The 72,089-nt window shown below is 36.8% G+C and overlaps 2 protein-coding genes across 7 annotated transcripts in view; both read left to right on the forward strand.

Annotated features, from left to right (window-relative positions):
- LOC105490891 (cysteine rich secretory protein 3) overlaps nt 1-11,213 on the forward strand; it is a 17,381-nt gene extending 6,168 nt beyond the window's left edge. Inside the window, exons 2-8 of the mRNA XM_024795768.2 lie at nt 1,191-1,264; nt 2,085-2,201; nt 3,003-3,090; nt 4,755-4,900; nt 5,307-5,404; nt 7,349-7,437; nt 9,728-11,213. Coding sequence (XP_024651536.2) covers nt 1,193-1,264; nt 2,085-2,201; nt 3,003-3,090; nt 4,755-4,900; nt 5,307-5,404; nt 7,349-7,437; nt 9,728-9,855 — 738 coding nt within the window. The 5' untranslated portion in view covers nt 1,191-1,192 and the 3' untranslated portion in view covers nt 9,856-11,213. The remainder of the gene's footprint in view (nt 1-1,190; nt 1,265-2,084; nt 2,202-3,002; nt 3,091-4,754; nt 4,901-5,306; nt 5,405-7,348; nt 7,438-9,727) is intronic.
- Nucleotides 11,214-30,225: 19,012 nt separating this feature from the next.
- LOC105490892 (cysteine rich secretory protein 2) lies at nt 30,226-56,810 on the forward strand. 6 transcript variants are annotated; one of them, XM_011756864.2, is made up of 10 exons: nt 30,228-30,339; nt 31,237-31,340; nt 32,519-32,555; nt 34,607-34,681; nt 42,817-42,933; nt 43,669-43,756; nt 45,049-45,194; nt 45,605-45,702; nt 47,644-47,732; nt 56,270-56,810. In XM_011756864.2, the coding sequence occupies exons 4-10, from the start codon at nt 34,616-34,618 to the stop codon at nt 56,395-56,397; spliced, it is 732 nt and encodes a 243-aa protein (XP_011755166.1). In that variant the 5' UTR covers nt 30,228-30,339; nt 31,237-31,340; nt 32,519-32,555; nt 34,607-34,615; the 3' UTR covers nt 56,398-56,810. The 6 variants fall into 6 exon arrangements, with proteins under 6 accessions (XP_011755170.1, XP_011755166.1, XP_011755164.1 ...); XM_011756862.2 differs by having other exon boundaries at nt 30,239-30,359; XM_011756863.3 differs by having other exon boundaries at nt 30,320-30,444.
- The last annotated feature ends 15,279 nt before the right edge of the window (nt 56,811-72,089 follow it).

Consider the following 72,089-nt stretch of genomic DNA (forward strand, 5'->3'; position numbering starts at 1 on the left):
TCCCAGCCCTCAAGAGCTGAGGTTCAGGAGGAATCAGTGAATAACTAAGAAGGAAGAGCTTTTGTAGGATGAGTCACTACTTCTATTAACACTCGGTCCAAAACAGAAGGCTAAGGATCTACCATGTATTATTTGTTCTGCTTTCTTGTTTTTAAACTTAACATTGAAGCATAAGCTTTTTCTCTGAGGTTACAAAACCACTATAAATATAGAGTGGTTTTTATGTCTAATATACTGCCATAAGAGGATGTACTCTCATTTACCTAGACATTATAGCTCCCTATTACTAAGCATGTAATTAATTTACAATGTTTTACCTCTTATAAATGATAACATGATAAAAATTTTATGCTTAAAACTTTTCCAATATAGTTTATAATTTCAGTAGGATTCCAAGAAGTTGAATTAGTGAGACAAAGAATGTGAACATATTAAGGATATTAATACAGATAGGGTTAGTAATCCCTTAAAAGTGATAATCAAATTATTACCTTTTTGGTTTAAGTTCCAGAGGAAAAAATGTTGCCTTTTTAAATTTGAGGCATGGTACTAAAGATAAAGTTTTGAGAGGAAAGGAGTTAGGATGCTAGCTGCACAGGTAAAGTTGAAGAGAGTAGTTTAAAAGTATGCATGAAAAGCATACACTTAGAGGACTTTCTAGGGTTCGAAGAACGGCAAGTATATGAGCCAGATCCCTGATGGAAAAGAACTGGCACAGGCTAACTTGTAATTTGAAGAGATGTTAATAAGAGTATATTTATAAAAGTATAGACAGCACTTAAGGAAATCAGCAAGGGCTAATGCAGTAGTATCCCTGTAATAATCACAGTTGGAAGCTACTGAATTGTCACTGTGAAGAATCCACTCCTAGAACCTAAAGAGAGCAGTTACACAGAGAAGACTGCAGAGCTGCAGAAGAAGGAGGTAGAAAGTCCTTAGCATTTACAGGCATGCTTCAAGGGCTTCAGTAGGGAATTTGGGTTTGTTCTTTATAGTCCCAGTTGGAGGCATACTTCGAAAGCTGAATCCACTGTCATTCTGCTCACTCCATGTGACAAGTCTTCTGTTACATTAGTAACGAATTTGGGATAATGGAAGTCATTACATTTCTCCCACCCTCATGTTACTCAGCAGTTCATGTACTAATCATTTTAATGCAGATCCCTGTTCCACCGGTTTTGTTTTCCCAGCAATGACATTATTCCCAGTGCTGTTGTTCCTGGTTGCTGGGCTGCTTCCATCCTTCCCAGCAAATGAAGACAAGGTATGGTTAAAGTCAAAAATCTTCAGAAAAATTCAGGCAACCATGAGGGATAGCAAGCTACTAGATCAATCTTCAAAAGTGAAAAGGACTAGAGTGTCTGGTACATCATAAAGTACTCATTAGTAGCTCAAGATAGTTAACATAATTATGTTTAAAGCTGTGGTGATCGATATGGTAGCCCCTAGCCACATGAGGGTATTGAAGTTCATTAATTAAATGACTTTGCTCCACCCCACAAATTGCCTTGGAGACTTTTTTTAATGTGGTAAAACTATCTTTTGAGTGATCCCATAAAATTTGCTACCTAATACATAAAACTCTTTTATTAGAGTATTGCATGTTACACATGCACTTAGACTGAGCCTAAGCATTTTTTCTAAATACCAGACACCATTTCAGGCAGAAATTCCCCCTAAAGTCTTAGGGTAAATCATATAGCCCAATCCTTACCACTTCTTTGCTGCAGCCTGAGTGTGAATGTCTTAATAATTCCTATCATGTACCCTTGTCACTATAAGATGTTGTCACTCATATATCTAGAAAAATCACATTAAGACCTCTCTTAACCCAGAAATTGGTGTTTGTGGCCTCAGAGGAGATTTTAGTTTGTCATGCCATGAATTATATCCCCAATCTGAAAACTTTCATATAATACTTTTCCATTAAAAAGTCATAGCTTTGGCTGTCATTGACAGTGTTTACCTAGTATTGGCTCAAACACTTTTTTAAAATGGTCCTTGTTCCCTCAAGCTAACATAGTTACTACTCTGCGCAATTTCCAACAATGTTAAAAAATAATTGTAATTTTATCTTCCCTTAGGATCCCGCTTTTACTGCTTTGTTAACCACCCAAACACAAGTGCAAAGGGAGATTGTAAATAAACACAATGAACTGAGGAGAGCAGTCTCTCCACCTGCCAGCAACATGCTAAAGATGGTAAGAGGTGGTATATTGCAAAGGAGAGGGGTGTGAACAAGCTGTGGAAGGAGCAGGCGGCTGGCAACGAAAATCTCTTAATAACTTCAAGGTTTACAAAGTTCTGTCTCTATTTTGTTATTTCATTTGAGCTGTGTAATGGGCAGAGCTGAATTTCTTAACTTCTCTTTATAATGGTTGCATAATGTCAAATTCATAGGGCTATTTAAATTATGGAAGCAGAATCAAAACCAAATCTTTGGACATACAGTGAAAAGCCATTATGCTTTTCTGCTCCTTATCTTATCTGTCCTAATCTAAGATCAGAAAGACCTTTTTCGTTTAAGATAAATGCCGTTTAGGGTAAATAACAATCTACTTTTCTGGGCCTTGTACCAAAGGCCACATGTCTCCCAAACATATTCAGTGAAGGGGTGGGGGGGAAAAAGAACTGGAAGTGAAGTAAGCCAGCTAATTACTTCATTGTCAGCAAAAGCAATCTCAACACCTCCACATGTTTATCAATATTTAGAGTAGGATCATTACTAAAAATCTTTATGTTTCTGTTGTCCTGTCATAAATAATTAGGCTATAAACCTAGATTTTTTTTTGATTACTTAGGGTAGGCATATTACCTATATTTCTTTGTGGAGCAGAAAAAGGCACATCAAAAAAATATATATTTGATTACTATACAAATCAGAAGATGCTTGCACAGAAATTTTGTGATGATGTAAATCAACCTATAACCTGATTATAAGGCTTATGCTCCTGTGAGGTTTGAGATATTAAGTGGATATCTTTTTTCTGTCCTTGTTTCAGGAATGGAACAAAGAGGCTGCAGCAAATGCCCAAAAGTGGGCAAACCAGTGCAATTACAGACACAGTAACCCGAGGGATCGAAAGACTAGTATGTAAATTAGGAAATATTTGTTGAATAAATCAACAAGTAAAATAATAAGAAACCATGTTATAATGTTGCATTAAGAAAAGTTTGTAAATAAATATTGCTTCTAATGCTACCTTTTTCAAGATAGAATATCTCTATATGTAGAGATAATTCTGAGAAGCACCATCTGAGCTTATGGTTTTACGTAAATTTTACAAAAACTGTCTCAGGCAGTATCACATTTGTACCTCTCAATCAGCTCATGAGTAAAGCAGGTTACAGATCATCTCTTTCCCAATTACAGAGATTAGAAAACCAAGTCTGGAAGAAAATGATGATTGGTAATTAATGTCATATATAGGAAATCTGGAATTAGAATTTCTGGCTTCTAAATCAGTATCCTTTTTAGTGATAATATAGAGCCTATTTGTGTTTTGAAACCTACTTAATTTTGTTTTTATAAAATATTTTAAATTTTGTCAAACTGTTCCTGAATTTTACAAAAAAAGATATTTAACACCAGTATTAGCTTTTACTATTTTCTTTTGAATTTTTGATGATGGTAAGCCATGTCTTTCGTATTTGCTGGATGTTTACAATGCATACTATATTAGACAAAATAAAAATGACCTGCAAGACATAACCTATGCATCAATAAATATAAAAACAACTAGATAAAATATCATATGGATGAGCTATCAGATAAAATATTTATTGAATTATCAAAAACAACATAGGTAAAGGCAAGCCAAATTTACAAGTGGTAAATAACTGGCTTGTTTTGAAAATAGGACTGCCATTGTTATCTATATCTTTGATATTAAAACTATAATAAATTTATGAAAAGAGATAACTATGGTCACCAGAAGATTGAAAGAAATGGTCTTGAAAATCCCAATCTATTGTTAAAATCTTAGCTTCTTTCTTTCCCTCTTAAAGGAACTATACAAAGGTAGTTTATACTCTCTTTAAGTAGCATGTAGACATCCCATGTTAAGCCATCCAAATATAAGTATTAATTTCAGGGCTTGAAAAAGCACTGAAGTATTTCTGGCCTGCAAGGCACTTTTTTCCTTATTTTTTGAGCAAAATGTGGCCTGTGATGTTCTGATTTGCTAAGAGGAGGCCTGTAACCTGTGAAAATATTGTCTTTTATGGTGTCATTTTCTTCATGTTTGGGCTCTTAAAGACTGAGCATAAGACTTTTTAAAAAAAATTCACACAAAATAATAATTCTAACCACTTATTCAGATTCCTATATATGAAAATCTCTGGTGAATACGGACTAGAGCAGGAGAGGAATTACTAAATTGATGCCTGCCTTCAGCAAGCTCACATTACAAAGCTGAAAGCTCATAAGGCACACCCATGTGAAGAATTCAATGTGTAAATAAATGAATCCAGGGAGAGCAGATATTAAAGAAAAAAGGGTTCTCCATCTACTCAAAGTTTTGCATGTTGAGACCAACCTCAAGTATTGGGCAAATCTGGCTTCTGTTCAGCTTATAGCTGATAAGGATCTGAGGCACCCTCCTTATGTATTAGTTGATATTCATTAATGATGGGCATTGGGGACAGTATTTAAAAAACAGGGATTCTGCTGTGTGGAGGGGGCGGGTGGGGGGTGTGTATTTTGCCATTGCATGCTTTATTGCTTTCCTCATGAGTGGTCTGTTCCTTCTTAGGTCTAAAATGTGGTGAGAATCTCTACATGTCAAGTGCCCCCAGTTCATGGTCACAAGCAATCCAAAGCTGGTTTGATGAATACAAGGATTTTGACTTTGGTGTAGGGCCAAAGACTCCCAATGCAGTGGTTGGACATTATACACAGGTAAAGAGAAGAAATGAAAAACCACCTCCTTTACAAGTGCCCTAAAAAAAGGATTCTTCAAATTTTGACTGATTCCAAGTTGAATTTGGGGGAAATTTTCAAGTGAATATAGAATAGTCTGGCATTTGGTGAGTATTTCAGCTGTGAGCTGTCATTTTTCAATAGTCTGCAGGATCATGGTAGGGAAACATAATCTTTGTCTAACAGTCTCAAAAAGGAATGTACATGGAAATGTAATATTTTAAAAGTCTTTTAGTTTGATTCAATAATTTAACTAAATATAGCCATAAGGTATAGGCAAAATATGTCGGTAACATTCTTCTCCATTTTGTATTTCCTACTACTTGTTTTTCGGTATTTCCTTCTTCTCTAATGTGCTCTCGTATGTTCACTTATGGGTTTATAGGTTGTTTGGTACTCTTCCTACCTCGTTGGATGTGGAATTGCCTACTGTCCCAATCAAGCAGTTCTCAAATACTACTATGTTTGCCAATATTGTCCTACGTAAGTATATATTTTAGAGTTTATTGTCAATAATGCTAAATACGATTTAAAATTTAATATAAAAACAAACCTAAAAGCATATTTCAGTAAAGGTGAAGGAGATTAATCTTTAGAAATATTTTCTAAAGTTGAGACACATTCAATCTACTTCGCAGAAAGATCAAGTTTTCAGTTCCAGTTCCAAGTGTTATTGAACAGGGAGCTGTCTTTCCTCATGCCTAAAATAATTTATCTCCTCGCTCAATTGCCTTTTCCTATGCTCATGGTTACTTCATGAGTACAGGTAGTGTGTAGTTGTCTAAATATAATTTTATCAGTTCATGCTAAGTTTACATACGAGAAACTGAAAGCTTGACAATTAGTCCAGGGATAAAGTAAGGTGACAAACAAATGAGTAAAGACCCATTTTAGTAATATCAGTCCTTTCTGCTCAAATGCTCTTACTCATGCTTATCAGAAAATTTCACATTATACATTAAGAAATGATTAAATCTTGGACCTCAAAGACTTTTCAAGAGATCCCCAATATGTTTCAAATAGCCAAGAAAAGATAATATCTTAAATTTTTGCTTCTTGGAATTTACCACAAAAACATTTCATGGAACCGTTAAGATCATAATTTCTTAATTATCTTGGGTTTCCTGAAGAAAGTCCACTTTTTTTCTCAAGCAATATATTTCACTTACTCACACAGAAAAAATCTGTGGATATATTGAAGATATATTCACAACATATCTATTAGCTTTAATTTCCTTTTAATATTTGAAATTGTTCACCACTAGTGGGAGGGGCTTTCCCCAAACTCAGCTTTCTGCATGACTTATTTTGAGGCTGTAGATATCCCAGGTGATGTAGGATTCCAGTTTGAGAAATATGACCTGTAAGGTCATTTTTCAGCAAAGAATTATCATTGTTAATGCAGAAAATTGAAAGACCCTGGGAGACTGCCCCCAAATGCCTGGTCATGAGAGGAGAGCATCTTGAGTCTGCATCTGAGTGCGAGTTGGAAGTAGTAATGAGAGAAAGCAGGAAAAAGAGAACTTCCAGAACACTTTGATGTCTATTTCACATTTTTTTAAGTGCTCACACACCTACAGTTATATTCTGTGAAGGAAGGCTGAGATTCAGCTACATTGACTTGGACTGTTAACCTACTTAGTGCAATTAAGACTTTGGCTTTCTTGTATTTTCAGATGATAATTACCGATAGGAAAATAATCATCATTGAGGTACAGGCTAGTCACTGTAAGATGAACACACAGAGGAGATTAATATTAATTAAATCTTTTTTTCCCCTAACATTCCCATTCTTGGCAAACATAAACATCTCATACACACCACCTGTAGACATTCCCAAACCTTCCTGAGCACAGTACCCTTTCACAAACATACAGCAAAAACCATGTGAAAATCACCACCCCACCTAAAAGCCAAAATTTATGCTGAAACTGTACTTACCCTTCTTCATATTATAGAAATTATGGTATTTTTTATTTTTAATTATAAGCTACATTTAACATTAAATGTTATTTTTCATATTGCAACCTTCTGTGCTTCAGGAACTTTTATTATCTCCCTAGGGGATATGTTTTAACCCTTGCCAGAACCTTGTGGTACATCATCTTAGCAATTTGACCAAGTCTATTGGGAGATGAAGTGTGTTGCCATATCGAAATACGCTCTAAAACCTTTAGACTTTAATTATCCTGTTTCAGTTTCTCAGGTTGAGAGACTATGGTCAGGAAAGTGAATGAATGTGTGAATTATTCTCTTAATTTGCATTATTGTCTGAATATCCTCTGAGAATATTATATTTTTAATTATTTGACATAATTAAAAACATTTAATAAATACCCATGTATATTTGGTGACTGATACTAACTTTGGAACATAAACTAAACAGAAAAATGAAAAATATTTGACATTTTTTATTTCAAATTTCAGTGGTAATTGGGTTAACAGACTATATGTCCCTTATGAACAAGGAGCACCTTGCGCCAGTTGCCCAAATAACTGTGACGATGGACTATGCAGTAAGTTTAAAGTGATTAACTTGATAATAAAATAAAATGATCTGACATTTCTTCTAAGAATTGGGAACTCTGAAGACAACCAACTTAAGCAATGCTTTCATGCAAAGGACAAAAAAAAAAAAAATCTGTCTGGCTCTGTCACCCAGGCTGGAGTGCAGTTGCGCCATCTCAACTCACTGCATCCTCCGCTTGCAGGGATCAAGTGATTCTAATGCCTCAGCCTCCTGAGTAGGTGGGACTACAGGCACGTGCCAGCACACCTGGCTAATTTTGTACTTTTTGTAGAGACAAGATTTTGCCATGTTGGCCACACTGGTCTCGAACTTCTGGCCATCAAGCGATCTGCCCACCTCAGCCACCCAAAGTACTGGGATTACAGGTGTGAGCCATCACACCCAGCCTTACGGAGTGTTTTTAAGTGAACATTTTACACTGTTCAGTATCTATGTATTATTTGCAATGTAAAATTTGACCTGTTATCATATGTAACCTGATGAAACATTTACCATCCATTTTATATATTGGCATATATGAAAATGTGTCTGTGAAAATGACACATTATAATTAAATATGAAGTTTCTCCTCATAAAACTTTATATCATTATACAAAATACGGCATATTTTAAAAAAGAAAAACAAATAGACATCTAAGAGTATGAGACCATAGAATATGGCTCAATCTAGACAGGGCCTCCAAATACTGCCATTTCTCATATGCTAATGAATTTATCATACTAACTTCCTCATATTTGCCATAATGTAGTTAGAGTCATCAAGTTTAATATAATAATCACTTGCACTTCCGCTTGCTAATAATTTTTATATGCATTTTTAAAGTCAAAATCAAATCTGTATGTAGTATTAACTCACAGAAGCCTCAAAAATATTTTAGCAAAAAGAAGTAAAATAAATATATATCTCATACAATTTCATTTTATGCTTTTATAAATAAAAATACAAAGAGTTGATATGTTTGTTTAACTAGGATGTATTACTAAAATTATTACTGACAATGCAGTCGACCCATTCGTTGAGATTTTTACCTTTCAAATGCATTCACCTGACTGAATTGTAACATTTTTTTCTGACTGAATTGTATAGCAATAATTCAGAATATTGATAATACCAAAGCTATAAATCAACTAAAGAAGAAAAATCCAAATATTTCCAGCACTGCCAAATGCTGTTTTCTAAGAAGCTTGAAATTTATCTTATTAGTAATGATCAGCCAACTGAAAAATTTTAAACAGAAGAATGATAAGATCTGAACTGTGTTTTCTAAGGAGCTCCTGACAGTAGTAGAAAGAAGCAATTGGATGAAAATCAGCTAGGAGACTGTTGGAAAAACACACACTCAAAAACAAATGAGTATCTTTACTGCATTAGTGCAAAATGAATGAAAAAAATAGACAGGTATGAAAAATAGGAAGAAAGGAGAATAGTCAGTTGTTGTTACCTCGTATTGTTGAATATTGATTACAAAAAAAAAATAGAAACAAGTTTCAGTTGATTCCTGGCTCCTGGCTTGAATTGTTTAATAGTTGGGAGTGCCATTTCTCTGAAACTGGGTGAACCAAATGAAGAATTGTTGGGAAATAACAAAGAAATGTCAAGCTTGTAGACAGGATGATGAATTTAGTTTGAGATTTGTTGAGTTTGTGGCCACTGAAGGACATTCAAGTAGAAATGTCCAATAATCATAATGACAGTCTCTCCACCTTTTACATTATACATTGACATCTTCCTATAATAATTACTTAGACCTGAGAGAAAGACTGGTGGCACTAGAGTCTAGAACTGTGTTCAATGACTTTCTACAATGATGAAGATGTTCAATATTCTCACTTTCCTATAAAGTCGCCCTTAGACACATGGCTACTGAGCACGTGATATAACTGGTGTTGTTGAGGAAAGACCTGAAATTTTAATTTTATCTAATTTTTATTAATTTAAGTTTAAACAACCACATGACAAGTATCTACCATTTTGGATATCGCAGTTCTAGAGAAATCCATTTAAATTAATTTTACTCTGCTCACTCGTTGAGTGAGGAAAATATGTCAGTTCATCTTAGAAACATTTCCAAAAGCTCGAATTTAAAAATGAATCTGTGTGTTTACCTAAGAGACCTTGTGTGTGTCCCTCAAGATATAGAATGGCCATCTTAGGGTAACAATGCCAGTTTGTTTGCTCACTTCCCTACTCTCCGTTCATATAGAATGTATTGTATGTGTTGTTGTTATGGAAGAAAATGATAATGAAGTGACCGGTTTCTTTGTTTTTATTCCAGCCAATGGTTGCAAGTATGAAGATCTCTATAGTAACTGTGAAAATTTGAAGCGCACATATTCCTGTCAATATCCGTTTGTCAGGGACAGTTGCAAGGCCTCCTGCAATTGTTCAAACAGCATTTATTAAATTCGCAGTACACACCGAGTAGCGTTATGTAGAGAGGAGTCAGATTATCTACTTAGATTCGGCATCTACTTAGATTTAGCATATACTAGCTGAGAAATTGTAGGCATGTTTGATACACATTTGATTCCAAATCTTTTTCTTCTGGATCTGCTTTTTATTTTACAAAAATCTTTTTCATACAAATGGTTTAAAAGTAACAAAATCTATAACAACAACTTTGGATTTTTATATATAAACTTTGCGATTTAAATTTACTGAATTTAATTAGGGTGAAAATTTTGAAAGTGGTATTCTCACATGACTAAGTTCAGTAAAACCCTGGATTGAAAGTGAGAATTATGTTCCTAGAACAAAATGTACAAAAAGAATAATATAATTTTCACATGAGTCCTTGGCTGTAGTTGCCTTTCCTAGCTCCACTCTAAGACTAAGCATCTTCAAAGACGTTCTCCCATATGCTGTCTTAATTCCTTTCACTCATTCACCCTTCTTTAGAATCATCTGACTGGCATCCTCACAACTGAGTTGAAGCTGTTCCTCCTAAAACAACCCTGACTTTTATTTTGCCAAAATCAGTATAATCCTTTGTTTATCTGCATAAATTTTACAGTAGAATATGATCACACCTTCATTTTTAAACCTCTCTTCTCTTTGACAAACCTTCCTTAAAAAAAGGATCCAAGATAATACAGGTAAATACCCTCCACTCAAGGAGGTAGCACTCAGTCCCCCACCTTGTGAGTCTTCACTAAAATTAGTGACTCATTTCCAAAGAGTGGAATATGGAAAGGGAAACATAGTAACTTTACAGGGGAGAAAAATGACAAATGCCTTCTTCACCAAGTGATCAACATTAACGTCACCAGTGATAAGTCATGTGGATTTGTTCTATGTAATCTTTCTAAAAATTCGTAATCCCAATCTAATTATGAGCTAAAACATACAGCAAATTCAAGCTGAAGGACATTCTACAAAATATCCCTGGGGTATTTTAGAGTATTCCTCAAAACTGTAAAAATCATGGAAAATAAGAAAATCCTGAGAAACAATCACAGACCACATGAGACTAAGGAGACATGGGAGCCAAATGCAATGTGCTTTCTTGGATCAGATCCTGGAAAAGAAAAAGATCAGTAATGAAAAGCTGATGAAGTCTGAATAGAATCTGGAGTATTTTTAACAGTAGTGTTGATTTCTTAATCTTGATAAATATAGCAGGGTAATGTAAGATGATAACATTAGAGAAACTGAAACTGGGTGAGGGCTATCTGGGAATTCTCTGTATTATCTTACCAAATTTTCAGTAAATCTAAGAAAACAATGAAAAATAAAAAGTATTTTGAAAATAAATACAAGAATTTTTTTCTTGACTCTATGACACATCATAGCTTTTCTTCAGATTATCTAGTTATTCTTTCCTAGACTTTTACTCTTAACCTTCAGTTCCTTTATCCCAGTGCTATATGTTTGATTTTGTCCTTTCCGGTAATATCAATGATTAGGTTGTCATATCAGATGGACTTGTTTACTCAGTATCAAACTTCAGTAAAAATTTCAAGGATCTAAGTAGTCATGAGGCAAAGGAAAACAGGAAGGTGCAGGACCACCAAGGCAGCTCCTAGATGATATTTTTGGCTGCATCTCTTAATCTCTTAAGCAATAAATTTCCTAATTAATCTCCATTCAAAATCTTTCAATAGGCTTCAGAAGTAATTAGTATAATATTCATGATCTTAAACTGATCTGCAAGAAGCTGAATAATCTTTTTTATATTTGCCTCTCCAATCTCACTTCATTCCACCCTCCCTCATTTCCTCTGCTCCAGTAGGATGAGCCCATTAAATTACCTCAAATTCCTCAAGATCATTTTTACCTTATGGTGTTTGTGTTTGCTATTGCTCTGTTCGGAAGAATGATCACTGTATTATTTGCTAGAATTGCTACTTCACATTAAACATCATTTCATCAACAGATTATTTTGAGCATATAATCTAGAGAAACTCCCACCATTTTCTCTCAGAGCTCCCTATATTTCTTCTCCTTTTTTTTTTCCAAAGCCAAAAGCTATATTTGTGATATTCTTTTCTCCTTGTTGTTCTTTTTTTATTATACTTTAAGTTCTAGGGTGCATGTGCACAATGTGCAGGCTTGTTACATATGTATACGTGTGCCATGTTGGTGTGCTACACCCATTAACTCATCATTTACATTAAGTATATCTCCTAATGCTATCCCCCCCCTACCCCCTCCCCACAACAGGTCCCAATGTATGATGTTCCTTTTCCTGTGTCCAAGGGTTCTCATTGTTCAATTCCCACCTGTGAGTGAGAACGTGCGGTGTTTGTTTTTTTGTTCTTGCGATAGTTTGCTGAGAATGATGGTTTCCACCTTCATCCATGTCCCTACAAAGGACATGAACTCATCCTTTTTTATGGCTGCACAGTATTCCATGGTGTATATGTGCCACATTGTCTTAATCCAGTCTATCATTGATGGACATTTGGGTTGGTTCCAAGTCTTTGCTACTGTGAATAGTGCTGCAATAAACATATGTGTGCATGTGTCCTTATAGCAGCATTATTTATAATCTTTTGGGTATATGCCCAGTAATGGGATGGCTGGGTCAAATGGTATTTCTAGTTCTAGATCCTTGAGGAATCCCCACACAGTCTTCCACAATGGTTGAACTAGTTTACAGTCCCACCAAGAGTGTAAAAGTGTTTCTATTTCTCCACATCCTCTCCAGCACCTGTTGTTTCCTGACTTTTTAATGATCGCCATTCTAACTGGCATAAGAGGGTATCTCATTGTGGTTTTGATTTACATTTCTCTGATGGCCAGTGATGATGAGCACTTTTTCATGTGTCTGTTGGCTGCATAAATGTCTTCCTTTGAGGAGTGTCTATTCATATCCTTCGCCCACTTTTTGATGGGTTTGTTTGATTTTTTCTTGTAAATTTGTTTGAGTTTTTTGTAGATTCTGGATATTAGCCCTTTGTCAGAAGAGTAGATTGCAAAAATTTTCTCCCATTCTGTATGTTGCCTGTTCATTCTGATAGTAGTTTCTTTTGCTGTGCAGAAACTCTTTAGTTTAATTAGATCCCATTTGTCAATTTTGGCTTTTGTTGCCATTGCTTTTGGTGTTTTAGACATGAAGTCACTGTCAATGACTATGTCCTGAATGGTATTCCCTAGGTATTCTTCTAGGGTTTTTATGATTTTAGGTCTACCATTTAAGTCTCTGAGATGATGGGATTTTCTAAATATACAATCATGTCATCTGCAAACAGGGACAATTTGACTTCCTCTTCTCCAAATTGAATAATCTTTATTTCTTTCTCCTGCCTGATTGCCCTGGCCAGAACTTCCAACACTATGTTGAATAGGAGTGGTGAGAGAGGGCATCCCTGTCTTTTGCCAGTTCTCAAAGGGAATGTTTCCAGTTTTTGCCCATTCAGTATGATATTGGTTTCGTGTTTGTCATAAATAGCTCTTATTATTTTGAGATATGTTCCATTGGTACCTAATTTATTGAGAGTTTTTAGCATGAAGGGCTGTTGAATTTTGTCAAAGGCCTTTTCTGCATCTATTGAGATAATCATGTGGTTTTTGTCTTTGCTTCTGTTTATATGCTGGATTACGTTTATTGACTTGGGTATGTTGAACCAGCCTTGCATCCCAGGGAAGAAGTCCACTTGATCATGGTGGATAAGCTTGTTGGTGTGCTGCTGGATTTGGTTTGCCAGTGTTTTATTGAGGATTTTTGCATTGATATTCATCAGGGATATCGGTCTACAATTCTCTTTTTTTGTTGTGTCTCTGCCAGACTTTGCTATCAGGATGATGCTGGCCTCATAAAATGAGTTAGAGATGATTCTCTCTTTTTCTGTTGATTGGAATAGTTTCAGAAGGAATGGTACCAGCTCCTCTTTGTACCTCTGGTAGAATTCAGCTATGAATCCATCTGGTCCTGGATTTTTTTTGGTTGATAGGCTATTAATTATTGCCTCAATTTCAGAGTCTGTTATTGATCTATTCAGGAATTCAACTTCTTCCTGGTTTAGTCTTGGGAGGGTGTATGTGTCCAGAGATTTATCCATTTCTTCTAGATTTTCTAGTTTATTTGCATAGAGGTGTTTATAGTATTTTCTGATGGTAGTTTGTGTTTCTGTGGGATCAGTGGTGATATCTCCTTTATCATTTTTTATTGCATCTATTTGATTCTTCTCTCTTTTCTTCTTTATTAATCTTGCTAGTGGTCTATCAATTTTGTTGATCTTTTCAAACAACCAACTCTTGGATCCATCGATTTTTTGTAAGGTTTTTTGTGTCTCTATCTCCTTCAGTTCTGCTCTGATCTTAGTTATTTCTTGCCTTCTGCTAGCTTTTGAATGTGTTTGCTCTTGCTTCTCTAGTTCTTTTAATTGTGGTGTTAGGGTGTCAATTTTAGATCTTTCCTGTTTTCTCTTGTGGGCATTTATGCTGTAAATATCCCTTTACGCACTGCTTTAAATGTATCCCAGAGATTCTGGTATGTTATATCTTTGTTCTCATTGGTTTCAAAGAACATCTTTATTTCTGCCTTCATTTTGTTATGTACCCAGTAGTCATTCAGGAGCAGATTGTTCAGTTTCCATGTAGTTGAGCAGTTTTGGCTTAGTTTCTTAGTCCTGAGTTCTAGTTTGATTGCACTGTGGTCTGAGAGAGTTTGTTACAATTTCTGTTCTTGTATATTTGCTAAGGAGTGCTTTACTTCCAACTATGTGGTCAGTTTTGGAATAAGTGTGATGTGGTGCTGAGAAGAATGTATATTCTGTTGATGTGGGGTGGAGACTTTGTAGATGTCTATTAGGTCCGCTTGGTGCAGAGTTGAGTTCAATTCCTAGATATCCTTTTTAACTTTCTGTCTCGTTGATCTGTCTAATGTTAACAGCAGGGTGTTAAAGTCTCCCATTATTATTGTATGGGAGTCTAAGTCTCTTTGTAGGTCTCTAAGGACTTGCTTTATGAATCTGGGTGCTCCTGTATTGGCTGCATATATATTTAGGATAGTTAGCTCTTCTTGTTGAATTGATCCCTTTACCATTATGTAATGGCCTTCTTTATCTCTTTTTACCTTTGTTGTTTTAAATTCTGTTTTATCAGAGACTAGGATTGCAACCCCTGCTTTTTTTTTGTTTTCCCTTTGCTTGGTAGATCTTCCTCCATCCCTTTATTTTGAGCCTATGTGTGTCTCTGCATGTAAGATGGGTCTCCTGAATACAGCACACTGATGGGTCTTGACTCTTTATCCAATTTTCCAGTCTGTGTCTTTTAATTGGACCATTTAGCCCATTTACATTTAAGGTTAATATTGTTATGTGTGAATTTGATCCTGTCATTATGAAGTTAGCTGGTTATTTTGCTCGTTAGTTGATGCAGTTTCTTCCTAGCATCGATGGTCTTTACAATTTGGCATGTTTTTGCAGTGGCTGGTACCGGTTGTTCCTTTCCATGTTTAGTGCTTCCTTCAGGAGCTCTTCTAGGGCAGGCCTGGTGGTGACAAAATCTCTCAGTATTTGCTTGTTTGTAAAGGATTATATTTCTCCTTCACTTATGAAGCATAGTTTGGCTGGATATGAAATTCTGGGTTGAAAATTCTTTTCTTTAAGAATGTCGAATATTGGACCCCACTCTCTTCTGGCTTCTAGAGTTTCTGCTGAGAGGTCCACTGTTAATCTGATGGGCTTCCCTTTGTGGGTAACCCGACCTTTCTCTCTGGCTGCCCTTAACTTTTTTTCCTTCATTTCAACTTTAGTGAATCTGACAACTATGTGTCTTGGAGTTGCTCTTCTCAAGGAGTATCTTTGCTCTTCTCAAGGAGTATCTTTGTGGCATTCTCTGTATTTCCTGAATTTGAATGTTGGCCTGCGTTGCTAAGTTGGGGAAGTTCTCCTGGATAATATCTTGCAGAGTGTTTTCCAATTTGGTTCTATTCTCCCCATCACTTTCAGGTACTCTAATCAGACATAGATTTGGTCTTTTCACGTAGCCCCATATTTCTTGGAGGCTTTGTTTGTTTCTTTTTACTCTTTTTTTCCCTAAACTTCTCTTCTTGCTTCATTTCATTCATTTGATCTTCAATCACTGATACCCTTCCTTCCAGTTGATTGAATCAGCTACTGAAGCTTTTGCATTTGTCACGTTGTTCTCGTGCCATGGTTTTCAGCTCCATCACATCATTTAAGGGCTTCTCTACTCTGGGTATTCTAGTTATCCATTCATCTAATCTTTTTTCAAGGTTTGTAGCTTCTTTGTGATGGGTTCGAAATTCCTCCTTTAGCTCAGAAAAGTTTGATCATCTGAAGCCTTCTTCTCTCAACTCGTCAAAGTCATTCTCCTTCCACCTTTGTTCCGTTGCCGGTGAGGAGCTGTGTTCCTTTGGAGGGGGAGAGGTGCTCTGATTTTTAGAATTTTCAGCTTTTCTGCTCTGTTTTTCCCCATCTTTGTGGTTTTACCTACCTTTGGTCTTTGATGATGGTGACATACAGATGGGGTTTTGGTGTGGATGTCTTTTCTGTTTGTTAGTTTTCCTTCTAACAGTCAGAACCCTCAGCTGCAGGTCTGTTGGAGTTTGTTGGAGGTCCACTCCAGATGCTGTTTGCCTGGGTATCAGCAGTGGAGGCTGCAGAACAGCGAATATTGCTGAACAGCAAATGTTGCTGCCTGATCGTTCCTCTGGAGGTTTGTCTCAGAGGGGTACCCAGCCATGTGAGGTGTCAGTCTGGCCCTACTGGAGGGTGCTTCCCAGTTAAGCTACTTGGGGATCAGGGACTCACTTGAGGAGGCAGTCTGTCCATTCTTAGATCTCAAACTCCACGCTGGGAGAACCACTGCTCTCTTCAAAGCTGTCAGATGGGGACATTTAAGTCTGCAGAGGTTTCTGCTGCCTTTTGTTTGGCTATGCCCTGCCCCCAGAGGTGGAGTCTACAGAGGCAGGCAGGCCTCCTTGAGCTGTGGTGGGTTCCACCCAATTCGAGCTTCCCTGCCACTTTGTTTACCTACTCAAGCCTCAGCAATGGTGGGTTCCCCTCCCCCAGCCTCGCTGCTGCCTTGGAGTTCAATCTCAGACTGCTGTGCTAGCAATGAGTGAGGCTCCGTGGGTGTGGGACACTCTGAGCCAGGCATGGGATATAATCTCCTGGTGTGCCATTTGCTAAGACCATTTGAAAAGTGCAGCATTAGGGTGGGAGTGACCCGATTTTCCAGGGGCCATCTGTCACAGCTTCCCTTGGCTAGGAAAGGGAATTCCCTGACCCCTTGCATTTCCTGGGTGATGCAATGCCTTGCCCTGCTTCAGCTCATGCTCAGTGGGCTGCACCCACTGTCCTGCGTCCACTATCCAACAAGCCCCAGTGAGATGAACCCAGTACCTCGGTTGGAAATGCAGAAATCACCCGTCTTCTGTGTCGCTCATGCTGGGAGCTGTAGACTGGAGCTGTTCCTATTCAGCCGTTGGAACCTCCTATGTTTCTTCTCATGGTAATCATCACAGTGTGTAATAATTCATTCCTGTGCTCAACAAACATTTATTGAAGACACTTATGTCTCATGTATTCATTTAGGCACTTTGAAATAAAACAATTAGCAAGATATACCGAATTCCAAATTTCATGAAGTTCACACTCTAGCAGAGGAAAGAGAAAGAAAACTGTCTTGCAAATAAATACTTAATACAATGTCAGGAAATGACAAATGCTATGAACTAAACTTGGGAAGAGGATAGAGCATAATGAGGGTAAACAGAAAGGGAGAAATGTTAATTTAAATAAGATTATCAGGTAAATCATCTCTAAAGTGCTAAATGCTATATGGAGCTTTGAATTTATCCTGTTAGTAATGAACAACCAATTGTAAGATTTTAAACAGAAGAGTGACAAAATCTGAATTGTGTTTCATGAAACAAAAACACAATACAAGTGAGAGAACCACCAATAGATAATTTGATGGAGAAGACTTTCAGGCAAGAATAGTGAGTACAATGTTATTGAGGTAGGAATAAATTTGGCATATTTGATTAAAGGCAAGAAGTCTATAACAGCTGGAGTAGAGGGAGCACGGTAAAGAAAATATTAAAAAGAGGTAAGAAAGTTAGGCAGGAATCTGGTTATATGGTGCCCTCTAGGGTAGGTAAAGAATTGGGATATTATTATAATTAAGATGGCAAATCATCAGAGTATATTAAAGAGTGATATTATTAGATCTAATATTGTGAGAGGACAAGAATGGGAGCAAGAAATCAGTTAAGAAGCTATTCCCAGCCAAGCGTGGTGGCTCACGCCTGTAATCCCAGCACTTTGAGATGCCAAGACAGGTGGATCACGAGGTCAGGAGATCAAGACCATCCTGGCTAACACAGTGAAACCCCGTCTCTACTAAAACCACAAAAAATTAGCCGGGCATGGTGGTGGGCGCCTGTAGTCCCAGCTACTGGGGAGGCTGAGGCAGGAGAACGGCGTGAATCCGGGAGGCGGAGCTTGCAGTGAGTGGAGGTCGCACCACTGCTCTCCAGCCTGGGTGACAAAGCAAGACTCCGTCTCGGGGGGGAAAAGAAAAAAAAGCTATTCCCTAGAAAAGAGATTAAGTTAAATTATACTAAATTATAAATATATGTGTGTGTGTGTGTGTGTATATATGATATACCATACCAATAAAGATATAATATGATCATCTCAAAAAATGCAAATCAATGCACTTGACATGATTCAACAGCATTTAATGAAAAAAATTTTCAGAAATCTATGAATAGAAAGTAATTTTCTTATTCTAACACAGAGCATCTACAAACTCAATCCCTGAGCTAACCTTATACTTAATAGTGAATGACTGAATGTTTTTTCTTTTTGTTTATTGTCATTGAAAAGATGATTACATCCTTTTTATCTGGAATCCATAATCAGGAATAAGGCAAAGATGTCAGTTTGTACTATTTTTGTTCTGTAAACCAAAAAGTATTTGAAACAAGTGTCAATCAATTTAGAAAGTTTGATTTACCAAGGTTAAGGATGCACCTGTGACACAGCCTCAGGAGGTCCTGACAACGTATGCCCAAGGTAGTAGGCCTACAGCTTGCTTTTATACATTGTAGGGAGACATAATACATCAATCAGTACATGTAAGATTTACATTGTTTCAATCTGGAAGGGCAGTACAACTCAAAGCAGGGGGGCTTCCCAGCATAGGTAGATTTAAACATATTTTGATTGGCAATTAGTTGAAAGAGTTATTATCAGTAGAAAGCAATGTCTGGGTTACATTGGGGGTCGTGGGGAGCTAGGTTTATCATGCAGATGAAGCCTCCAAGTAGCAGGCTTTAGAGAGAATAGACTGCAAATGTTTCTTATCAGACTTAAGGTCTGCATTAATGTTAATGCTAGAGACGTATAATGAGGCATGTTTGACCCCCGCTTCCCACCATGGCCTGACACAGTCATTCAGATAAAACTTCAGAGTGCCCTAGCCAAGGATAGAATCCCTTCAGATGATTATGGAGAACCTTTGAATTTTACTACTGGTTTACAGTTCACTATTGAAGTTATAACCAATGCAATAAATAAAGGAAAAAAAATAAAGGTATAGAGATTAAAAAGGCAGAAACTGCCTTAATTTGAAAATTAAAATGATATTGTAGAAAACCTGAAGGAACCAACAGAAAAGCTACTAGAACTAGTAAGTTTAGTGAGGTCGCATGATTTAAAAGGAGACAGTGTATCTTACTGATGGAGAAACAGAATAAGAATTACAGTGGAATTCTCATTAGAAACCATGCAAGCCATGCAAGCAAAAGAAAAAATCAAGATAATGATAAAGAGGATCACAGTTTTTACTACTGTATGCCAGGGGAGGGGGCAACAAATATACATCAGAACTGATTTAAAGATTTGTGACACAGAACACAGCAGGACTCTGTATCTTTAACTCTTACTCTATATCAAGAGCCAAACTTCACTCATCACTTTTGTTGATAAGATCTATAATGATGGTATTGTACAGCTGAAACTAAATATGAGAAAATAATGATTTCAAAGAAGCTTTGTGCTACATACGTGGGCATTATCTCAGTAAGAGCCTTCTGATCCAAAGAGCTTTCAATGCACAGAAAACAATATTCATCAAAATAAGAGTATATATCTTTCCACATGCATAAAATATATCTGGTACTGTTCCAGCAGTGAATCCATACAGATCTGCAGCAACCTCAATTCTTGCCTCCTCAGAAGAAATAATTTGGCCAATAGGACATAAGGCAGAAAGAGAGACCAAGGCAAGTTTTAGAGCAGGAATGAAAGTTTATTCAAAATCTTTAAAGCAGGAATGAAAGGAAGTAAAGTACACTTGGAAGAAGGTCAAGCAGGCAACTTGAGAGATCAAGTGCAAGGTTTTGTCAGAAGTGTGTGAACCAGAGCAACTCCATCTTAAATAGGGACTATGTAAAATGAGGCTCAGACCTACTGGGCTGCATTCCCAGATGGTTAAGGCATTCTAAGTCACAGGATAAGATAGTAGGTCAGCACAAGACACAGATCATAAAGATCTTGCTCATAAAACAGGTTGCAGTAAAGAAGTCAGCTAAAACCCACCAAAACCAAGATGGTGACAAGAGTGACCTCTGGTTGTCTTCACCGCTACACTCCCACCAGCACCATGACAGTTTACAAATGCCATGGCAACATCAGGAAGTTGCCCTATATGGTCTAAAAAGATGAGGCATGAATAATCAACCCTTTGTTTAGCATATATTCAAGAAATGACCATAAAAATGGGCAACCATGGCCGGGCGCGGTGGCTCAAGCCTGTAATCCCAGCACTTTGGGAGGCCGAGACGGGCGGATCACAAGGTCAGGAGATCGAGACCAGCCTGGCTAATACGGTGAAACCCCGTCTCTACTAAAAAATACAAAAAACTAGCCGGGTGAGGTGGCGGGCGCCTGTAGTCCCAGCTACTCGGGAGGCTGAGGCAGGAGAATGGCGTAGACCCGGGAGGCGGAGCTTGCAGTGAGCTGAGATGCGGCCACTGCACTCCAGCCTGGGGACAGAGCGAGACTCCGTCTCAAAAAAAAAAAAAAAAAAAAAAAAAAAAAAAATGGGCAACCAGCAGCCCTCATGGCTGCTCTGTCTATGGAGTAGCCACTCTTTTTTCTTTTACTTTCCTGATAAACTTGCTTTCACTTACTCTATAGACTCACCCTGAATTCTTTCTTCTGTGAGATCCAAGAACCCTCTCTTGTGGTCTGGATCAGGACCCCTTTCCTGTAACATCTTTCCAGTGACCATGAAGAGATAATACTGGGGAGACTCCCAACCCAAAGGAAACAGACTGCAGCACTGATTGGCTGACTTTAGGTAAGTGGGGTGCATATACCCAGGTAAAGAATAGGATTGGGTTAGAGGCCCACTTACGGGAGTTAGAGTCTCTCCTAAGACAAAGTAGGCTAAAAGGCTCCTCTTAATAAAAGTAAGGGTGTTTGACTGAATTTGGGTTCAAGGCCCGACTTAGGAAGGTCAGAGTCATTCCTAAGATGTAAGGGGTTAGAGGCCACTCTCAGTAAAGTCCCTTTTGCTAAAAACAGATTTGGCACTACGGAATGTTAACTGCCATTCTCTTTGGATTAATCTGCCTTGCACTCTTTGGTGACAGCTGTGGGTGGCAGAATTAGGCATGTAAAGGATCACGGGACATGGGGAACATTTTTCCTCCATAAATGGGGAAACTTGATTGCCGATGGGAGTACTCGAAAAGATCCCTTCTCGACTGACAAGCAGCCACCTGAACTTTTGATTCAGTGCCAGCTGCAATGGGTAGGTCTTTCTCTGGCCTCCCTGAGCCCCTCACTTTCCCCACCCTACTGCAAGCAATGCTTTTCTCCCTTCCCCTTCCTTTCTCTCTCTGTGCAAACCTGTTGAATGAATGGTAAAAATTAGTGTTTATTTTCTCTGTAAAGTTTTGATTAATGGGAAAAAGGATTTGCGAGGCTAGTCTTAAACTATAATAAATCTGGTATGCTTTGTGTGTCTTTTTGCATTGTTCTGTCATAAAAGAGTGGTACCTTAGGATAGAATGTGGGCTTAGGACTCCCATAAGCCCACTGTTCAAGATGACCCAGCAAACCGGTCAGTTACAAACTTTGCTGCAAGTCCCTAAAAAAAACAGAAACCTGGATGAGGTTTCTATCTTGTCTTCTATGTTCTTGGAAGCGTGACCTTGTAATCATGTGGCAGTACTTTCTCTTGGTCTCTGCCATCACAATGGCAGCCTAGGTTCAGGGTTCAATTCCTGGCTTAGGGAATGAGTTATCTTATTCTGTCTATGTATTTATATATGTTGTGTGTGTGATATAAAAGAGCTTTAATTAATTGGTTTAATAATAAGAGCTCAAATAGAATATTTTGTCAGAAAAGTATAAAGTGTAATATATTTTATTTATTTCATGTGACTTAAGTAATCTTTGGGAAATAAAGACAGTTTTAAACATTATTGGTAAAATAAAAATATCTTCAAAATGTAAACATTTGGTCTAAATTATACAAGTTAGATATTAGGTTTTCTTTAAGGTCATGAACTGCTTCTTCAACTCTCAAAAAATTTTCAATTTATTTTGGAGCATTAGATTCTATATAAAGCCTGGGGACATGTGGCCGGGCGCAGGGGCTCATGCCTGTAATCCCAGCACTTTGGGAGGCCGAGGCAGGCAGATCATGACATTGGGAGATCAAGATCATTCCAGCTAACATGATGAAACCCCATCTCTAATAATAATACAAAAAATTAGTTGGGCATGGTGGCAGGTGCCTGTACTCCCTCTACTCGGGAGGCTGAGGCAGGATAATTGCTTGAACCTGTGAGGTGGAGGTTGCAGTGAGCCAAGATCGCGCCACTGCATTCCAGTCTGGGCAACAGAGTGAGACTCTGTCTCAAAAAAAAAAAAAAAAACTGGCCTGGGCACATGTTAAATTAGCCATGTCTCCTATTTATGTAAACAAGGTTATAAAGAAAAGAGATTTCATATAAGAAAAGATCTTGTATGGTAAATTCTTGTCCTAAAGTAAAATAACTAGTTGTTTAAAAAGACAGATGTTTAGGACAAGTCAGAAAGCCCAAGCACTTCATAGATGGTCTGGGTAAGTCATGAAAGAATTTATAAAATGGAATTTGTGCAAGAAATGTGCGATTTAGAGGTGATTAGGCCTCTTAAATGCTTCATAAAATGCCACTATGACACTTAACTGTACAACTTGCCTACTTTACAGCTAGGTAAAGCCTGAGACATGTGGAGTTAGACACTGGAAAAAGTCAGACCTTATCTGCACTTCTATCTGGGTCCTAGGCTCTACACTTAGTACATAATTAAAATCCTGAACTTACCAAGGTTTTCACCAAAAGTAAATGTTGCTAAGAGTTAACATTGTAACATGTAATTGATACTACTGAATAAACAATTTTACATGCAAGGTGTATAAAGAAAGTAAAATGTGTTTTCAGTTTAAAAAAATTATAAGAAGTCATGGGAATGTGACTTTTTTGCCTAAAGGGTAAAAGATTGTTTGAGTTCAGATGAAGCTGAAATTTTAAGCAAGTTGTGAAAGGTTTGTGAAAAATTAATTGTAAAAGAAATTTTATGTGTGAATATATTGACTAAAGTTAAAGGGGTATCATTTCAGGTTTTCTAAAAATTAAGCATTGGAATAAAAGCACAACAAGCTTTTCTTAGAGCACCAATCTACTATTTAACAAAAATTTGTAAACAGTTATGAAAGGTTTAAGAGACTATTACCTTTTGGTCAGACATTAAAATTGGATAGATTTGTCTATAAGCTTTTATTAAAAATTGGATTTAACATTAATAGCACACTAACATAGAAGTGAAATTTGGCTTATTTGATATAAAAGTCATACGGGAAGCACTGTCAAATATGAAATGATGTTGGCTTTCTTTGGGCTGTATTTGTATAAATATGTTACTGGTATGTGTTCCAAAATCATAAAAATCTCCTATAATTTTGATGTGACTTAGTGTATGTTATTAGTAATTGTTACATAAAATCATTGTATACCACAAAGATAACCAAATTTCTTTGTCAATCATGTTTTTGACTGTGGCTGCCCTAAAACATTTTGTCATCCACAGACAATTATTGTCTTGTTTTAACCCTCTTTAAAAGGTGGTTTTATAATCAACTATAGGACTTTCACAGGTGCTAAATGCAGGTTTTCTGATATCTTTGGAAATTGTGACATTAGAGTAGAGGGAAAAACTTTCAGGACTCTCATGAAGAGCTGAAATATTTATGACTATTTTTCAGAACAGGAGTTAACTGCATGGACTAAACCAAAAAAGTCTGAAGTAATCTTTTTGACTGTGCTTAAAATGTTGCTAATCCTTTTTGTTTTTCAGAGTCTAGAAAATTTTATTTTAAGCTATTTACAACTTTTAACAACTAGGTAAAATATGCTTTTGTAAACAAAATCAGGAACACATTTGTTTCTCTCTATTTATTTATCCAGAATTTGAAAATGGTTTGTGGGTATTCTTAACTTATGGCAATGTAGTTATTTGCGTAAGTGTAGTAAGAATCGGTTTTCTTTTGCAACAGGACACAATTGGAGAAATTGTTTATTTTATCAAGGCTTTGACTGGAATGGTGTGCTTTCCTTTAAGGAATCAAACTTGACTAGTAAAGCCAATAAAAGCCCCTTCAGAAAACTGACCTCATACTTTGTCTACACAGTCCCTCTACAGGGTTCCTTGCCTTTGGTCAGTAAACAATGTCACTTCCCGACAGGCCTAAGAGCCCCAGATTGTCTTGAAACCTCAAGAGTAGAGGAACTGTTAGGTATTTGAGGGTAAAAAACACATGGCTGTGCTTGGCTTTGAAAAAGCCTTATCTGAGATTCCGTTTATGAAGCACAGTTCCATTAAAGCCAATTTTTTAAAAAAGCTTATATGAAAAATAATTATTCTTGCTACACTTTATAGAAAGAATCCAGCCAAGCATAATAAAGCAAATCAGTTTTACCATGATTTGTCCTCTGTAAAAATGAGAAACTGGAGAAAGATTTATATTTCAAGAACTATGGTGTACCTGCTGTGAGATTCTAGTCTCATCAGTTGTTTTGAGTTTTTTTCTGCAATTTAGAGTAACCCTGCTTATTCCTGTGAACCAACCAGCAATCTCTGGCTGCTGCTTAGAAGAAAATGAAGGAATCGATAATGTAAAAATCTGAACCAATATTCTAGTTCTGGACACACTGGAATCAGCTAGTGACCCCATATCAGCTTGGTTTCAACAGTTGCCCAGTTCATGGAAAGTCTTCTAATGTAGTTATCTTAGGACAATTTTGCTTATTTTGCTTTACTGTTTTAAAATATCTCACTGTTGTGCTCTTTGTGTAGGAATAGAGGATAAACTTACTCAACCTTTTTTTAAATCTTCCAGATATCACCTTTTGTTGAAACTCAAGAGTTATGAATGGCCTTCATCATGTTAATGCATTCTGACTGAACTCCTCTGTACCCTGAACACAAGAGACCCTTATAGTTACACAGAAATATCTTTGCCCCATTCAGCCTGGAGAAGTTAAAGAAGATGAATCTTCATCCTGCTGCAGCTGTTAGGATTAAGGGTTCTCTTATAAAAGGGAGAGGAGAAATGTCAGAGGAATGTGAACCAGAGCAACTCCATCTTAAACAGGGGCTGTGTAAAATGAGGCTGAGACCTCCTGGGTTGCATTTCTAGACAGTTAAGGCATTCTAAGTAAAAGGATAAGATAGGAGTTTGGCACAAAATACAGGTCATAAAGACTTTGCTTGTAAAACAGTTTGCAGTAAACGAGTCATCTAAAACTCACCAAAATCGAGATGGCAACAAGAGTGACCTCTGGTCGTCCTCACTGCTACACTTCCACCAGGGCTGTGACAGTTTACAAATGCCATGACAATGTCACGAAGTTACCCTATATGGTCTACAAAGGGGAGGCATGAAAAATCCACTCTTTGTTTAGTATATAATCAAGAAATAACCATAAAAATTGGCAATCCGCAGCCCTTGGGGTTGCTCTGTCTATGGAATAGCTAATCTTTCCTGTAAAAATTTGACCTTTTGACTTGAGGTTTTGTATGTTGGCATACTTCCAGGATCTTGCATTATTCTTCCCCGACTCTTCCCCTGGATTAGGCCATCTGCATGTGTAGTAGTCTGCTAGCACTTGGGAGTGGCCTCATACACAGTGTGTTTACTGGAGTAATACACAAGCTCACTTGAGAAATATTTTCCATATCAATACAGTGTTCCTAGAAGAAGTGTTTCCACTTGTTTTAGTCCTAGAAAGTCCTTTGGTTCTCTGCCTCTAGGCCTTATTCTCCTGCTTCATTTCTCCACTGAAAGATGTGATCTCCATAAATCTTTATGGGAGGTGGAGCAATCGATGGTCTTTCTTCCGTAAATGCTTTATTACTGGCGTGGGGATCACAGACCTCTTGCCTTGCTCTATCTAGTGGAGGAAGGATAGCTCCTTGATGGCCAGGGGAGGCATCTTCACCTGGAACTGGCTGGAACCCTTGTCACATGATCATCTAAAGCTTAATGGTCTCTAGGCAAGAGGAAATGAATTGGGTTAAAGATTTAATGTTAACTTCATGGGGTGGATACCTATTCTGTCAGCAATGTTTGTTATGGAAACTTGCAGGAGGAAAAAACAAAACCTGGTCTTTTCTAGGATCTATGTGTTTCCTTAAAGTCTTAGCACAAGCGACTCTGTTTTGGTTTGGTTTGGTCTTTTGGGGCCTAGTGCATGAAATCAGTCCAAAACAATGGCCTCCTATGCTTTTGCATAAAAATTAAATTCCCCCCCTTTTGATCAGGTTCTCACTCAGGTGAGAGTGTGACCAAAACTTAGGGCCTTAGCGCCACTCTTGGTTCCCATTATTTCGGGTTTCTGGTCTCATCACATCATTCATAGGTTATGGAGTCCTCCTGGTCACACATTTCTTTCAGCTCTTGTCATTCAAAAGTTGAAGAGAGACGATTTGACATTCTAGCAATGGCTGCATGCAAGCATTTAAAACCTTTGAGAGAATACAGTGTACCAGGGAAACTAGTATTATGACTATCGGGAGGATAATACCAAGAGTTTGTTCCCCTTCCCGAGTCCAAGTGATCTCATGGGGAACATCACACACTGGGGCCTATCACGGGGAGGGGGGAGGAGGGAGGAATTGCATTGGGAGTTATACCTGATGTAAATGACGAGTTGATGGGTGCTGACGAGTTGATTGGTGCAGCACACCAACATGGCACAAGTATACATATGTAACAAACCTGCACATTATGCACATGTACCCTAGAACTTAAAGTATAATAATAATAATAATAATAATAATAATAAAGAGTTTGGAGTATGCTCTTTACCCAGGTTACCCATAAACCAAACCACCTAAAATTAAATAGATCAAAAAATGAGCTAAAGAGTCTGCTTACTTAACTAAGCAATTTCTTCATTTATCCTCTACAGCTAAATCTCTAAAATCTTCATTGGATGTATTTCTCCATAGGCCACAAGTGCCAGCAGCTGCACAGATACTTCTCTATTCAGCCAATTCTATCATAATTTTCACAAGAGAATTTAAAGTCTGGTATTTAACTGTAGCTTGTACAGTAGAATCGGCTATGGAGCCTACCATGAGGAACACATTTCTAATTATTGCTTCTTTTACTCCAAACCATAGAAAAAGGAACTAACAAATGATGCCCTTGTAGAAAAGTGAAGGACTCCTGGCAATGTTCTTAGAAGTACCTGTACTGTTCCTTTCAGTAATGGAGATCTGCTTTCCATGTGCTCTCCAAGACATGTAGTCACAAAACTTACAATTACTCTATTCTGGATTTGCCCTTCATACAAAATCTATCAACATTTTTAAAAAAATCTCTTCATATTCCACCCTTTTGTCCCATTTCTACTACTACAAAATTAATCTGGGGAATTGTCACCACACTTATTTTTCCTGCCATTAATTTGTCAGCTCTGCAAATCACCCCATGCAGTGAGATCAGGTGGCTTTTATGAAATAGTATTTTGATTAAATAATTTCCCAACCCTCCAAAACGTCAATGAAATTACTTTCCTATGTTATACAGAAAAGCAAATCTCCTTAGACTTCTATACAAAGTTTCCCCAACCTTTTCAGCAGTCTATCTTCCTGTCTTCAATATGCCTCATGATATAATGATTTATCTGCTTTTGCTCTTCCAACTCTTTCTCCCTTCAAATCAAACCATATGCATTATTTAACAACAGTTCAGATGTCAAAACTTTCCTAGGTTTTACCCAGATCCTATCAACTCACCCAACTCTCAATTACTGTATTTATTTTTGGTTGCCCTACTTAGCATTAAACTACAAATGCCTAATAGTATTCTTTACTTATTCATATACATACTCCTTTCTCTCATAGTACTGAGTCTTAGAAGAAAGAGATTTTATGTCCTTTTTTCTGTATTTTCTAAGAATCTATGTCAGGTCAATATTTAGTCATTTAACAAATATTTACAAACTACCACCTATATTTGGTATTGTGCTAGGTTTTGGAGATACAACAATACTCAAGAAAGACATAGCCAATTTCTGAAATTCCTGTTCACCAACAATATCTGGCACCACAGCACTCAAGTTGCTCTCATTCTGATATCATCAATGTGAAGATGGGAACAAGTAATAATTACAGGAATGACTCTTCTCCAAAAATGAAAAATAAGATATTCATAGTAGACGATAGACTATTATAGAGCTGAGAATGAATTGTTTGGCACTAGAAAGAACAAATAAGTAGGCAGAGATTTTGTGCATATAGGTTTTTGAAATGTCCAATTAATAACTTAGGCAAGATATGGCGAAAACATGAACATACAAGTGAGGGACAGATTGAGGACTAGATTTCATAAATATTTAGAAAGGCAAACTGTCAGGAATGAACTTTGATTGGATGTAGATATAGGAGTTAAGCAGTCTAAATTCCAAATTTTTTTGTCAGTGCCGCATGAACTGAAATAAGCAGCAACAGAAAACTAAAACAATGTCTGTGTGCTGATCCCTTGAAATTACACTGTAACACTGCCAATGGAAAATGGCACTGAGCACCGAGTCTGTTATAGTTTCTGTTGTGCCCAAGTGAGTCTCCAGAGTTGGTGAAGTCTCAAGCTTCTTATTGTGCGGCTTACAGAGAACCAAGGTATGACGGATATTAATCCTTGGTTTGACATCTTTTGATCCAACCTTCTTCCTCTAGGTCATAAGCTAATTCACTCCTTTTCAGTTTGAAAACAACGGTGAATAGAAGAAAATGCACCTATTACTCATCCGCCTTCTGAGAGACGCAACATGTCTTTAACCAATGCTTGATACATCTGCTAAACTTGGAGCCAGTAGCCTTGGGTCAGGAATTCTGAGTATTTTCATAAGAGTTGTTCCTGTTACTCTTCGTGAATTTTCTCACCATAAAACTGTTGCCAACGGGGGAAGAGGGGCAAGGACATGAAGTGTTTATGAGAGAGCCTGAAACTGACAACCTGTATAACCGGAGTGCGCGATTGGCATGATACTGGCAGTGCATTGCAAACTTAAGCACCTGTGGACTCCTAATTCTCTCTTTAAATTGAATTACATTAATTCAGGCATTCTTGTCTGAATGCGAACACTTCCTTTTTCAAGCCACCCACTGGGCAATCCGAATCCTTATATGACCTCCCTCCTCCTCCTAGTACGGCGCAGGTATGCAAACAGACATTTTCTTTCTTTTTCTTTCTTTTTTTTTTTTTATTATTATTATACTTTAAGTTCTAGGGTACATGTGCATAACATGCAGGTTTATTACATATGTATACTTGTGCCATGTTGCTGTGCTTCACCCATCAACTCGTCAGCACCCATCAACTCGTCATTTACATAAGGTGTAACTCCCAATGCAATCCCTCCTCCCTCCCCCCTCCCCATAATAGGCCCCGGTGTGTGATGTTCCCCTTCCCGAGTCCAAGTGATCTCATTGTTCAGTTCCCACCTATGAGTGAGAACATGCAGTGTTTGGTTTTCTGTTCTTGTGATAGTTTGCTAAGAATGATGGTTTCCAGCTGCACCCATGTCCCTACAAAGGACACAAACTCATCCTTTTTTATGGCTGCATAGTATTCCATGGTGTATATGTGCCACATTTTCTTAATCCAGTCTGTCACTGATGGACAAAAAGAGAACTCTGCTTTTCCCAAGGGAAAACAGGCAGGGTTTTCTCCATAGTGGGGGCGGGGAGGCGATAGGAGGAGAGCAGCCCACGTAGGCGGGTAGCCGCGATGAAAGCATAAAGCCCGGAGACGTCGCCCACACGCGGCGCCTGGCAAGTGCACAATCGCGGTGAGAGGGGCGCGCGGCAGCCGCCAACGCTCCGGCCCAACTGCCGGAAGGTCTGTGCTCTGGAGCCAGGGTAAATATAAGACCCAGACTGGAGACTAGAAATGGCTAGGGATGGGGAGGTGTGGTGAAGCACAGGGGAAAGAACCATCGTTGAGGTGAGGGAGCTTCTGATCCTCCTTCGCTCCTCTGCCGGCACCTGGAGGGCACATCGCTGATGTCCGGCAGACTGAGAGTTCAATTTTGTTGCTTAGCACCGACTTGCCATAACTTTCAACATGGTTCTCTATGATTAGTCTATTGAAACTCTTTACCTACCTTAAAAGATAAATCATTCTAAGTACAAAAGACCCATTGAATCATAGTAGAAGCCTGAAGCCATCTCTAAATCTGCTTTTTACGAAGTCAGATTAAGACTTAGTTTCTAATAGATGTTTTGAATGTACAGGTATTAGAAACTGTAATAACAATTAGAATTGGGGTTATTGACTCTGCTGGACTTTATATCATCCATTGGCTTCCAGAATTAAAAAAAAAAAAAATGAAGAGATAAAGCTGTTACCCCCAAATCCACATAGTTAATACTTACCATGTGGGACACTGCTTATGGAAATGATCTTTTAAAGAATGGATTGAAGTCCTAGATAAGGGGATGGGAGTCTTGAAAATAGGTTGCAATTTTCCAAGCAAGTTAGCCAACTAGTAGTTACTGAACTTCAAGAAGTCCACTTCTTTGTTAGTGTTTGAAGGAAATATCAGGACGTTGAAATACAATCTGACCTCAGAAGGACAATATGGTCTTAACGGTGAGATCAAATAAATACAGTAAAGTATCAGAAACAATACTAAACAATTGAGTCAAAATTTAAGTTTGTGACAAAGATTATAGACACCATCTGTAAGGGTATTTTTCACATCTTTATTTTAAATATTTTGTTTCCTTGTTCTAGGGCTATAAAATTATACATCATGGCCCTCCTAAAGACACTCTAGGAAAACCATGTCATCCTGATCTTAAAACACCTGCAAGAAAGAGCACAGTACTTCACCATTAGTAAGTAGCGAGGAAAAAAAATGGTAGCCAACTTTTCAACTATATATCAATGTGGGTTTAAAGAAATAAAATGTAATTATATGGAATAGAAAAAAATATTTTTACTTGAATGTACTATCACCAACAGTGACATTGCTTTCATTGATGCAATGGAGATGATTATAGGTTAGATGGTTGAGAGTATAGGAGAGAAGAGCAAAGAGAAGAATATGGCATCATGGCCTATTATACAATTCTGGGTCATCAGATGCAAACAATGGGTGATTGAGCTATACAGAAATCTTCAGGCTTCTGTGTATTGCTTTCAATGAACTGATGAGGACACAGCAACCCAGATGTTAGAGCATTTTCCTAAACTTAGCCAGAAGGTCTCTAATAGAACCAGGCCTTGAACATATGAATCTCGAATTAGATTATACTGATTTTTTTTTGTCCTATAACACCTGGAAGGAAAAACATGTCTCTTAAACCATTCGAAATTAGCAATTCAATCAAACAGCATATGTTTACAGAAAGATCTTATGTGCTCAGCAATCTAGCAGGCATTGCAAAGGATAATGAAAACATGGATAATTTCCATTTATTTGTATTATATGCATAATGTGTTTGTTGTATTAGAGGTGTTACATACATTGTCCCTTCCAGTCTTCAAAGCAAAAACCTGTGATATAAAAATCTACATTTTACTTAAGAAAAAAACTGAAGTTTGGCATAGATTTCCCAGACCTGATGGTTTCCAAAGACTGCACCTGTAACCAACAAGGCACAGGTAGTTGATAACTAGAAAGTAAAAATCATAGACAGCTGAACTATAAGAGTTCAACTATAAGGCAGAATCCTGGTAACCTTCACAGTAATTAACCTGTCTTGGGTTGTCAGTATAGAAATACCAGTCCAAAAAGGCCACATCCAGATTATAGTGTGCCTAAGGAGAAGGGAGGACTGATTAGAAAGGGAGAGCATGATTTACTTACTCATGTTAAAAACTATGTGGGAAGCAAATAATGTCAAAAGCATTATCAGACAACTGGCAAGGAAGTTTGAGGCTACTGGTATGAAAAATACTATTTCAGAACTTTGTTGACTTAGATTTATTTAACAAAACCAGAGTTTGCCAAAACAGGAATATGTGTAATATATATGCTGCTCTAAACCTTCCACCTTCTTTCTTTCTAAAGATAAAGCAGATATTTCATCCTGCTCAGAGAACCAACAGTAAGTGATAATTCACTGATTTTAATGTGAATATTTTATCATGCCAATCATTTTTATGTTGTCAAGGGTAAAATGATTAGTGAGTTTGCCCATTATTTTATTTTTTGTTTTTTGTTTGTTTTAGAGACAGGGACTCTTTCTGTCACCCAGGCTGGAATGAAGTGCTGTGATCATAGTTCACTGCTGCATCGAACTCCTGGGCTCAAGTGATCATCCCACCTCAGCCTCCTGAGTAGCTAGGAATACAGGCACTTGCCACCATGCCCAGCTCATTATGTTTTGTTTTTGTTTGTTTGTTTGGTTTTAGTAGATGTGAGGTCTCACTATGTTTTCCAGGCTAATCTTGAAATCCTGGGCTCAAATTATGTGCTGTCACCTCAGTCTCCCAAAATGTTAGGATTGCAGGAATGAGCCACTGTGCCTGGCCTATCCATCATTTTCAAAACTTTGATAAATTTGTATTGAGAATGACCTCAAGTTAATTTTATTCTTTTACAGTTAAGAAGGTAAATTATGGCAGTATCATATCCCCAAAAATTTGATATATAAAAATTTTTTACATTTTTTTCTAAAAATAAGTAATGGAATTAATTCTTATGTTTGTGACTTTAAACAATTATACTAGAACTACCTTTAATAGGAAAATGGAAAAATATGGCTGTTTAAGCATATCATATAAGCTGGCATATTAATGATTTTACTATTAACATACACAGTTATGTATTAAGAAGGGAATTATTAAAGTAAAAATAGAGGGTCTCCATTGTGCTGCAACAATGTCTGCCTTTTCCCAATTAAAACTGTGTCTCTTTCAATGAGTCAATGTCTCTTTCAAAGTCATTGACTTTGAAGTCCTAATTGAATGAAGACTAATTTCTGACATTACCTATGCATTGGCATAGGTTAATTAACTGTCCTAAGCCTTAATTACATCATCCATACAATATAAATAGTAATACCCAGTAAGGTATGGGAGTGAAATTGTACATCATTTTCCACAAACCATCAATAAATTGTTCATCCCTCATCCCTTTTTTGCATACCATTGAGGATAAAGGCAATGGATGGAACAAGTATCAATGATACACTATTTACAGTAAGTGAAGCCTCAGAAGTATCACAGATAAATTGTTTGGAATTTTCTTTCCTTCCAAGAATTTGGGAGTGCCAATCCCACACACATGAAACAAATCTAGGGAGCATAACTCTAATTTACAAAGTAAACCATTTATATGTCTAATGACAGAAAGGTGAGTGTTTCTGAAACTAAGTGGTCTTGTTGCTTCATCTGAAGGATGTAGGACTTTTTGACATATTGAGAAAGGACAACATGGGTAACAAAATGCTGAGTATCTTTTTAGGAGATAATGAAAATATGAAACAATCTTCGTACCAAATAATGGATTGAGTAAACTTGAATAAGCTATATTTTCAATGCATTAATTGTATTTTTTCTATACAGAGAAATTTGAAAATATTCACAAGTATAAGGAAGAAAATAGATGTAACTTCTAGTTACTCCATTAGGGAAATAACAACTAATAAAGTATTTGTACAGCCATATCTGTGTAATCACAACCTTGTCATCTTAATTAGAGTCTGGTATAAATAGAAGGACAAACCGTTATACTTTTCATGTAGAATAGCCAATTGAGAGATGGTACATATTAAAAATAAACTTTTCTCCAAAAATTGAGATGAAGAACGAATGTCAGTACTATAATGAACTATTCAGGAATCTGTTTTCTTTTTGATGGCATAAGGGTAGCAGAAGTAGGCAGAAAGAAGGGAGTATGCCTCTACCTTTTATAGATGTACCTCAAGGGCATCAGTAGAGTTCTTCAGCTTATTTTTTTATTGTCACCATCAGAGACAAGGTTGGCCTCATTATGATTCTACTGGTACTATACGGCAATTCTTCTTTTGTTCCATTCTTAACGAATCTGGGAATCACAGTTCCTTTGAAATAATCAAGATTATATTGGTATTCTCCCTCTTAGAAGTTTTTAAACTACTTATTTCAATGCAGACTTTTGTTTTTCTTGACTTAGTTTTCAGCAATGGCTTTACTACCGGTGTTGTTTCTGGTTATGGTGCTGCTTCCATCTTTACCTGCACAAGGAAAGGTAAGGTTAAAATGGAAAATCTTTTCAGAGCTATCCAGCAACTTTGTGGTATGGCAGGCTATTTTGAAAGTAAAGGAGGGTGAGAGAGTTTGGTATGTCAGAGTTTCCACTGGTTCTCTCAGAGTTCTCAGACCACTTAACACAATTATTCAGATGAAAGGCCAAGGCTATGCTGTATGTGTTCCCCATGTGTGTGCTAGCCACCAGTCACATGTGACTACTGAACACATGAAATGATGTTTGAACAGGCAAGATGTACTCTGATGGTAAGAAACTCACCAGATTTCAAACATTTAGAACAAAGAAAGAAGAAAACATCTCATTTTTTTATATTGCCTCCATGATGAAATGATAATATTTTAGATATTCAGTTAAATAATATATTAGGTTCTTAGGGTGGTTGCAACAAATTACCACAAGCTAAGTGGCTTATAACAGCAAAAACTTTTTCTCTCACAGTTATGGAGGCCAGAAATCTAAAATAAAATTATCTACTGGGCTTAGCTCCCTCTGGAGGATCTAAGAGGGAGGGATCTGTTCCATGCCTTTCCCCACCTTCTGGTGGCTTCTCCCACTGCTTGGCATTCCTTGGCTTGTGGCTGCATCACTCCAATCTCTGCCTCCATCTTTACATTATCTTATCCTCTCTGTGTGTCTCTTATAGAGGCACTTGTCATTACATTCAGGGACAACTGGATAATCAAGGATTATCTCATCCTGAGATCCTTAACTTAATTACATCTGCAAAGACTTTTTCCAAATAAGATCACATTCACAGTTTCTGAGCATAAGGACATGGGCATATCTTTTTGGAGACTACCGCCTAACTCATTACAAATAAAATATATTATTTAAATTAATATCACTTAAAAATTAAAATGGCATATCATGTTGAAATTATTTTTCTAATAAACATCACTGGTCTGTGGGGTTAGAAAGCTGATGATAGTTCTCTTACCCCAATCTATTTTCTGATTTCCTTAATTTTATTTCTTTTTAATGAGATCCCCTTACAAAATTAATAATATACTTATACAATATTAAATTAGCACAACTTCTCCACTATGTTAGCACATTTAATATTTATAGTTAGGGTATAAGAATAATTAGATTTTTATTTTTAATTAAGAAAACAAAAACATTTAATTTTTATAGTTAGGGTATGAGAATAATTAGATTTATATTTTTAATTAAGAAAACAAAAACGCCGACTCTAAAGATCTTAGTGGTTTGTTTAGTAGTGATAATAGAGTTAGTATGTGAAGGGCCAAGAGGATTTTGAATTCAGATCCTAGAGTTATTTCTAATATGCTACTTTGTTGAATTGACTCTATAATATGGTCAGCAATCTTCAATGATAAAATGTGCAGTGTTCACCTACAGTGTGTATCTCCTAGCCAGGAAGCCTCTGAAACAGCTTTGGCATTGCTGTTTGTTGTCACATCTTCCATTAACTCCGTGCACACTAGACTCACTAGGACTTTTCAGACTGGAGGACTCTGACACTCAGTTCAAACTTCATTTGGCATTCAGAAATATAGTCATTGTATCAATGTGCAGGTAATTTATTCATCACCTACGACCTCATTCAAATAATTTGCTGTTCTTTTCATTTCTTTCGCCGAAAGATTTTCTTTCATACCCCTTTCCAATCCCCTTTAACCTCTCTGGCTCATCTCCTGGTCTTCATTTATAAAATTATTAAAAAGTGAGATGTCATTTTGTTTTGGCACCACTAAATGTTTGAAATCAGATGCTCTGTAAACACTCTGCCCAGTATGATTTTCTGATGTTTTCAAGATGCCTAGAAAACTCTATTCATCTTTCAAAACCCCAGAATCACATTTTATGAAGCTTTCCCTGACTTCAAAGAAGAATTGATCCCTCCTTCTTCTCTATCTTGTAGATCCCTAAGATCAGTTTTGTTATCATGTGTATTGTAATTTTTACTTATGTCACGTCACCTATTCAATGTAAACTCTTTAAGGATAGATACCATATTTATTTTATTCTCAATATGTTTAATGTTTCTAGTCAGGTAATAGCTTTATTAACACATTTAAAAATACATCTCTTTTTCAGTACAATTTTATCTACAAAGCAAGAAGGTGTGAGAAGCAGGAAATAATTTAGAAATTAATTTTTTATGTGTTTTGAAATGAAACCACCATAACCAGATTTTTTTAGGTCAAGAGGAAATATCCAGGGATGTTATTTTATGCTTTGATGTGATGCAGAAATCTGCTTCTACTGATACTTTATATGCACATCTTTTCTAACTTATGAGTCAGTAACTTTGCCATATTTATTGGTACAATGGCATCCGCTATCAGTCCCTGTTGTTAGGAACATAAAAGCAGGAAAGAGAAATTCACATATAGTAGATAATGGGAATAATGTGCTCAGACCTATAGTATAAGAATTGTGAGAGCTTTAAGGGAACTCAGTATGGGAGGAGAGGAGGATAACTTATTGCAAGGTGTCAGAAAAAATCTATAAGGGGCCCTATTCCTTTTAGAATTATACTTCAAAATCTTGCTCATACCTATATAACATCATACTCCTGTGTAAATCTAGGTCATCAAATTGCTTGGACCTTGATCCAGCAATTTTCAGACCCTATTCCACCTCCAGGCTTAGCAGGCCCTGTACCACACACACAGACAAATATACAACCACAAAGATAAACCAAACATATTAGGGCCCAATTTCATACTTTATCAGTTATGTTTCTGTTACTAAAAGGAACAAAGTCAGCTACAGATAGATTTGATCCCTCCAAATTGCTTTAAATTGATTTTTTAGTATTACAAAGTTATCTTTTATGCAACCCATAAAATTTGCTACATAATAGGTATAATGGTTTTATTATAGTACTGAATGCAGACATGCACTTCAACTGGGCCTAAACATTTTTCCTTAAAGGCAGATACCATGTCAAGGAAAACTGCCCCATAAAATTTAGGATGAATCATGAGCTCCAGCTTTACCCTACCTTGCAGCCTGATCAAATGTGAATGAATATATCTCAAGGTTTTTAATTTGCATGCTTGTAGTTATAAAATATTATTATTCATATGTCTATATAAATCATATTAAAAGTTCCCTTGCTGGGGGAAATGGCAGATAGGAGGCATGACTAACTTGCTGTTGTCACTTGGATAAACAGAACAATATGTGGATAAACAGAACAATATGTGGAGATTCACATCATGAACTTTTGCGTCAAGAACCACTGCAGGGGCATGGCAGGAAAACTGAAAGAACTCACAGACCCTTTGAAAGAAGTGGCTTGCCACTACAAACTCTGTCAGTTCACTGAAACACTGTGAGTGCCCAAAGTGTGAGGGAAGAAAGTCTGCCCCTAAACACACATCCTCACTGAGGAAGCTGAAAATCCAGATCATGGGAGAAGGATTTAACCTTACTTAAAGCTGAAACGAATTTAGAGAGCCATGCAAAATAAAAAAGAAGAAGAAGCAGTGAGAAGGGCCCTGTAGGCAATCCCAGTCCCCACAGAAGCCCAGGGAAGCCATTTCTGACTTTATCTCACAGAGATCCTCAAGGAGGGAAGCCAGTGGAATTAGGGAGGAGACTTCCAGCTGAACTTTGTAATAATTTTGACCAAGTACAAATTTTTCTGGGCAGATCTGGGATTGTGAATGGGAAGTACAGATATGAGTACAGAAGCTGCAGCAGGTGGGAAGTGGGGAAAGGCCTGAAAGCCCTGCTTACTGTCTCCTTGGGGAGGCTTGTAGCCTGGACCAAGATCTCAGCCTTGCACAACAGAGGCCTGGATATAAATTCAGCTCTATTGGCCGTTGAGGGAGCACAGCAGGGGTGAGACTGGCCTTGCTGGCTGAGTAGGAGCTTAGTGAAGCCTGTCACTGCTGGCTTTCCACTCCTTCCCTGGTGACCTGTATGAAGCAGCAGAGGCAGCCATAGCCCCCTTGGAACATAACTCCTTTGGCCTGAGAACCACACACCCATCTTCCACAGTGGGTGCAGGAAGCCCCCACCAAGGAGAGTCGGAGTTCAGGTATGCCTAATCCTGCCCACACATGATGGTCTTTCTCTACCTAACCTGGTAGCCAAAGACAAAAGACATAAACTCATGGGAGCTCTATGGCCCTGTCCATCACCTGAAAAACCTGAATACTTATCCAGGAGACCTTAGGGCAAACTTGTATCCCCCCATACTACCACAGCTTATGCTGTCTTGAAACCAACTCCGGCTGTTACAGCAACTCATAACAGAACAACTCTACTCCAAGGAAGGAGAAAACAACAGTTAATTCCACTGCCTATAACAATCCCGGCTAACCAGAGGTCCTGAAACTGTCCACATGACAACTTCACTATTAGCATAACCAACATTCAAGAAAACCAGTGCACTAAACAAAACTACAACCAAGGACTCTCAGAGTCCACTTCACTCCCCTGCTACCTCCACTGCAGCAGGTGTCAGTGTCTGTGGCTGAGAGACCTGAAGATGGATCACATCACAGGATTCTCTGAGGGCACTCTCCAGTACCAGCCTGGAGTCCAGTAGCTCTGATGGGTGGCTAGACCCAGAAGAACAATAACAATCACTACAGTCTGGCTCTCAGGAAGCCCCATCTCTAGGGGAGGGGGAGAGTACCACATCAAGGGTTCAAGGCAAGAGTACCTGAACAGCAGCCCTTGAGCCACAGACCCTTCCTTGGACATAGTCTACCTGATGAGAAGGAACCAGAAAAACAATTCTGGTAATATGACAAAACAGTGTTCTATAACATCCCCCAAAAGATCATACTAGCTCACCAGAAATGGATTGAAACCAAGAAGAAATCTCTGAATTGCTGGAAAAAGAATTCAGAAGGTTAATTATTAAGCTTCTCAAGGAGGAACCAGAGAAAGGTGAAAACCAACTCAAAGAAATTTAAAAAGTAATGCAAGTATGAACGAAAAAATTTCCAGAAAAATAAATATCAGAAATAAAAAACAATCACAACTCCTGGAAATGAAACACACTTAGAGAAATGCAAAAAATACTGGAAAGTTTCAACAACAGAATGTAACAAGTGGAAGAAAGAATTTCAGAGCTTCAAGATATGGCTTTTGAATTCTAACAAAGACAAAAAAAAATGATAAAAAGAAAATGAACAAAGCCTCCAAGAAGTTTTGGGATTATGTTAAGTGACCAAAGCTAAGAATAATTGATGTTCCTGGGGAAGAAGAGAAATCTAAAAGTTTGGAAAACTTATTTGAGGGAAATAATTGAGGAAAACTTTCCTGGCCTCGCTGGAGACCTACACATTCAAATACAAGAAGCTCAAAGAACTCCTAGGAAATTCGTCATAAAAAGATCATGACCTGCGCACATATTCATCAGGTTATCTGAAGTCAAGATCAAGAAAAGAATATTAAGAGCTGTGAGGCAAAAGCATCAGGTAACCTACAAAGGAAAATCTACCAGATTAACTGCAGATTTCTCTGCAGAAACCCTATAAGCCAGAACAGATTGGGGTCCTATCTTTAGCTATCAATGTACATAAATCAGTGGTACTGCTATACACCAACAGCGACCAAGATGAGAATCAAATCAAGAACTCAATACCTTTTACAACAGCTGAAAAAACAATAAAATACTTAGGAGCATACCTAACCAAGGAGGTGAAAGACCTCTACAAGAAATCTCCGGAACACTGCTGAAAGAAATTATAAATGACACAAACAAATGGAAACACATCCCATGCTCATGGATGGATAAAATCAACATTGTAAAAATGACCATACTGCCAAAAGCAATCTACAAATTCAATGCAATTCCCATCAAAATACCATCATCATTTTTCACAGAACTAGAAAATACAATCCTAAAATTGTTATGGAGCCAAAAAAGAGCCTGCATAGACAAAGCAAAACAAAACAAAAATAACAAGCCTGGAAGGATCACATAACCCCACTTCAAACTATACTACAAGGCTATAGTCACCAAAACAGCATGGTACTGTATAAAAATAGGCACATAAACCAGTGGAACAGAGTAGAGAACTCAGAAATAAGGTCAAATACTTACAGCCAACTGACCTTAAACAAAGCAAACAGAAACATAAAGTGGGAAAAGGACACCTTATTCAACAAATGGTGGTGGGATAATTGGCAAGATCCATGTAGAAGAATGAAACTGAATCTTCATCTCTCACCTTATACAAAAATCAACTCAAGATGGATCAAATACTTAACAAACCATGTAAACTCTAGAAGATAACATCAGAAAAACTCTTTTAGACATTGACTTAGGCAAATGTCTAAGACCAAGGCAAATGTCTTATGACCAAGAACCCAAAAGCAAATGCAACAAAAACAAAGATAAAAACATGGAACTTAATTAAACTAAAAAGCTTCTGCACGGCAAAACAAATAATCAGCAGAGTAAACAGAAACCCCAGAGAATGGGAGAAAATCTTCGCAAACTATTTATCCAACTAAGGACTAATATCCAGAATCTACAAGGAACTCAAACAAATCAGAAAAAAAAAAAAAAAAAAAAAAATTCCCATCAAAAAGTGGGCTAAGGGCATGAGTGGACAATTCTCAAAATGAAATAGAAAAATGGCTGACCAACATATGGAAAGCTGCTTACATCATTAATTATATGCTTAACATTATTAATTATTAGAGAAATGCAAATCGAAACCACAATGAGGCAAACACCTTATCTCTAGAAGAATGGCCATAATTTAATTTAAAAAATAATAGATATTGGTGTGGATATGGAAAAGGGAACACTTTTATACTGCTTGTGGGAATGTAAGCTATTACAAGCACTACGGAAAACAGTATAGAAATTCCTTAAAGAACTAAATGTAAATCTACCATTTGGTCCAGCAATTTCACTACTGAGTATCTACTCAGAGGAAAAGAACTCATTATATGAAAAAAAGACACCTGCACACTCATGTTTATAGCAGTACAATTCACAATTGCAAAAATATGGAACCAGCCTGAATGCCCATTAATCAATGAGTGGATAAAGAAAATGTGACATATATGTATATATATTATATTATATATAATATATAATGTATACATATATACATATCGTGTGTGTGTGTGTGTGTGTATATATATATACACACCATGTAATACTGCTCAACCATAAAAAGAAATGAAATAATGGCATTTGCAGCAACCTGGATGGAGTTGGAGACCATTATTCTAAGTGACGTAACTCAGGAATGGAAAAACCAAACATGATATGTCCTCGCTAATAAGTGGGAGCTAAGCTATGAGGATGCACAGGCATAAGAATGATACAATGAGGCCAGGCGCGGTGGCTCACACCTGTAACCCCAGCACTTTGGGAGTCCTATACAGGCGGATCATGAGGTCAGGAGATCGAGACCGTCCTGGCTAACATGGTGAAACCCTATCTCTACTAAAAATACAAAAAATTAGCTGGGTGTAGTGGCGGGCACCTGTAGTCCCAGCTACTCGGGAGGCTGAGACTGGAGAATGGCGTGAACCCGGGAGGCGGAGCTTGCAGTGAGCTGAGATGGCGCCATTGCACTCCAGCCTGGGGGACGGAGCAAGACTCCGTCTCAAAAATAATAATAATAATAATGATACAATGGACTTTGGGGACTTGGGAGAAAGGGTGGGAGGGGGGCGTGGAATAAAAGACTACACGTTGGATACAGTGGACACTGCTTGGGTGATGGGTGCACCAAAATCTCAGGAATCACCAGTAAAGAACTTATTCGTGCAACCTTTTACCACCTGTTCCCTCAAAACTGTTTTTTGAAAAGTTCCCTTGAAACAGAAATCAGCATTTGTGGCCTCCGAGGGGTTTTTAGTTTGTCATGCCATGAGTTACTCACAATTCCCAAAGCTTCAGTCTACTACTTTCCTATTTAAACATTTCAATCTACTACTTTACTATTTAAAAGTTATATCTTCAACTCAGATTTAGTGACAATGCTTAACAACTAATGTTGACTTTTAATATTTAAATATTTGTAATATTTAATATATGTACATAACTAAATATTTTGCACTTTTTAAAGTGACCTTTGTTTTCTTGCATTAACTTATTCACTATTATATGAAATTTACAACATTGTAATAATTCTAATTTTATTTTCTTTTAGGATCCCGCTTTTACTGCTTTGTTAACCACCCAGGGGCAAGTGCAAAGGGAGATTGTAAACAAACACAATGAACTAAGGAAAGGAGTCTCTCCACCTGCCAGTAACATGCTAAAGATGGTAAGAGGCAGTGATGTAACGAGATGGGTGTGAACCAGCTGTGGCAGGAGCAGACGGCTGGCCACTGGCATCTCTTACGAACTTTGTGGTTTACAAAGTTGTGCCTTTTTTTTTTTTTTTTTTTTTAACAATGGTTAAAAAAAACCGTCAATTATACAGGGTTATTAAATTTGGAAGGCAGAATTGGAAGTCAAATATTCAGGCATCCACTGTTAAATCATTACACTTTTTGTTCATTTTCTTTTCCGGTTTAAAATCAAGAAATCCCCTTTCCTTCAGGGTGTCAGCTGTTGTGAGTAAAAGCCCACTTCCCAGGGCACAGTCCTTGAAAGACACGTATCTCTGATACGAAAGCAATGGCCTACATGTGAAAACAAATGGAATTGGAAATAACGTTGGCCAGCTTATTACTATTAAAATATAATGAGGATATTTCACCTGCTTATCAGTATTTACACTAGCATCATTAATAAATATCCTAGGTATGGCTGCTTTGCTATCATAAATAATCACATATTATTGTCTTATTTTGCCTTTTAGATATATTACCTATGGACTACCCTTCATGTGTAAACTGGCACCAGAACAGATAAAAACACTTAAATATATTTTAATAACAGTAGTATTAGAGAATACATCTACAGAAATTTTAAACTATTTACAAATCAGATTATAAAGTGTATGTTTCATTGTGGCTGAATCATTAAGTGTATTTTGTTTTCTTGTGACGTTTAGGAATGGAGCAAAGAGGTAACAGCGAATGCCCAAAGGTGGGCAAACAAGTGCACTTTACAGCACAGTGATCCAGAGGACCGCAAAACCAGTATGTAAATTAGTAAATATTTGTTGAATAAATAAGTGAATAAAACAATAATAGAGCATTGTAGGATGCTCTATAATAAGAAGACTTTGAAAATAAATGTTATTTATACTGCTGTCTTTTTGAAGTCAAAGTATCTGTATAGAGAGGGATATTTACAGTAAGAACAATGTTGTGGTTTTTTATTGTGTACATTATGCAAATAATTTTGCTTCTTGCAACCAGTTCATGAATACAGCAGATTTTATATCATCTTTATTTTTGTAAGTGTAAGGATTAGAAAAGCCAGAATTTGAAAGAAAAGTGACTCACCCAAGAACATAATCTGAAACAGTGTTGTACTAGAAATTTTTAACCAAGCTTTCTGATTTCTAACCCACTGCCCTTTTTGTTAATTTATGTAGCTGTCGGATGTTTTGAAATATATTCTTTTGTATCCATAAAATATATTGAACTTATGATGAATTATTCCTTTTTTGATCTAAAGTGGATAAAAGTGGATAAAGTGGATTTAAATTTATCATATTCAAAATTTCTATAAAAATGAATATTTTTGAATATGTTATTTAAAAAATTTTTAATATGAGGCAATCAAGTATTTTGTGTGGACTGGATACCTACAATGCACAGAATGCTACATTTGAGTTTTAAAAAGACTTATCAAGGATTATAAAATCTAGTAAATGCCCAAATAACTTACGAAGTGTTTCTGGGCTGTAAGGCACTTCTTGACAAACTCACAAGGATTTCAACTTGTGATATCTGATTTCCTGGTTAAGAGAAAATCCATAAATTTTGAAAACTGTTATCCTTCCTGGTGTCAGTTTTCTCTTTCTTGGGACTCTTAAAAACAGCCTATAAAGTCTTTTTTTCAGATTTCACACAAAGTCATATACATTTATTTAGGGTCCTATATTTGAAAAATCTCTGTTGAGGGTTACTAGAGCAAAAGACAAAATGTAAGAATTGGTCACTGCCTTTAGCAAGCTTACCATATAAAGCTGGGAACACTCAAGGCATACACATGGAAAATTTAGCATGCAAGGAGTTTTAAAGAGCAGAGTGTTAGCCTACTCAAAGTTTTATGTGGTCAGGCCAGCCTCAGTGTGTTAGGCAGTTCAGTGTTCTTATCGGCTTTATAGCTGATAAGGAACTGAAGCACTCCTTTATGTATTAATCAACAGTTAGCATCTGCTGGACCCTGGGTTTGAAAGGCAACATCTTTGTGTTTATGTAGTCAATTTCTTTTACCATTGCATGTTTATTACCTTGCTCATGAATGATCTGCCCCTTAGGTACAAAATGTGGCGAGAATCTCTATATGTCAAGTGACCCTACTTCCTGGTCAGCTGCAATCCAAAGCTGGTATGACGAGAGCCTAGATTTTGTCTATGGTGTAGGACCAAAGAGTCCCAATGCAGTTGTTGGACATTATACTCAGGTAAGAAGAATGCATGAAAATACCTATGTCACAAATGTTCTAATAGGAAAGCTTCTCCAAATTATGACCACTGCAATGTTCAATTTAGGAGAACAGTCCGAGTGGGAAGAATACAGTCTTGGAATTTGGCTGCTGTAGAGCTGTCATTTTTGTCCATTGTCAGCCAAACTCTTAGTAGGAAAGCATACTCTGTATTGCTCCTACATTATAAATTTTAAAGTGATGAATGTATATGAAAATTAAATATTTTTAAAATTTAAGACTTTGGTTCAATAATTTAAATATTTGTATGGTATATGTCTATAAACTAAAACTAACATTTTTCAGTTTTATATTTGCTACTATTTCTTTATATATTTTTCCTCTTCTCTAATGTACTTTTGTATATTTATTCCATTGTTAATTTGCAGCTTGTTTGGTACTCGACTTACCAGGTAGGCTGTGGAATTGCCTATTGTCCCAATCAAGATGCTCTAAAATACTTCTATGTTTGCCAATATTGTCCTGCGTAAGTAGACTGTTTAGCATTTAATGGCAATAATTCTACCTGTAATTTATTTTTTAATAGTTCTCATATCTTAAACCAGAATGAAAACGTATCTCAATAAAGGGGAGGGGATAAATGTTTGGAAATGTTTTTTAAGGTTGAGACACTTTCAACTTCCCAGAGGAGAACAACTTCTCAGTTTCAGTTATAAAAACTGAATCATTCCTCATTAACAGAATAATGTCTTTTCTTTCAGTTGGCTTTCCCTCAGCTTAGGGTTACTCTATGAGCATGTGTAATATATATTTCTCTAGAATTAGTATCATCACGTCTTGCTAATTTCATACTTTAGGAGTATAGATGCTTCGGGGTGCTGGTGAGATTGCAAATGGAAGATGGATTGTGATTTTGGCCCTTTATGCTCCAATATTCCTACTTCTGCTTATGTAAAACACACACACACACACACACACACACACACACACACTCTCACAATTACCATTACAAATGGTTCATTTATTTGGATTTCAGTGGCCTTTCAGGACATCTTTATTTCAGAATACAGAAAGGATAACATCTTAAGTCTCTGATTCTCAGAATTGTTCACAGAAAGCTCTTTAACTATCTTGTAAAGTTTGATTTGTAGCAGTAAACGTGCTCCTTCATTAAACAATACGTTTAGAGTTATCCACAATAAATCCTATGGATATTTTAAGGAGATATTCACGATATGTTAATTTAAAATTTAATGTTTGAAATTCTTTACCACTGGAGGCTGCGGTGGGGGACACAACTACAGGATTTGTTTCGAGACTGTAGATAACGAAGATGATATAGGGTTCCGGTTTGAGAAGTATAACCTCCCAAGTCATTTTCCTTCAAGTACCTATTAGGATTTAAGTAGAGAGAATTGAAAGGCCCTAGGAGGATGTATCCACACTCACTGACTGGCCCTCAGAAGGGAGGCATCCGCAGCCAGGTATCAGAAGTGACAGTTGGAACAGATCATGAGGGAAGTCAAGGGAACTAGAACTTTTAAAATCCTTTTGTATCTATTTCACAATTTTCCAAGAGCTCATACACATACAGCTATATTCTAGGCAAAGAGACTGAGATTTAGCTGCACTTCCTTGGGTCCTTAGCCCACTTGGTCTATTGAGATTTCGACTCCTACATATTTTTAAATGAATTTAATGGCCAATAGAATAATGATCATCATTAACTTATGGTTAGTCATTGCAAAACTATTATATCCTGGATATCAGTATTTATCAAAACTTTTCTGTAATTTTTTTCTTTTTTTTTTTTTTACTTTAAGTTCTGGGATGACAAAAACTAATATTCTGTTTTGGTAAATGTAAAAATCTCATACATGCCACCTCTAGAAACTCACAAACCTTCCTAAGCACACTCCTACAAACACACCACTAACTACTGAAAAATCTCAACCTCCATCTGGAAGAAAAAAATACTCTGGAGGTATATTTTTCATAGTTTCTGTTAGAGACACTATGGGTTTTTTCAAATGGAAAATGCTGTTTTAACATTGCATATTAATTTCCTGCTACAACCTGGTACTCCTAGGATCTTGTCCTTTCCCTCTACAAGATATGTTTTGTCCCTTATTGGCACCTTGGGATACACTGCCTTAGTAATTTGACTAAATATATTGGGAGATAAAGATAGTGTCGCCACACTGAATATACTCTGAAAATTTCAGACCCTTTTCATCAAATTTAGTTACCCAGCCTGTGAAATTATGGTCAAGAAGATATGTCCATGTGTGAAGCGTTTTCTTAATTTGGGTTGTTATCTGAAATACTCATTGGGAATTGTAATTTTTCAGTTTTGTTAACATACTAAAAACACTGAATAATTATTTATGTATATTTGATGATTGATACTGCCCTTAGAGTATAAACAGTAAAGTGAAAAATATTTGACATGTATTTCAAATTTCAGTGGTAATAATGTGAGTAGAAAGAATACCCCTTACCAACAAGGAACACCTTGTGCCAGTTGCCCTGATAACTGTGACCAAGGACTATGCAGTAAGTTTGAAGTGATTAGCTTGCTATTATTTATTATATAATTGATATTTTCTTTTCTTTATATAATTTAACAAAACTCCTAAAGTAATGAATTGAAATAACATATTTATGAAAAAACCCCAAAAATATTCAACAAAGTATGCTTAAAAAAACATTTACACACTGGAGGAGCTACATATTATTTGTAATGAAAAGCATATTGCCCTATGTAACATAATGGAGTATTTATCATCAATGTGTTTTTGTGGCTCTGCAGAGCCCATTAATATTAACCATACACCGTTTGGTAAATAGTTCAATTATCAAAGTTCATTTAACTGTACCAAAAGTGGTATTTTAAAAGAATCAAAATGTATAAATCTAAGGTGTGAGACCAAATTATGGCTCAGTCTAGACAGGCACGCCAAATATTACTGTTTATTTGTGCTAATGTGTTTGTCATGCTGATTTCCTCACTTCTTATTTATAGTGTAATTAGGATCATAGTGTTTGCCTTAATAAATGATTACTTGCCCTATAATTTCATAATTGTTTTGTATATATTTTTATGACAAAACTCTATCTATATACAATATTGGCTCATAGGACCTGTGCACATATTTTTGCAAAAGGAGAAAATGAAATACATATCATATATCTCATTTAATAAATTGCCATGAATAGAAGTTAAAATAGCTGCTGGCTTTCTGTAGTTGGGATACTTTTATTAAAATTATTATGAATGATAAAGTTGACACAATCACTGAAACTTTTACCTCTTCAATGCACTCACCTTTACTAAGCATTTTTTCTGACCCAGTTATATAGCTGTATTTCCGAATATTAATGATACCAAAGCTATAAATCAGGCAGAGGTGGGCAGATAACAAGGTCAGGAGTTCGAGACTAGCCTGGCTAACATGGTGAAACCCCGTCTCTACTAAAAAGACAAAAATTAGCCGGGTGTAGTGGTGGGCGCCTGTAGTCCCAGCTACTTGGGAGGCTGACGCAGGAGAATCGCTTGAACCTGGGAGGTGGAGATTGCAGTGAGCTGAGATCAGCCACTGCACTCCAGCCTGGGCAACAGAGCGAGACTCTGTCTCAATAAATAAATAAATAAAAGAGAAAAATAGTTGAATACTTATACATTTGCTGAATGTAGTTTGCTAACAAGTCTGGAATTCATCTGTCATAGTATCAGCTGGTATCAGCTGCTGTGACCATGGGATTACCTGCATCACCCCTCTCATAAATCCTAGGTAACACAGAGTGGAGAGAGACACTGTCCACTTGGGGGAAGAAGGAAGTGTGTGGGGTACTCTGCCTTGGATTTAGTACTGGGCCTGCCACAACAAAATACATACCAGGAAGAAACCCACAGCTCCTAAATCCAGATTGGTATGCATAGAAAGAGCCTCTAGACCCACCACAGCACCAAAAAGGAATCTGCTGCCCCAGTGGGGCAGACTCAAGTCTCAGTACCACTGGTCAACTAAAATGGCCTCAGACCCAAAATGAATTGTAGTAGCTGGAAAGTCATAACAGCTGCTGGCCTTGGGCAAGCCCTGGTTCTGTCCTGGTCCGAGAGTCCATGGACTTCAGATGCATCAAAGCACAGTGACAGCTGTGGCATCCAGGGAATTGTCCATGTTAGCCTTCTCCTAACCAAGTTTGCAGCAAATCTGGGTTTAGAACATCATCTAATAATGAAATAACTGCCATCTTAGGAGACTCATTAGTCTCCTTTAAATTCTTGGAAGGCCTTCTGAAGAAGAACAGGTACAAACAAGTCCAGACTGAAAAGACTAGAATAATTAATTCTTTAGTGCCTAGATACTGAGATAGTAATCCACAAGTTTCAAGAACATTCAAGAAAATATGACTTCATCAAAAAAACTAAGTAAAGCACCAGTGACCAACCCTTGAAAGATGGAAATGTGTAGTCTTTAAGGTAAGGAATTCAAAATAGCTGTTTGTAGGAAGCCCAATAAACTTCAATAAAACACAGAGAAACAATTTAGAAATTTATCAGAGAAATTTGAAAATGAGATTGACATTAAAAACAAACAAACAAACAAACAAAAAAAACCCAGAAATCCTGAAGCTGAAAAATATGATAAATAAACTGAAAAAAACATTAGATGGTCTCAACAGCAGAATTCATTAAGCAGAAGAATCAGTGAGCTTGAAGACAGGCTATATGAAAATACAGAGGAGAAAAAGAGAAGGAAAAAGAATGAACTTTCTTCACTGATCTACAAGATCAATAAGACAGCATCAAAAGAGCAAATGTAAGAATCATTGGGATTCTAGAGGTAATAAAGAATGAGAAAGGGGTAGCAACCTTATTGAAAGAAACAACAAACAGAAAACATTCCAAACCTGCAGAAAGATAGAAATAGCCAGTAAAGAAAGGCCAAAGTTTATTAATCAGATTCAACCCAAATAAGACTACCCCTTGGCATATAATTATAAAATTCTCAAGGGTCAAGGAAAAAAGAGAATTCTAAAAGCAACAAGAGAAAATAAGCAAATAACATGTAACAGAGTTTCAATACACCTATCAGAAGACTTCTCAGTAGAAACCTTACAGACCAGAAGGAAGAGGGACAATTTACACAAGTGCTAAAAAATGATTTTAAAAAACCTACATAAAATATTGCACCCAACAAAACTATTCTTCAGACATAAAAGAGAAATAAGGACTCCCAGACAAATTCTGGAGGAATTCATTATTACAAAATCTGTCTTAAAAGAAGTGCTAGGCTGGGTGCGGTTACTCATGCCTGTAATCCCAGCACTTTGGGAGGCTAAGATGGGCGGATCACGAGGTCAGGAGATGGAGACCATCCTGGCTAACACGGTGAAACCCCCTCTCTACTAAAAATATAAAAAATTAGCCAGGTGTGGTGACAGGCACCTGTAGTCCCAATTACTAGGGAGGCTGAGGCAGGAGAATGGCGTGAACCTGGGAGGCGGAGCTTGCAGTGAGCTGAGATCGTGCCACTGCACTCCAGCCTGGGCAACAGAGCTAGACTCCATCTAAAAAAAGAAAAAAAAAATGCTGAAGGGAGTTCTTCTATCTAAAAGAAAAGAATGCTAAAGTGTAACATGAAATATCTAAAGATATACAACTCACTAGCTGAAGTAAGCATACAGAAAAATTTAGAGTATTCTAATATTGCAATTGTGGTATTTAAACCACTCATATCTTTACCATGAAGACTAAAACAGCAAAACTGTTAAAATAATAACTATAACTTAAGGTATAAATTGAGACATTCAAAAGTCAAAAAATATCATGGGTATATGAAGTTAAAATGTAAAATTTTTGTTTCTTTTCTTTGTGATCAAAGTTGTCATCATTAGTTTAAAATAATTTGTTATAACTATAAGAACTTTTGTAAGCCTCATGGTAGCCACAAAGAAAAATCCTATAATATACACACTGAATATACACTAAAAATAAAAGGCAATTGATGAAAACATACGACCAGAAAAACTCACTTAACAACAAAGGAAGGCAGCAAGAGAAAAAGAAAAGATTACTAAACAACCAGAGAATGAGTAACGAAATGGAATTAGTAAAATTCTTACCTATCAATAATAACCTTGAATGTAAATGGACTTAATTTTCTAATAAAAAAACACAGAACAGATGAATGGATTAAAAAAAACAAGACCCAGATGTGCTTCATACAATAAAAAACTCATTTCCCCTGTAAAGACATGCATAGAGTGAAAGTAAAGAGATGAAAAAAGATATTCCCTGCAAATAGAAACCAAAAAAGAGAAAGTAGCTATAAGGCCATTATTTAATGATAAAGGGGTCAATGTGTTAGGAAGATATGATAATTATAAACACATATACACCCAACATCAGAACACCTAGCTATATAAAGCAAATATTAATAGACTTAAAGAAAAAGACAGATAACCATTTAATAATAATAGGGGAATTCAACACCTCACTTTTAGCAATGGACAGATGATTCAGACAGAAAATCAACAAAGCAACATTTGAGTTAAACAGCTTTCCGGACCAAATGAACCTAACAGACATTTACAGAACTTTCCATTTGGTAGCTACAGAATTCACATTGTTTTCATCAGCACACAGGATATTCTCCAGAGAGAACACATAGACCAGGAAACAACTCTTAAATTTTTAAAAAATGGAAATCATGTTAAGTATCTTTTCTAACTACAGTGCAATAAAACTAGAAATCAGTAACAAGAGGAACTTTGAAAACAATACAAATACATGGAAATTAAACAAGATGCTCCTGAATGACCAATGGGTCAATTAAGTAATTTTTAAAAATTAAAAAATTTTCCAAATGAATAAAAATAGAAACACATCATATCAAAAAGTATGGGATACAGCCAAAACAGTATTGAGGGAAAGTTTACAGCATGAAACTACTACATCAAAAAGTAGAAAGGTTTCAAATAAGCACCCTAATAAATGATGCACCTCAAGGAACCAGAAAAGCAAGAGCAATCCACACCCAAACTTAGTAAAAGGAAAGAAATAATAAAGATCAGAGAAGAATAAACAAAATTGAGGCAAAAAATATAAAAATATAAAAGATCAAAGAAACAAAAGGTTAGTTTTTTGAAAAGATAAAGAAAATTGACAGATCATTAGCTGGACTAAGAAAAAGAGAGGAAAAAAACTAAAATATAAAATCAGAAGTGAAAAGCAGACATCACAATTGGTGCTATAGAAATGTAAAAGAAATGTAAAAGACCATTAGAGACTATAATGAACAACCAAGAAATTGGAAAACCTAGAGGAAATGGATAAATTTATGGATACATACAACCTACCCAAGATTGAACCAAGAAGAAACAGAAAACTTTATTAGACCAATAATAAATAATGAAATTGATTCCATAATAAGTCTCACAACAATGAAAAGTTCAGGACAAGATGACTTCGTTGCTGAATTCTACCAAACTTTTAAAGAGCAAACACCAATTCTTCTTGAACTATTCAAAACATTTGATGGGGGTGGGGAAATTCTTCTGAACTCATTTACAATGCCAGCATTATCCTGATACAAAAACCAGACAAGGGCACAACAAAAACGAATGAATATAGATGCAAAAATCCTCAATAAATACTGTACTAGTAAAACAAATTCAACAACACGCAACAAAGATTATATGGCATGATCAAGTGGGATTTATCTCATATATACAAAGATGTTTGGACAAAATACACCACCTTAACAGAATGAAAGACAAAACCTATGATCCTCTCAATAGACACACACACACACACACACACACAAAAAAGCATTTGGTGAAATTTGATAAAATTCAATATCTCTTCATGATAAAAACTAGAAACCAACTAGGCATGGAAGGAACATATCTCACCACAATAAAGGCCATATATGACAAGCCCACAGCTAATATCTTACTAAAAGGTAAAATGTTAAAAACTTTTCTTCTAAGATCAGGAACAAGACAAGGATGCCCACTCTCACCAATCTTATTCAACATAGTATTGAAAGTTCCAGCCAGAGCAATTAGACAAAAGAAAAAAATAAAAGGCATCCAAATTGTAAAGAAGGAAGTCAAATTTTCCCTGTTTGCTAATGACGTAATCTTATATTTAGAAAAACAAAGAACTCCCACCACACAAAAAACAAACAAACAAACAAAACTCTTAGAACTCATAAACTCAGGAAAGTTGCAGGATACAAAACCCAAATAGAAAAACCAGTTATGTTTCTATACACCAACAATGAACTATCTCAAAAAGAAAGCAAGAAAACAACTACATTTACAAATGCTACAAAATGAATAAGTAAATACCTAGGAATAAATTTAACAAAGGAAATAAAATATTTCATAGGAAAAACTATAAAACACTGATGAAAGAAATTGAAGACTACACAGAAAAAAATGAAATACATACTATGTTCATGGACTGGAAGAATTAATATTGTTAATAATGATCAAACTACCCAAAGCAATTTACAGATTGAATTCAATCTCTATCAAAACATTCATGCCATTTTTCACAGAAATAGAGAAAACAATCCTAAAATTCATACAGAATCACAAAAGACCCTGAATAGCCAAAGCAATTTTGAGGAAAAAGACAGAACTGGAGGCTCTGGCTTCAAAATATACTACAAAGCTATGATAACCAAAACAGCGTAGTATTGGCATAAAAACAATAATGTATACCAATGAAACAGAGAACCTAAAGATAAATTAACACATTTATAACCTATTGATTTTTGACAAAGGCACCAAGAACATACACTGGGGTAAGGACTGTCTCTTCAGTAAATGATGTTGGGAAAACTGGATATCCATATGCAGAAGAATGAAACTAGACCCCTATCTCTCACCATATACAAAAATAAACTCAAAATGGATTCAAGATTTAAATGTACAACCTGTAACCATGAACTACTTGAAGGAAGCAATGGGAAAATCCTTTGGGACATTAATCTGGGCAAAGATTTTATGGAGAAGACCTCCAAAGCACAGGCTGCAAAAGCAAAAATAGACACATTAAATTATTATCAAGCTGAAAAGCTTCTGTGCAACAAAAGAAACAGCTGATAATGTGAAGAGACAATCTGAAAAATGAAAGAAAATATTTACAAACTGTTCATCTGACAAGGGATTAATATCCAGAATATTCAAAGACCTCAGCAACTCAGTAGGAAAAAAACACATTAAAAAGTGAGCAAAGGGCTGGGTGCGGTGGCTCACGCCTGTAATCCCAGCACTTTGGGAGGCCGAGGTGGGCGGATCACGAGGTTGGGAGATCAAGACCATCCTGGCTAACTAAACCCGTCTCTACTAAAAATACAAAAAGAAAAAATAAAAAAATTAGCCTGGCATGGGCAACAGAGTGAGTCTCCATCTCAAAAAAAAAAAAAAAAAAGAAAGAGAGGAAAGTACATGAATAGACATTTCTCAAAATAATACAACAAATGGCCAACAAGTATTTGAATAAAATGGTCAACATCCCTAATCATCAGCAAAATGCAAAAAACTACAATGAGATTTCATCTCACCTAGGTTAGAATGGCTATTATCAGAAAGACAGAAAATCAAATGCTGGCAAAGATGCAAAGGAACTTTTATCACTGTGGCTGGAAGTTCAAATTAGTACAGTCATTATAAGGAACATTATGGAAATTCCTCAAAAAAAAAAAAAAAAAGAAATTACTATATGACCCAGCAATCCCACTACTGAGATACCTCCAAATGAAAGATCAATGTGGCAAAGAGATGTTTGCACTCCTACAAATACTGCACGATTTCACTAATATGTGGAATCTAAAAAGGTTAATTCAATAGAAGTAGAAAGTAAAATAGTGATTGTCAGTGGCTGGAAAGGGTAGGCGGGGGTGGAAAGGGGTGGAGAGGGGTCAACAAGTGCACAGTTGCAGACAGGAAGAATAAATTTGGTATTCTATTACATAATAGAGTGACAATAGCTAATAATAATTATGTCTCAAGAGAGCTAGAAGGATTTTGATTGTTATCACCAAGAAATGATAACTAACTTATTAGAAAGAAATGTGTTTAAAGTGATAAATGTGCTAAATACCCTGATTTGCTCATGATGTAATGTATACATGTATCAAAACATCACACTGTACCCAATAAATATATGCAATTATTATGTACCAATTACATATTTTAAAATTAAACTTTTTGACAAACATATGCCTTTACTACAGGACTAGCAAAATGAGTTTAAAAAATGGACAGGTTTGAGAGACAGAAAGTAGAATAGTCAGTCAATGTTTATCCCCTGTGCTGGGTGAGTGCTGGCCAAAAGAAGAAATGAAAGAGTTCAAGTTGATTCCAGTTCCTGGCTTAAATTACTGAGTAATTGGAGTGTCATACCCCTTAGATTGTGGGAGTGATGCAGGGAGATCACTCCTGAGAATTCTCAGCCTTTTAGCAAATACAAAGAGTTTAATTTGAGTTTTATTGAGTTTGAGGTCCCCGGGGAACATCCAAGTAGAAACATCAAAAGGAAAAAGGCATATTGTCCTTGTTTTATTCTTTTATCCACCCATAAAGATTATTAACTCAAAAAAAGCATTGGAGTGTAATGCCATGCTGCCCAATATTATGATATGATGGAAACAGTCCCTATCAACATGTGCTACTAATCACACTTTGAACGCTTGAAATGTGGCTAATAAGATTAAGAAACTAAAATTTTAATTTTAATTTAAATACCTATATGTAGCTAATGGTTCCCATATTTGGCTATGCAGGCATAGAAAGATTTAGTTACATTCATATTATTTTGCTTGCTGAGGGGGAAAAGCAGGTCAATTTATTTTAGAAACATATCACTAAATGTAGAATTTAAACAGTGATAGATTTATCAGTGAGCTCAACTAAGACACCTCATATGTCCCTTAAGACGTGGAAGACCCATTATAGTGTAAGTGATGCTAACGTGTTTGCTCCCTCCTACCCCCTCCCCACGCACTTTGAATGTATGGTTTTGCTGTTACTGAGGAAAATGATAATGACATAATCTGTTTTTGTTACAGCCAATAGTTGCCAGTATCAAGATCTCCTAAGTAACTGTGATTCCTTGAAGAAAACAGCTGGCTGTGAACATCAGTTGCTCAAGGAAAAGTGCAAGGCTACTTGCCTATGTGAGAACAAAATTTATTGATTTGCCTAGTGAGCGTCGTGCAGGACTACATGGATAAGGGCTGCATCATTTAATTGACACATACCAGGGGAAATTGTATGTATGTTAGTTACAAATTTGATTTCAAAGAGCAACGCATCTTCTCCCGGATCATCACAGAAATCACTTTCAGGCAATGATTTACAAAAGTAGCATAGTATATGACGACAACTGCGAACTCTGACATAAATTTAGTGCTTTATAATGAACTGAATCAGATTGAGGATTTTGAAAACTGTATAACCGTAGGATTTAGGTCACTAGGCCTTTGGATCAAAATGTTGAGTTACATATAACCTGAAACATGCTGAAGAAGAAGACTGTAACATCATTGCCATTCCTACTACCTGAGTTTTTACCTGCATGAACAATAAATTCAAAGCTTTACATCTGCATTTGTCTTATGACCTTTCTTTTAAACAAAAGTAATCAGCTTTTCAAACAAAGAACTTTTCTAGCAACCATATGATATGATTCTTATGCAATATTTTATACCATTCGTAATTAACTCCAGCTAGATTCATCTGAGATAAATGATAAAACAGGGCAACATTTTCAAAATAGTTGTCTATAAAGTTAAATTTTAACAAATAACGAATCAGTTCTACTCTTACTTGCTTTCTCCTTTCTGATATTTTGATCTCCCTACTGGTTTAGTTGATTTTTTTTAAGCTAACAAAAAGAGGACATAATTCAACCAAATATACAAATATAGCTTTCCAAGAAAACAAACAAGTGGAATAATCAGTATTAGATTGATAACAACAGGGTAAAGTAAGCCCATTTTATAGATGAGAAAACATATACTAAAACTCTTTTTAAAAGTGAAAAAGTTATTGAAAATCAGAAAGTAGATCTGGCCAGACAGATGGTGAAATAGCATGAGCTACTAATGCCTCCAGGATTAAACAGATTATCGGAATCATCCTATAGCCATTAAGGAAACTGAATTAATAATCTTAAAGCTTCCAAAAAAGGGAATTTCTAGGCCCCCAAATGGTTTCACCACATGATTCTGCCAAATACTTAAAAGAATAATTAATAGCAATTTTACAGTTTCTTCCAGAAAATTAAATGGGAGAAAATACTTCTTAATTCAGTCTTTGAGACCAGTATTATTTTGGTACTAAAGCTAATGACATTTCAACAGAAAAAATACATAGAGATCTATTGCCATCATGTGCATAGATGGAAAAATTTTAAACGAACATGTAGTAAATGTTTCAGCAATATAGTAAAAGGAAAATATACCCTGACCCAGACTTGAAACAAATTACTAGAATCAATCAAAAATTAAACTGTGTCTGGAAGATAAATTGCCTATTACAGAGTATATTCATTGTATATATAGCTCCCCCTGAATTTCTTTGGAAATTGATTTTTCCACAAGGTTAGCATTTCTTCATCCTAATCTTAATAATCCAAGTGTCTCATAAACTATGTTTAAAAATATTTAAGCCTATTTTAGGGGAGAAAAGGAATATTTATTTTTGTAACTGCAAGAGCACTGAGGTACAGTGACAATGTGGGAGATAAGCAAACAGAATATTCCACTTGAGTGGTTCTCATATGAAGCACTCCATTATTGACGTGGCATTTGAAAACTTTTAAATACAAAGTTTTCTTTAGAATTTTAAGATTAGAGTTAGCTTTGTGGGTGGAAGATCTGATCTGGTCCTTAACAGAAGTGACTAAAAAATAACCTTTATAAATGATTTTGGGTAGTAGGAAAATCTTTGCTAGTCTCATAGCATTCTTAAAATGTATCTAACTCTAGTGACTGGTTAAAACAAAACAAAACAAAACAAAACAAAAAACCCTCCATACTAGAATCTTTAAAATTTAATTGCTAATTAAGAGTTACACTCAAAACACTTTTTCTCCCACTAAACTGAACAGTTGTTTTAGTAACGTGTGTTTTGTCTTACATGATCTAATTTGTATCACTGAGCTTACCTTCATTCTACAATAATAATAGCAAATTTTTAGATACTGTATAGTTAATTTTTCAAAATGTTAATGATGATGATTTTAAAATATAGTTTTTTAACCCATGAAAATGTCCAAATCTAAACTAAAATGTCTTCAGAAATACCCCAAATACCCACAAACATTTGACTTTAGAGATTTTGCTGAATCTTTTCCAAAATGAACATTTTCAGGGAACATTATATTATCATTGCTAACTCAAGTTCCTCCTTCATTTGGTCACATATTAACTATTCATCTGTGCTTCCTTCTACATTCATGCACCCATAATTCAATGATTTCTGACATTTGATCGTGCCTCAGCCTATTTATTTTCATACTTCCTTGCTTTTGTTTATCTTAGTTTTTCTTACTCAATCTGGTCAGAATTGTATTTAATTTTAATTTCAGTCCAATGTTTCATATGAAATTACTCTTTCCTCTTGGATCACACAGGATTTGTTTTGGTTTCTTGTTTTGGTTTCTTTTGTGAAAACCTGTTTTCTCTATTAAATATTATGTTATCCCATACCTGTGACTATTTATACCTATGGCTTGTAGTGCATGCACACTGTGGTGTGCATGTGGTAGGCTATCATTCAACATTTATCACATGAATGCAAATGTCTTTATCATCAATTCTGTTCTCAATCAGGTATTGACTAAATAGGAGACAAGATACATAAGGGTACAGAATATTAAGAATAACTTTTTTGATAAGCAAACAATATAAATTTTACATTAGGAAAATTCATAACTACGTTTCCAAATGCAAATTCTCTTTAAATTGCTGACTAGTATTTATTAATTCCAATAAAGCAGATATAGAAATTTTAAAGATAGAAGATGCTCTTATAAACAGCTGAGAATTTTTTTAATATACTCATTTTTGTCTTCTGCTTTGAAAACCCTCACACGGTCCTCTAACTTGGTTTCTCTCTGGAAAGAGTGATGTGGAAGAGGGTGAATTTATCACCTTTTCCTTCTCTCTTTTTTAAATTAATTAATTAATTAATTAATTATTATACTTTAAGTTCTAGGGTACATGTGCATAACGTGCAGGTTTGTTACATATGTATACTTGTGCCATGTTGGTGTGCTGCACCCATCAACTCGTCAGCACCCATCAACTCGTCATTCACATCAGGTATAACTCCCAATGCAATCCCTCCCCCCTCCCCCTCCCCATGATAGGCCCCGGTGTGTGATGTCCCCCTTCCCGAGTCCAAGTGATCTCATTGTTCAGTTCCCACCTATGAGTGAGAACATGCGGTGTTTGGTTTTCTGTTCTTGTGATAGTTTGCTGAGAATGATGGTTTCCAGCTGCATCCATGTCCCTACAAAGGACACAAACTCATCCTTTTTTATGACTGCATAGTATTCCATGGTGTATATGTGCCACATTTTCTTAATCCAGTCTGTCACTGATGGACATTTGGGTTGATTCCAAGTCTTTGCTATTGTGAATAGTGCCGCAATAAACATACGTGTGCATGTGTCTTTATAGCAGCATGATTTAGAATCCTTTGGGTATATACCCAGTAATGGGATGGTTGGGTCATATGGTACTTCTAGTTCTAGATCCTTGAGGAATCGCCATACTGTTTTCCATATTGGTTGAACTAGTTTACAATCCCACCAACAGTGTAAAAGTGTTCCTATTTCTCCACATCCTCTCCAGCACCTGTTGTTTCCTGACATTTTAATGATCGCCATTCTAACTGGTGTGAGATGGTATCTCATTGTGGTTTTGATTTGCATTTCTCTGATGGCCAGTGATGATGAGCATTTTTTCATGTGTCTGTTGGCTGTATGAATGTCTTCTTTTGAGAAATGTCTGTTCATATCCTTTGCCCACTTTTTGATGGGGCTGTTTGTTTTCTTCTTGTAAATTTGTTTGAGTTCTTTGTAGGTTCTGGATATTAGCCCTTTGTCAGATGAGTAGATTGCAAAAATTTTCTCCCATTCTGTAGGTTGCCTGTTCACTCTGATGGTAGTTTCTTTTGCTGTGCAGAAGCTCTTTAGTTTAATGAGATCCCATTTGTCAATTTTGGCTTTTGCTGCCTTTGCTTTTGGTGTTTTAGACATGAAGTCTTTGCCCATGCCTATGTCCTGAATGGTACTACATAGGTTTTCCTCTAGGGTTTTTATGGTATTAGGTCTAACATTTAAGTCTCTAATCCATCTTGAATTAATTTTCATATAAGGACTAAGGAAAGGATCCAGTTTCAGCTTTCTACTTATGGCTAGCCAATTTTCCCAGCACCATTTATTAAATAGGGAATCCTTTCCCCATTTCTTGTTTCTCTCAGGTTTGTCAAAGATCAGATGGCTGTAGATGTGTGGTATTATTTCTGAGGACTCTGTTCTGTTCCATTGGTCTATATCTCTGTTTTGGTACCAGTACCATGCTGTTTTGGTTACTGTAGCCTTGTAGTATAGTTTGAAGTCAGGTAGTGTGATGCCTCCAGCTTTGTTCTTTTGACTTAGGATTGTCTTGGAGATGTGGGCTCTTTTTTGGTTCCATACGAACTTTAAAGCAGTTTTTTCCAATTCTGTGAAGAAACTCATTGGTAGCTTGAAGGGGACGGCATTGAATCTATAAATTACCTTGGGCATTATGGCCATTTTCACGATATTGATTCTTCCTATCCATGAGCATGGTATGTTCTTCCATTTGTTTGTGTCCTCTTTTATTTCACTGAGCAGTGGTTTGTAGTTCTCCTTGAAGAGGTCCTTTACATCCCTTGTAAGTTGGATTCCTAGGTATTTTATTCTCTTTGAAGCAATTGTGAATGGAAGTTCATTCATCATTTGGCTCTCTGTTTGTCTGTTACTGGTGTATACAAATGCTTGTGATTTTTGCACATTAATTTTGTATCCTGAGACTTTGCTGAAGTTGCTTTCCAGCTTAAGGAGACTTTGGGCTGAGACAATGGGGTTTTCTAAATATACAATCATGTCATCTGCAAAGAGGGACAATTTGACTTCTTCTTTTCCTAACTGAATACCCTTGATTTCTTTCTCTTGCCTGATTGCCCTAGCCAGAACTTCCAACACTATGTTGAATAGGAGTGGTAAGAGAGGGCATCCCTGTCTTGTGCCAGTTTTCAAAGGGAATTTTTCCAGTTTTTGCCCATTCAGTATGATATTGGCTGTGGGTTTGTCATAAATAGCTCTTATGATTTTGAGGTACGTTCCATCAATACCGAATTTATTGAGCGTTTTTAGCATGAAGGGCTGTTGAATTTTGTCAAAAGCCTTTTCTGCATTTATTGAGAAAATCATGTGGTTCTTGTCTTTGGTTCTGTTTATATGCTGGATTATGTTTATTGATTTGCGAATGTTGAACCAGCCTTGCATCCCAGGGATGAAGCCCACTTGATCATGGTGGATAAGCTTTTTGATGTGCTGCTGAATCTGGTTTGCCAGTATTTTATTGAGGATTTTTGCATCGATGTTCATCAGGGATATTGGTCTAAAATTCTCTTTTTTTGTTGTGTCTCTGCCAGGCTTTGGTATCAAGATGATGTTGGCCTCATAAAATGAGTTAGGGAGGATTCCCTCTTTTTCTGTTGATTGGAATAGTTTCAGAAGGAATGGTACCAGCTCCTCCTTGTACCTCTGGTAGAATTCAGCTGTGAATCCATCTGGTCCTGGACTTTTTTTGGTTGGTAGGCTATTAATTATTGCCTCAATTTCAGAGCCTGCTATTGGTCTATTCAGGGATTCAACTTCTTCCTGGTTTAGTCTTGGAAGAGTGTAAGTGTCTAGGAAATTATCCATTTCTTCTAGATTTTCTAGTTTATTTGTGTAGAGGTGTTTATAGTATTCTCTGATGGTAGTTTGTATTTCTGTGGGGTCGGTGGTGATATCCTCTTTATCATTTTTTTATTGCATCTATTTGATTCTTCTCTCTTTTCTTCTTTATTAATCTTGCTAGCGGTCTGTCAATTTTGTTGATCTTTTCAAAAAACCAACTCCTGGATTCATTGATTTTTTTGGAGGGTTTTTTGTGTCTCTATCTCCTTCAGTTCTGCTCTGATCTTAGTTATTTCTTGCCTTCTGCTAGCTTTCGAATGTGTTTGCTCTTGCTTCTCTAGTTCTTTTAATTGTGACGTTAGAGTGTCAATTTTAGATCTTTCCTGCTTTCTCTTGTGGGCATTTAGTGCTATAAATTTCCCTCTACACACTGCTTTAAATGTGTCCCAGAGATTCTGGTATGTTGTATCTTTGTTCTCATTGGTTTCAAAGAACATCTTTATTTCTGCCTTCATTTCGTTCTGTACCCAGTAGTCATTCAGGAGCAGGTTGTTCAGTTTCCATGTAGTTGAGCGGTTTTGATTGAGTTTCTTAGTCCTGAGTTCTAGTTTGATTGCGCTGTGGTCTGAGAGACAGTTTGTTACAATTTCTATTCTTATACATTTGCTGAGGAGTGCTTTACTTCCAATTATGTAGTCAATTTTGGAATAAGTGCAATGTGGTGCTGAGAAGAATGTATATTCTGTTGATTTGGGGTGGAGAGTTCTATAGATGTCTATTAGGTCTGCTTGCTGCAGAGATGAGTTCAATTCCTGGATATCCTTGTTTACTTTCTGTCTCATTGATCTGTCTAATGTCAACAGTGGAGTGTTGAAGTCTCCCATTATTATTGTATGGGAGTCTAAGTCTCTTTGTAAGTCTCTAAGGACTTGCTTTGTGAATCTGGGTGCTCCTGTATTGGGTGCATATATATTTAGGATAGTTAGCTCTTCCTGTTGAATTGATCCCTTTACCATTATGTAATGGCCTTCTTTGTCTCTTTTGATCTTTGATGGTTTAAAGTCTGTTTTATCAGAGACTAGTATTGCAACCCCTGCTTTTTTTGTTCTCCATTTGCTTGGTAAATCTTCCTCCATCCCTTTATTTTGAGCCTATGTATGTCTCTGCGTGTGAGATGGGTCTCCTGAATCCAGCAGACTGATGGGTCTTGACTCTTTATCCAGTTTGCCAGTCTATGTCTTTTAATTGGAGCGTTTAGTCCATTTACATTTAAGGTTAATATTGTTATGTGTGAACTTGATCCTGCCATTATGATATTAACTGGTTATTTTGCTCGTTAGTTGATGCAGTTTCTTCCTAGCCTCGACGGTCTTTACATTTTGGCATGTTTTTGCAATGGCTGGTACCAGTTGTTCCTTTCCATGTTTAGTGCTTCCTTCAGGGTCTCTTGTAAGGCAGGCCTAGTGGTGACAAAATCTCTAAGCATTTGCTTATCTGTAAAGGATTATATTTCTCCTTCACTTATGGAACTTAGTTTGGCTGGATATGAAATTCTGGTTTTAAAATTCTTTTCTTTAAGAATGTTGAATATTGGCCCCCACTCTCTTCTGGCTTGGAGAGTTTCTGCGGAGAGATCTGCTGTTAGTCTGATGGGCTTCCCTTTGTGGGTAACCCGACCTTTCTCTCTGGCTGCCCTTAAGATTTTTTCCTTCATTTCAACTTTGGTGAATCTGGCAATTATGTGTCTTGGAGTTACTCTTCTCGAGGAATACCTTTGTGGTGTTCTCTGTATTTCCTGGATTTGAATGTTGGCCTGCCCTACTAGATTGGGGAAGTTCTCCTGAATGATATCCTGAAGAGTGTTTTCCAACTTGGTTCCATTTTCCCCCTCACTTTCAGGCACCCCAATCAGACGTAGATTTGGTCTTTTTACATAATCCCATACTTCTTGCAGGCTTTGTTCATTTCTTTTTCTTCTTTTTTCTTTTGGTTTCTCTTCTCGCTTCATTTCATTTATTTGATCCTCAATTGCTGATACTCTTTCTTCCAGTTGATCGAGTCGGTTACTGAAGCTTGTGCATTTGTCACGTATTTCTCGTGTCATGGTTTTCATCTCTTTCATTTCGTTTATGACCTTCTCCGCATTAATTACTCTAGCTATCAATTCTTCCACTTTTTTTTCAAGTTTTTTTAGTTTCTTTGCACTGGGTACGTAATTCCTCCTTTAGCTCTGAGAAGTTTGATGGACTGAAGCCTTCTTCTCTCATCTCGTCAAAGTCATTCTCCGTCCAGCTTTGATCCGTTGCTGGCGATGAGCTGCTCTCCTTTGCTGGGGGAGATGCGCTCTTATTTTTTGAATTTCCAGCTTTTCTGCCCTGCTTTTTCCCCATCTTTGTGGTTTTATCTGCCTCTGGTCTTTGATGGTGGTGAAATACTGATGGGGTTTTGGTGTAGGTGTCCTTCCTGTTTGATAGTTTTCCTTCTAACAGTCAGGACCCTCAGCTGTAGGTCTGTTGGAGATTGCTTGAGGTCCACTCCAGACCCTGTTCGCCTGCGTATCAGCAGCAGAGGCTGCAGAAGATAGAATATTTCTGAACAGCGAGTGTACCTGTCTGATTCTTGCTTTGGAAGCTTCCTCTCAGGGGTGTACTCCACCCTGTGAAGTGTGGGGTGTCAGACTGCCCCTAGTGGGGGATGTCTCCCAGTTAGGCTACTCAGGGGTCAGGGACCCACTTGAGCAGGGAGTCTGTCCCTTCTCAGATCTCAACCTCCGTGTTGGGAGATCCACTGCTCTCTTCAAAGCTGTCAGACAGAGTCGTTTGCGTCTGCAGAGGTTTCTGCTGCTTTTGTTGTTGTTTAGCTGTGCCCTGTCCCCAGAGGTGGAGTCTACAGAGACAGGCAGGTTTCCTTGAGCTGCTGTGAGCTCCACCCAGTTCGAGATTCCCAGAGGCTTTCTTTACCTACTTAAGCCTCAGCAATGGCGGGCGCCCCTCCCCCAGCCTCGCTGCTGTCTTGCGGTTAGATCATAGACTGCTGTGCTAGCAATGAGGGAGGCTCCGTGGGCGTGGGACCCTCCCGGCCAGGTGTGGGATATAATCTCCTGGTGTGCCCGTTTGCTTTAAGCACAGTATTGGGGTGGGAGTTACCCGATTTTCCAGGTGTTGTGTGTCTCAGTTCCCCTGGCTAGGAAAAGGAATTCCCTTCCCCCTTGTGCTTCCCAGGTGAGGTGATGCCTCACCCTCCTTCAGCTCTCGCTGGTCAGGCTGCAGCCGCTAACCAGCACCAATTGTCTGGCACTCCCTAGTGAGATGAACCCAGTACCTCAGTTGAAAATGCAGAAATCACCGGTCTTCTGTGTCACTCGCGCTGGGAGTTGGAGACTGCAGCTGTTCCTATTCGGCCATCTTGCTCCGCCCCCATCACCTTTTTCTTAAAAATGATGAGGAAAGGGGGATTCTGATTAGAACTTAGATTAACCCATACTATCTAAGAATGTGATAAGTTCCTCCATTTACTCAGAGTATACTTCATGTTCTTATAAAACATTTGACAATATTTTAATGTTTTCCCATGTACATTTTGTTCCTTTTTTAAAAAAATTATTCCTAAATATGTAAAAGTTGTGAAATAAATTTTTAATGATTAAAGGGTTATTGCTATTATTTTTTAAAAAGAAATTTTTATACCTATTTTATATCTAGTCATCTCATTAATTAGTTTTAGTAATATTTTGAGCTGTTTAGATAATCTGTTATTTAAAATACCACTTGGCACATAATGAGTGATTAATAAACAATGTTATTATCATCCAAGACTATGCTATATTCCAGTAAAATAGATTTATAACTCAGTGCCATTTTATAGCATTAAATGCATATAAGCAAGGAAATAATAAAAACATAAGTAATTACAGCCCAATATGATAAATACCATACTAGAGGTATATATTAATTTGATTTTCACTGGGATGTTTTGATGTCTGTAATATAATTTTAAATATTCTAGTATAAAAGGGGCTGTCTAAATACATGTGTTGGTTTTAAATTATGCTTTAGGAATAGTCATTTTCTTTCATAAGAAATTCATAATCCAGGTTGGGCACAGTGGCTCACAGCTGTAATCCCAGCACTTTGGGGGTCCAAGGAGGGCAGATCACCTGAGGTCAGGAGTTCAAGACCAGCCTGATCAACATGGTGAATCCTCATCTCTACTATAAATACAAAAATTAGCTGGGCGTCATGACAGGTGCCTGTAGTCCCAGCTACTTGGAAGTAGGCTGAGGCAGGAGAATCGCTTAAACCTGGGAGGTGGAGGTGGCAGTGAGCTGAGACGATGCCATTGCACTCCAGCCTTGGCAACAAGAGTAAAACTCAGTCTCAAAAAAAAAAAGAAAAAGAAAGAAAAAAAGAAAGGAAAAGAAAGAGAAAATCATAATCCAGGGTGTACAGCTAATGTTTACTCAAAACAAACTATAAAGATAATGTAACTGCTACAAATATGTCAACTAATAATACCTTAATCAATATGAGACTTTTTAAATGAAAATAATGAGATTCGAAAATGAATTTTTATGAAAATAATGTAATGTAAAGCAGTCGTTTTGGAAAGGGGCTCTCAACATAGACATTAATGGTATTCATAATATTCTACAAAATTTAGAGGCAATCCCCACTCAATAGGTAACGTTGACAGAGTAAGATCTGTTTTCATAATATTTTCTCATCACAATATAATGGCTTTTTGGCCTGTTGCTTAAAGCCCAATTAGTTACCAGCTAGGTTGCTAGTAAATGCTCAGTGAATCATTTGTGGCAGATAATGGTTTAATGCATTCTCCTAATTAAAAGTATTTTTATTTTGATTTTATTTGTATTTATATTCTGTATATTTCCCAGTTGATTAGCCTTAAAAAATAAAAATAAAAAAGAAACAGCCTTATCTAAGAACAACAATAATAATAAAATTAACCAAGCATGATGGTGGACAGCTACAGCCCCAGCTACTCAGGAGGCTGAGATGGGAGGATCACTTGAGCCTGGAAAGTCAAGGCTGCAGTGAGCCGAGATCATGCCACTGCACTCCAGCCTGGGTAACAAAGCAAGACCCTGTCTCTAAAAAAAAGAAAAAAAGAAAAAGACTTTGATTTTGGTATATTTTCAGGTCACTGAGTCAAGGTGATAAAGTAGGTGAAAAACTAAATTAATTTGTTTTGTTTGTTGGAAAAAAGTAGGCACTAGCCCAGTTCTGCCTCCTGTGATATCACATGAATAAATAAAAAGCTCTAGAGAATAACGATCTATATCTGTTTCCATTATGTGAATTCACACATCATATAATATAATCGCTTAACTCTCTGAGTCGTAGTTTTCTAAGTGAGAAAATAAAAATTCCTGCCCCATTACTTCAGAATCTTGTAATGTCACAACATTATGTTTCTGAACATTTTGTGATGGTAAACACTGTGCAAACATTAGACATCATTATTATACTGCTTAGACTACATGAAGATATTATTTTCTAATGAAGGCATTATTTTCTAATGTATGATTACATTGTAAGTTTTTAATAAAATATGACTTAAGGGAAAATACTTGAAAACCATGACCTATTAAAATTCTTGAAACACCAAGGGAAAAGATTGGTTTTGTAGGAATCTGAGAGCCATCTGCAAATCTCATTAAATTGTAATCCCTGTCTACTCATTATGATTGTGTTATCTCCACAAATTCAGTTCATCATGTACACTGCTACCAAACTATTCTTCCTGGCTCATACTTATTATGTGTTTCTCTTCTGCTTAAAAATCCTCCAAAACATTATCTTTCCTATAGAATAAAGCATTTAACTGGAAATATTATGATCGTTCATAAATTGTCTATAAACCCTATTCCCAACCTTTTCCCCTTCCCAATAGTTCCCAATGCAACAATTTGGGAGTCTATACTAGTCCTTTCTCACACTTTTATAAAGAAGTAACCAAGACTGGGTAATTTACAAAGAAAAGAGATTTAATTGACTCAAAGTTCCTCATGGTTGGAAAGGGCTCAGAAAACGTACAATCATTGCAGAATGGGAGACAGGTTCCTTCTTCACAAAGTGCCAGCAGAGAGTGAGAGCATGCAGGGAAAACTGCCATTTATTAAATCATCAGCTCTCATGGTAATTCACCCACTATCATGTAAACAGCAAAGGGGAAGCTGCTCCATAATCCAATCACTTCCCTTCCTCGACACCTGGGAATTACAGGTTCTCCTCTCAACACAATGGGATTACAATTCTAGATGAGATTTGGGTGGGAGCACAGAACAAAACCGTATCAGAGCCCCTGTCAGATAGCATAGTAAGAATAAGTAGTTTCTTCTTGCTGTAGTACTCCAGGTTTTTCTGCTTTATCTCTGAAAGGAACGATATGATGTTCTATTTTCCTTTTGATGTCACCAATACCTAGAACATAACTTGCTTTTAATACATGTCTGCCGAATCCAAGATCTGTAATAGATAGCCTATAAATGTGAATTTTAATCTTACCCATCACAGTGTCCAATTTCAAAATATCTTCTTTAATGTAAGCTCCTAATTAACTACATAGATATATTAATGCTCTTTTGTTGTAAAACTCAGAAAACTTAATTCCAAATGACTTAAACAAAGCAGGAGCTTTTTCTGACTTCATATGACTAAAAAGTCCCAAAGTGGGCACACTGTTGGAGCCAAAAGTTTTCAACATCATCAAGTCACCAGATTCCCTTCCCTGTGGTCCTATTGATTCTGTCTTCCTCCATATATTAGATTTACCTGAACATTATGTTATAATCTTATTTAAAAATATGTAATTTTAAACATGAAACAAAGAGCAAGATATTTGACTTTTCAGTGAGTGGATTTTTACACAACAGCATGGCATGAAAAAAACAGATTTAATATCATCTCCCAGCCTCCGTAGGCCAGACTTCAAAGAAATAAGATCTTTAACTCAAGGGTGAAGCAATATAGCCTTTCAACACTTTAGACAGGGCACGAAACTGATGGCAGAGAACCATATAGGTTAGTGAATATGTTCAACATTCTACTGATTCTGAGAAACTGAGGTGTTCCTGTCTAGTTAAAGGACAAAAAGAAAGGTCACCAATCCATGTCAACTGATCTAAAAGGACAGGCATGGGATTGAGTATCCTACTGCCTCAGACTTCCTAGAAAACACAACCATGGCGCCATGGGAGACAAGAAGCAATGGACTTCTTTCTTCTATGAGACTAATTATTACATATAGTCACAGCTCTTACAAATAATGACCTAGCATTAATAAACCAGGTCATCCATGAACATGTGATCCCTCCATTTTTAAAATTATATTTTTAGTAATTGCATTACATTTTAAACAGTATTCACCCTTACGTTATTATTATATTCTAATAAGTAGGTCGGCCTTCATTTAATACAAAACCTAATGATTTCAAGTAGTTAAGGGGACACTTTGGTGATCCAAGAGACGGTGTTTTCAACAGAAGTTGTATATACAAGCAAGGCCAAGACACACAAAACGTTTTTGTTTTTTCTTTTTTTTAATTTTATTGCACTTTAAATTCTAGGGTACATGTGCACAACATGCAGCTTTGTTACATAGGTATACATGTGCCATGTTGGTGTGCTGCACCCATCAGCTCATCATTTACATAAGGTATTTCTCCTAATGCTATCCCTCCACCACCCCCACCCTCCCAACTGGCCCTAATGTGGAATGTTCCCCTCCCTGTGTCCATGTGTTCCCATTGTTCAACTCCCACCTATGAGTGAGAACATGCAGTATCTGGCTTTCTATCTTTGTGATAGTTTGCTCAGAATGATGGTTTCCAGCTTCATCCATGTCCCTGCAAAGAACATGAACTCATCCTTTTTTATGGCGGCATAGTATTCCATGGTGTATATGTGCCACATTTTCTTAATCCAGTCTATCATTGATGGACATTTGGACTGGTTCCAAGTCTTTGCTACTGTGAACAGTGCCACAATGAACATACATGTACTTGTGTCTTTATTGTAGAATGATTTATAATCCTTTGAGTATATGCCCAGTAATGGGATTGCTGGGTCGAATGGCATTTCTAGTTCTAGATCCTTGCAGAATCGCCACACTGTCTTCCACAATGGTTGAACTAATTGACACTCCCACCAACAGTGTAAAAGTGTTCCTATTTCTCCACATCCTCTCCAGTACCTGTTGTTTCCTGACTTTTTAATGATCACCATTCTAACTGGTGTGGGATGGTATCTCATTGTGGTTTTGATTTGCATTTCTCTGATGAGCAGTGATGATGAGCATTTTTGCATATGTCTGCTGGCCATGTAAATGTCTGCTTTTGAAAAGTGTCTGTTCATATCCTTTGCCACTTTTTGATGGGGTTGTTTGGTTTTTGTTTTTGTTTTTGTTTTTCTTGTCAACTTGTTTAAGTTCTTTGTAGATTCTGGATATTAGCCATTTGTCAGATGGGTAGATTGCAAAAAGTTTCTCCCATTCTGTAGGTTGCCTGTTCACGCTGATGATAGTTTCTTTGGCTGTGCAGAAGCTCTTTAGTTTAATTAGATCCCACCTGTCAATTTTGGCTTTTGTTGCCATTGCTTTTGGTGTTTTAGTCATGAAGTCTTTGCCCACGCCTATGTCCTGAATGGTATTGCCTAGGTTTTCTTCTTGAGTTTTTATGGTGTTAGGTCTTACATTTAAATCTTTAATCCATTTGAGTTAATTTTTCTATATGGTGTAAGACAGGGATCCACTTTCAGCATTCTATATATAGCTAGCTGGTTTTCCCAACACCATTTATTAAATAGGGAATCCTTTCCCCATTTCTTGTTTTTGTCAGGTTTGCCAAAGCTCTGATGGTTGTAGATGTGTGGTGTTATTTCTGAGGGCTCTGTTCTATTCCATTGGTCTATATATTTGTTTTCGCATCAGTACCATGCTGTTTTGGTTACTATAGCCTTGTGGTATAGTTTGAAGTCAGATAGCATGATGCCTCCAGCTTTGTTCTTTTTGCTTAGGACTGTCTTGGCAATGTGGGCTCTTTTTTGGTTCCATATGAACTTCAAAGTAGTTTTTCCAATTCTGTGAAGAAAGTCATTGGTAGCTTGATGGGGATGGCATTGAATCTATAAATTACCTTGGGCAGTATGGCCATTTTCACGATATTGATTCTTCCTATCCATGAGCATGGAATGTTCTTCCATTTGTTTGTGTCTTCTTTTATTTTGTTGAGCAGTGGTTTGTAGTTCTCCTTGAAGAGGTCCTTCACATCACATCCCTTGTAAGTTGGATTCCTAGGTATTTTATTCTCTTTGAAGCAATTGTGAATGGGAGTTCACTCATGATTTGGCTCTCTGTTTATCTATTATTGATGTATAGGAATGCTTGTGATTTTTGCACATTGATTTTGCATCCTGAGACTTTGCTGAAGTTGCTTATCAGGTTAAGGAGATTTTGGGCTGAGATGATGGGATTTTCTAAATATAAAATCATGTCATCTGCAAACAGGGACAATTTGACTTCTTCTTTTACTAATTGAATACCCTTTATTTCATTCTCTTGCCTGATTGCTCTAGCCAGAACTTCCAACACTATGTTGAACAGGAGTGGTGAGAGACGGCATCCTTGTCTTGTGCCAGTTCTCAAAGGGAATGCTTCCAGTTTTTGCCCATTCAGTATGATATTGGCTGTGGGTTTGTCATAAATAGCTCTTACTATTTTGAGATACATTCCATCAATACCTAGTTTATTGAGAGTTTTTAACATGAAAAGCTGTTGAATTTTGTTGAAGGCCTTTTCTGCATCTATTGAGATAATCATGTGGTTTTTGTCTTTGGTTCTGTTTATGTGATGGATTACATTTATTAATTTGAGTGTGTTAAACCAGCCTTGCATCCCAGGGATGAAACCAACTTGATCGTGGTGGA

This window comes from Macaca nemestrina, chromosome 5 (genome assembly GCF_043159975.1).
Source record: "Macaca nemestrina isolate mMacNem1 chromosome 5, mMacNem.hap1, whole genome shotgun sequence".
NCBI classification, from domain to species: Eukaryota; Metazoa; Chordata; class Mammalia; order Primates; family Cercopithecidae; genus Macaca; species Macaca nemestrina.

Bases quoted from the DNA above. Each gene is read 5' to 3' on its own strand.
- LOC105490892 (XM_011756868.2), top strand. From the start codon at position 34,616: ATGGCTTTACTACCGGTGTTGTTTCTGGTTATGGTGCTGCTTCCATCT. The intron at 42,934-43,668 runs GTAAGAGGCAGT...TGTGACGTTTAG, and splicing joins CCAGTAACATGCTAAAGATG to GAATGGAGCAAAGAGGTAAC. The intron at 43,757-45,048 runs GTATGTAAATTA...TCTGCCCCTTAG, and splicing joins TCCAGAGGACCGCAAAACCA to GTACAAAATGTGGCGAGAAT.